Genomic DNA, 72089 nt, shown 5'->3' with positions numbered 1-72089 from the left:
AGATCCCATCTCACCTCCTCACCCTGAAAAAGCACCAATGTCAAAATTAGAAATATTATCACTGCTAGCCTAGCCCAGCCCTGCTCCCTTAATGTGCCAAAAGTGATCTCCTTTTGCCCTGAGTCCACAGCCTCCTTAGAGCACTTCCTTAGCATCCCTAGTGGTCCAGCAGTGAGCAGAGTGGCTCCTAGGGCTCCAGGTCTGGCCAAGCCAATTTGAAAAGTAGCACCTGCCAGACCCGGAGCCCTTGTGAGTGCTTCTGGCCCCAGGGAGTTTAAATAAGAGCTCAGGAAGTTCCAGGGGACAAGCAGCAGAAAGGTCTGGAGGTGGGGAGTCGGGTCATTTTTGTGATACAAAGAAGGTGGGTTTGTTGCGCCAGGAGGTGGACCCTTGGCCTAGTGCAGGATTGGTAGGCTCCCTGGTCGGACCTAGAGAGAGTGCCTGCTGCCAGGAGGCAGAGCACAAGAGGAGACAGAGGCTAACTGGACCTTCACTACTAGCAACCCGGGGTTCCCTTGGGTTGAGTCCTTGGTTCCCCGGGCCGCCTGGTGTTAGGTGGGCCTCGCAGGACCTTCTTAAGAGAAAGTTCAGAGGTGTGCCCACCACGATCAAGGGTGCATGGTCGATCTCCAGGCCAGAAGTCCGAGGTGCCTGAGAAGGCCAGAAGAGAGTCTTTGAATGTAAGGGAAGGATCAAGGCCAGAGTCTAGGAAGCGTAGTCAGCCAATGCAAGGGTCAATGCCAGTGATCAGTCCATGGGTAGTCAGCCAAAGCAGAGGTCAGGTTCCAGGAGACAGTCAGACGTGGTCGAGTTCAGACAGAGGGCAGTTCTAGGCAGCATGCAGACGTGGTTGGTAATCAGGCAGAGGTCAGTTCCAGGCAGCGAGTAGACGTGGTCATAGAAACAGGCAGAAGGTCAGAGGCAGGCAGCAATCAACGTAGTCAAGGGCAGGCCAAGGTCAGTAGGATTTGCCGCAGCTGCTGGGGAGGCCAGCCCGGGACCCGCGGAGGTCTTAATGAGGTGAGCAGGGCCGGGCACAGGCCGAGCGTGGACGGGACGCGCAACAGGGTTTTGGGCAAACAATTCATTTTTAATTTGTATGTTTGAAAGGGTGTGGTAGAGAGTGACAGAGGGGGATCTGGGGGGTCACAGATCCTCTTTAAGAAAAGACCCTGGGAGCAACGGACTGTGCATTAGGATCCCAATGTTCCTTAGGGAATGTTTAGGTATAGCTAACTTTCCATCAAATAACATGACTTGCTAACTTTGCCCCAAACTGCATTATTCGATTATCACATTAATGAGCCAATTTGCATGCATTGATATGAAAAATCGGCTCATTTAAACTCCCATGTTGCGCTGGGTTTAGGAATTTCAAATTCCGCACGTTACCTGTGCAGTAATGCATTTCCATATTGTAAATTTTTTACTTCATAGTAAAGCCTTCACAAATAGCCCTCTAAAAGTGGCATTACAGAGTCCAGCAGGGACTGGCAAGTCATGCAACGACTAGGGTGCTTGGAAGGGACCATTAACAGTAAAGAAAAGGTGGCATTTATTATTTAATTCTATATAAGACTTTGATAAAGCCTCATCTGGCGCATGAGTTTTAGCTCTGATCTCCTTCTTACCCAGAAAGAATATGATTATTATTATTACTTGGATTAAGTACCTATCTTATTGAATATACAATTTACTCAGCACATCAAAACGTTAGCTTACAAACAGGTCCTTTTTAGCATCACGTTAAAAAGATGTATAAACAATTTTGAATAGATGCAAAACCATACTGACACGCCACAAAATCAGATTCACCTCAAGGCCTATCTCCAACTAAATCAACAATCACGATTAAGGTCTACCAGTTCTAATTTCCAAAATAAATATCTCCACAGCGAAACTCTGGATCGTGCACGGTGCAGCAGTGCAGCACCTTTAAGGCGTTCAATGGGAATGGCAGACAGTTTTCCCGTTATCAATTTAGCAGCCTTGGGTTCTGAGTTTAACATTAAGGCTTGATAGAAAAGCGAGGCTTTTATTTTCTTCCTGAAGTGAGAGCAGACATTTGTCAGCGCTCTTCCGGGGACATGAGCGATCTATTGCATGTATCTATTAGAGATGTGAATCGTGTGATTGATCGTCTTAACGATCGATTTCGGCTGGGAGGGGGAGGGAATCGGATCGTCGCAGTTTGGGTTTTTTAAATATCGTGTAAACCGTGTAAATCGAAAACCGGCACCCTAAAACATCCCTAAAACCCACCCCGACCCTTTAAAATAAATCCCCCACCCTCCCGAACCCCCCCAAATGCCTTAAATTACCTGGGGTCCAGAGGAAGGGTCCCGGTGTGATCTTTTACTCTCGGACCTCGGACCTCCGTGCGTTGTAGAAACAAAATGGTGCTGGTGCTACCTTTGACCTGTCATATGACAGGTCAAAGGTAGCGCCGGCGCCATTTTGTTTTTTGTCCCCCGACGTCAGGAGCGTAGGAGATCGCTCCCGGACCCCCACTGGACCCCCAGGGACTTTTGGCCAGCTTGAGGGGTCCGGAACGACCTCCTGCAGTCGAATCGTGTTGCCGAATGGCCAGCGCCATTTTGTTTCTACAACGCACGGAGGTCCGAGAGTAAAAGATCACACTGGGACCCTTCCTCTGGACCCCAGGTAATTTAAGGCATTTTGGGGGGGTTCGGGAGGGTGGAGGATTTATTTTAAAGGGTCGGGGTGGGTTTTAGGGTTGTTTTAGTGTGCCGGTTTTCCCGCCCTCCCCCCGATTTACGATTTTTTGATGATAAATCGGGGGAATTGTTATTGTATCGCGGCTCTAATGATTTTTGACGATTTAAAATATATCGGACGATATTTTAAATCGTCAAAAAACGATTCACATCCCTAGTATCTATTCTTTTGATTTCCTTGGTCGACGGAGCTGTTAGGAAGTGGGGAGCTTAGTGGTCTGCAAGATAATGTAGGAGGAGATCTAAGCTGCTCAGAAAAGAAGAATAAGGCCTACAAGAGGAATAGAGCTAGAGACTCGGGATGTTCATTATACATAAAGGGAGGGAGAGAGAGAGAGAGGGCGTGGAAACCTGGTGCAAGTATTTAAGGGGACCACGCTTAGATTTATGTATGAATTGTTCTAGATCTTCAGAACTGTAGTGATGAAAAGTGATCAAGGGAAACATTTGTTGTGTTCTGGGTGACAGGGCTCAGCTGCCATTAAATGTAATTGAGGGATAATTAATTTAGACATATTCTTTTTATTAGCTGATAATAATATTAGTGGGTACATAGATAGACTGGAGACAGTTTTTTAAAAGAATTTGCCTTGGTGACCAAGGCAGTCACACAGGTAAATGTCCTGTGCTGAGATCTGGCCTCCCCTCAGCAGCTAAAAGCGTGCGCGCAGTTTCATAGCGCGAGTACGTCCAGCTGCGGGACAAAAGGTGGAGCGGGGGAGGGGAAGCCTGCGCTGGGATTTCAGTTTGGATTCCCCAAACAGACACGGTGAAGCAGGTGCATGGGTTCATTTGCGCCCCCCTTCCTCGGTTTTTGTAGATCCCAACTAGCAAAGGGAAACCCCACAGAGAGGTCTGTGGCATTAAATAGTTTCCCGCATAAAGAACAAAATCGAGGCTCTACATCGATAAAACATAAATGCCTTTTAGTCAGTGTGACAGGTCACTGCGCATGGCCCTGTCCTGGACCACTGCCAGATCACTGGAAACAACGGTAAAATTATTTATTTTCTCCTGAAGTCTGTTTACCCCACTGGCGGTAACACCGCTCCATTCCCTGCTGCGGCAGGGCCTTCCAAGCAATACAATCCGTCTTCTCACCTAAAGCACGACGCAATCCTTCTGCAGCAACCAAAACACTTTTTCTAAAGTACCCTGTTCAGGCTCCTAAACGTGAACGCAGATTTACATAACATGCTTATATAGGGCTATCCCCACTTAGGTGGTGGCTTTCAACCTATCCAGTTCATGGCCTCTCCAGGAAGCCTTCCGGCCCTCTGACAATGGCCTCCCTGGTATTAGAAACCTTCAGTGAAATTTCAGCCACGCACACTCCCCCCTCTCTCCACTTCCCTGTCCCATTTCCCTCGGATGGGGTAAGTTAAGCAGTAGTGGGCTCTGTGGGGAAATGTTCTGCCAAGCCTGGTGGAGGGGGAGGCTTTTAAAAAAATAATTTTGTCACATTCATTTGGAAGAGGGGGCCAGGGATTTTGTAAATGAAGCAAGTGACAAAACATTTCCTTCATTTTCCTTTCATTTTGTTTACAAAGGGGCAGAGCTTAAAACCTGCGCGCAGGCGTAGATTTGTTCACGCAACCCGGCACGAACAAATCTATGCCCGATTTTATAACATGCGCGCCTATGTTATAAAATCCAGGGTCGGCGCGCGCAAGGGGGTGCACAATTGTGCAACTTGCACACGCCGAGCCGCGCAGCCTTCCTCCGTTCCCTCAGAGGCCGCTCCGAAATCGGAGCGGCCTCGGAGGGTACTTTTCTTCCACCTCTTCCCACCTTCCCCTCCCTAACCCGCCCTTCAGCCCTACCTAACCCCTCCTTACCTTTGTCAGAGAAATTGCGCCTGCCTACTAGCAGGCATAGCTTTCGCACACCTGCCAATAGCCGGCCCGCGATCCCAGGCACAGCGGCAAATGGCCACTGTGCCTGGAGGCTCTGGCCACGCCCACTCCCCGCCCCTTTTTGCAAGCCCCGGGACATATGCGCGTCCCGGGGCTTGCGCGTGTCGCCAAGCCTATGCAAATAGGCTCGGCATGCGCAGGGGCAGGTTTTCGGGGTTACGCGCTTAACCCTTTGAAAATCTGCCCCAAAATTAATAAAAGCAAGATAGGAAATGTCATTTTCATTTCCTATTTTGTTTCAAACAAAATCACATCAACTCCCTAAATAATTTTGTACATAGCCCCCACCTGTATTCTCCAACTACTCTCATGTTCCTCTGTGATCGGTTCCTTTCTCTTGATTGGATTTCTACAATCAAGAGAAAGGACTACAACTCCTAGAATCCTATCCCTTATGTTCATATCTGTTTTATTAATGTTCAAGTAATCGCACAGATCACGCAAAGCAATTTGGTGGTGAGGGAGGGGCTTCTGCACACATGGCTTACAAATTGAGAATTGCACAGTAATTGACATCGGCCCAGCTAAGCCCCTCCCTCATTTACCAAAAGGCAGTATCTGCCACATAAGATTCGAAGCTCAGTTTTGAGCAACATTTCACAGGGACTCGCTGGGCCTAATGCTCTGGCCAGGAGAGACAAGCCGTCCTATTCCTTAAAGCGATATCACCCGTGGGGTTCCCTTTATGGTGCCCTCTGTAGCTTCAGCAGGCTGCTTTCTCCTTCACGGGTGAGGCATCCACCTCATCGCAGACAGCCAAAAGCTCTGACCTTTTTACGTCACAATTCAGAGCCGTGCAAGAAGATTGCGTTCAGGGATAACTTCACATTCCCTCTGAGCCAACCCAAATATCTTCCTGGCAGCAGACTGTGCTGGGACCAGCCCACCCTGGGCTTACCAGTGTCTGCTCTGACACAGCGCTTTCTCCTTTCACGACCAAGGCCCAGCAGAGCACCCTTCTAACTAACATCTCCCTCTTTTTCTTCCCCTCCTCATGGGCCAGCATCCCCCACTCAGTGCTCTGCCCTGTCTCGCCTTCTTACTCCAACCACTCATTGCCCTGTGTCTCCCCCCTTCCACCTGCCCTGGGTGTTTCTCTCTCTCTTCCCCCCCCCCCCCAATTCACCTTGCATCTCCCTTCCACCCCAACCCACACCCTGCCCAGACGTAGACGTCCCCTCTCCTGCCCTTACCCCCTGTCCAGCAGCAGCCCCCTCCTGAATTAGGTTTCAGTCCCATAGGCTCCCTTTTTCCAATGTTTATATTTAAACTCAGCTTATCATTATGTCCACACCGCAGTCCTTCCCAGAATAATCCTGTAAGATCACATTACTGGACATCATACTTTTCAATATTAAGCTTTTTCTTTGTAAGATAGATATCTATATAGACAGATTCTTTTAATGATTTTTTTTTAAATTTCAGAAATCATGTCACAGTATCTGTCTCCAAAAATCACAGAATATATATTGATCAGACTCCAAGGAATACCTACATTTATCAATTAAAAGAAATTCAGCCCATACTAAGTGAAGGTAATCTCTGAAATGGCTGGCTGCAATTTTTTCCCTTTCTACTCGTTAGATTCAAATTATGTTGTCACTTTAGTTACAGTGACACAAAGTCCCTCTATTACCAGACACTTTGTGAAATAAAACAAAAAAAACCTGTAAAAAGTCACACAGAACCTGTCATACCAACTCCCAGAACTCAAACAGCACCAACCTTGCATGAAAAAGCAACACTGCAAATATTCCACCTGGGTCTAAAACATCAATACACCTCCTAGTGGGAAAACAGAACGAGCCGGATTACTGCAGATCCCCACTCAGAACCTACATGTTAGCGGAATACCTCACACATAGGGGCAGATTTTATAAAAGTACGCTGGATTTTATAAGATACGCGTGTAGCCACGCGTATCTTATAAAATGCGGGGTCGGCGCGCGCAAGGGGGTGCACATTTGTGCAACCTGCGCGTGCCGAGCACGGCGCGTGCTGCCTGTTCCCTCCGAGGGAACTTTCCTTCCGCCTCCCCTCACCTTCCCCTACCTAACCCACCCCCCCGGCCCTATCTAAACCCCCCCCCCCCTTACCTTTGTTGGCAGATTTAAGCCTGCCGAAAGCAGGTATAAATCTGCGCGTGCCAGCAGGCTGCTGGCGCGCCATCACCCGACCCAGGGGCTGGTCCGGAGGCCTCGGCCACGCCCCCGGGTCGGCACTACGCCCCCGGACACGCCCCTCCCTGCCCCTTTTACAAAGCCCCGGGACTTCCGCGCGTCCTGGGACTGTGTGCGCGCCGGCGGCCTATGCAAAATAGGCGCGCGAGTGTCCTGCGCTCGTAGATCCGGCCAGATTTACGCGCGCAGGGCTTTTAAAATCCGGCCCATAGAGAACACAGACAGACCCTCACCAAATAAAGAAATAAGGGATAACAGATTAGAAATATAAATATGCAGGCAAAAACTGAATTCTTCTTTGTTCTGCTGTCCTCCAGTTTCAACCCTCCAATCCCACACACTCTTTCCCATTCTTGATTTCTGCACACAGAAGGAAAATGGGGAATGAGAGAGAAGTTGCTGAATTTGCTTTACATTGTGCTCTGTCTACTCCAGGTTCACCCCTACCCCTCATCCAATTCTTTACATGCTGCATGGGAGGAGAAAGGTTGGAGGGGGAACTAATGGGTTGTTTGCTGCTGCCTAAGATTTGAGGCACTGCCAGAAGTTTAAGTAGTAAGATGATTATAGAGCTAAAAGAGGCCGATGAGTGCTGACCCATAAGACAGAGTGTGGGGAATCGCAAACAGCACACAGTCATCAACACTTTCAAGGTGTTATCTTGAGGGCTGAGACAGGAGGAAAGGTGGCATCAAAAGTTTGAGAAATGGTACAGCAAGCATGCAAAGCAAGACCAAAGTTCAGCGAGAAACAGAGGAAGTGGATTTGGAAAAGAAGATAGCAAGAGCAAAGGATAAAGCACCCTAAGATGACAAGACTGGCTTGAAGCTGTGGTTGCAGCAGTGGCTCTGGCAAATATTGAAAACTGAAATGGTAGGAGCAGAAGAGTGGCCAAAACCAAGATGTACCGTAAGGGCTGAGGTGGAAAAAATTATGGCATTAAAACCCAAGGCACCAGGACGGGCAAAGTAGTACCTGAGGAGCGGTGCAGAGTGTGCAAAGCAACGGATGGCCAGAGCAAGACCAAGAGTCAGCAAGTATCATAAGTGAAGGGAATTTGGAAGGAACCTTGAAGCCAGTCAATGGAAAATGCTTGTCTCGGTAGGAGGAATGTTTATTCTTCCAGTGGATTATCATATGCTTCTTTCAAACTGTAAAGATCAAGTGGTACCTGGAGTGGCATGAAGGGCCCAAGGATTGATGCAGCAAGAGTGCATAACAATGGAAGACCAGGGCACGTACCATAAGGAAGGGGCCTGTCGCAGTCGGAATCATGTGTACCTGGTTGATCCTATCAGTAGCATATACTTCTGTCAAACTAAAAATCAAGCCATGCATGTGTTTTGTTTACATGGCTGGTACAGTGAAACTGAGAATAGCTCATTAAATCAGTTATGGAGCCATCTGTTACTTGTATAGATGTGGTGATTGTAGAGCTAATATATGCTAATGAGCATTGACCCACAAGGCGTACAGTGCAATGAATCACACAAACTAGTCAAAACCCCCAAGATGTACAGTGTAGTGACTTGAAACAGCAAAAAGTGTCTAAAACATCAAAGTATGTAATGCAGTGAATCACAAACAGCACAAAGGTGACTAAATCACCAAAGCAATGAGTGCAGTCTATCACAAAGGTGCACAGGTACAAAGCTAACCATACATCACAACAAGATGTGGCATATGGTCTATAGCAAAAAATACAAAGGCCTATACAGGCTTTGACAGCAAGAAATATAAGAGGTGGGATGGGAAGAAAAACTTGCATTTTTTCTTTTTTTCATATATTTCTGGGGTTATACAACTAGTATAACCAACAAACAAAGGAGGAGAAGTAGGCTGAGATCTAAAAGGCAAGCAATAAAACTCCCATGCTGTTACATCTTAGGCATAGCAGATAGGCAGAGTGGTAGCAGCAAGACCCCTAAGGTGGTATAGCTGGGGCATAGCATATAGACATAGTATCCCTAAGGTAGTACATCTGGGGCATGGCAGATAGACAGAGCAACATTAATACCCTCAAGTGATATATAAGCGGTATGGCAGGTAGAAAGAGTGGCAAGAAAAAGAACCCTAAGGTGGGATTTAAAGGGTATAGCAGGTAGGCAAAGTGCTAGCTGCAAGACCCCTGAGATGGTACATTCGAAGTATGGCAGGTAGACTTGTGGCAACAAGAGCTTCAAGATGGTTTCATTCATCTTGCCACTTGCTTGGAAATTCTGGAAACCCAAGCAAAGGTAGACTGATTCTCAAAAAAAGACCAGCTTTTCTCATCAACTCTGGCACCAGCCTTGAGTGATGAGGACTCACAATGCTTCCTGTCATAAAGATGATATGTTCACTGGACATGCTGGTTGATGGGCAGCAAAGATAATGCTAAGCCACCTTGACTAGGTCTGTTCAGACTGTAGACTTGTATGCCCAATATGCCAGTTCATTTGTGTCCATGTTCTCAATGGGCTTTGAGAGATAGTGTGTCACAGAAGTTTGTGCTAGGGTCTCCTTTGCTGGGATGGACCAAGGGTTTCTTGTCAGCTGCTTTAGCTATGGCCTATGTCAGAAATTATGGCTCTGTGGGCAACCTGGCTTTGGCATATTGAAGTGAGGGAGTGCTATTCCTGCTTGCACTACTCTCTAAGGTGGCCACTCTTTCCTGTGTTATATCCTTACTATGCCTCTGGAACTCCTGTTCACACATCCTCTCTTTTGCCCATAGAGCATAAAGCATGGCAAGTATATATATGTATTGTATTCTGTCAGATATTTCAGTCTCTCTTGCATCTGCTGCTGAAAGGAGTCCAGAAACTGCTAGGATCCTCACTTGTGGCATGTCACAGGATTCAGTTCTTTCCCTGATTTTTTTACCATGCTTGCCAAATTTGTGACTTATTCAAAGCTTCAACATCAAATGCCACCTATTTGCTGATGACATCCAACTTAGCATAAGCATAGGATCCGACCATGCCACTCTCCACCTCCACGCTCCACAATTGCCTCATGTTGGTAGCACAATGGCTTTTTAACCACAAGCTGAAACGTAACCCTAACAACTACTCTGGCTGAGCCACTTTGGCCACCCCTACTTGCTCAGCCATTCCTGTCAGCAACCTCTCTCCATCCCAAAACAGCTATCTGGAACCTAAGGGTCCAATTGGACCCCAATCTGTCAGTGACCTCGGACATCTCAAAAGTAATGCAATCCTCCTAGCGTCATCTCCACCATATCTGGCATCTATGCAGATATCTTGATCAGCACAACCTGGCCTCTGTCATTCACACTCTATCACTAGTTGCTTAGACTATTGCAACTTACTGTTAAATAGGATCTCCAAGACAAACCTGAAATCATTACAATTCATCCAGACTCTTGGTTGGTGCCAAACCTTCAAATCACTTTATGCTCCCATCCTTCACTGGCTTCCTATTGAAGCTAGGATAAAACTGAGAATCCTCCTCCGTTTCACCTACAAATACGTGAACAAGGCCCAGAGTATCTCTTGCCTCTTCTTACTCCCTGCATCCTGGTAAAAGAACTCTGATCCTCACAGAGGTCCCTTCATGCCTCCCCCTGCTCTCACATCTGCTAAACTAACCTGCATAAGAAAGAAGGACTTCAGCTGCTTTGCCCCTAATCTCTGGAACAAGGTGGCGCTTCCCATCTGCCTTGAACCATACCTACCTCACATTCCGAAATAAAGCTAAGGCAAGGGTATTTGTCCAGATCTTCTCTGATTCTGTCTAAGAATTGACCAGGAGTACTTACTAAGGAGGACAAACAGAGCCATTACTCTAGACTGATTATGAAATACTCCATGTCAATTCGCAATATTGCTTTCTCACTGCCTGATTCACTAAAGGTTTTTCCCATGAATCTGGCCCTCAGTTTGTTTTGTTAAATTATCTAAGATCTGCTACCCAAAAGCACTTGCCTTGGAGAACTATAGAGTTATTATGCTTCTAGTTCTGGTAATTACCTTTTTACTGTATGTTAAATTAATTTAGTTGTGGTACTGTTTCAGTGTTTGTCCTTTTACTGTGTATTAAGTTAAATTAAATTAGCTCTATTTGTCAAAGTTAGATACCCTTTGTCAAATTTCTAGAACCTACTCCATTCTAATTTTATCGTAATCTGCTTTGAATCAATTCTGGGAAAAGCGGAGCATCAAATTTTTGAAAAAAAAAAAAAAAAAAAATGAACAACATCTCTAGTAGCATTCATGACTCCCACTGGATTCTTTGAACCGGACAAAATGTAATTGTAGAGAACTTGCCTTTCAGCTGTTTACCTGGTCTTCCTTTTCTAAAAAAAAAAAAAAAAAACTTTAATAAAAGAAATCCTGACTATTATGACACTGATTTTTCTTCCACAAAGTAGATAGATGAGTTCCCTCACTCTTCAGGACTCCTTGGTGTGACTGATGTCTTGCCAACGTTAAAATAAAACAGACAATGCATGTTTCCCCTAATTTCTATTTCTCAAAAATGATAGAATCACTGTTTACACTATGTATCACTGCTCTCTTGTTCACCCATACACTAAAATATACTGTATAATATATTGTATTATACTGAATATTAGCCCAGAAAATAAAAAGTAATCTATTGTCACTAAGGGGGTCATTTTCCCAAAGGTATCACATGTGAAAAGTCCCTTTTTGCGTGTGATATTTAAAATCGGGGCGGAGTCCGCACCGGAAGGGGAGGAGTCCCAATAGTGCCACCTTTCACGGTGGCGCTATTGGGTGTAAAAGCCGGCAGCACAGCAGAGGTGCTATCGCTGCCGGTTTTCGCAGGCCCACCCCCTCGCCCCCCCATTACCACCAGATTTTCTAAGTTCTGCGAACTTAGAAAATCCAGGCCTAAGTTCTTTCAATGTATATCTGTTATTGCTCAGGTTTTGTTACAAAAGTGAGATCTTCCTTTCAGCTTCTCATCTATGAATTTTGTCAACCTGGAGAGTTATCTTTATTCAGTTAACATTTCCTTTATATTTTATCTTTGAAGTCCAATCAAGCGGTCAATATTCAGAGTTGCTACTGTCAAACAAATTACAGCTATTTTTACTGTTTGCTACTTTGCTGTCTTTAAGGTTTGTTTTTTTTTTTAAATATATCATTTCCCTTTTTTAATCAACTTCTAAAAAGATTAACAGCGCAGCTTTTTCACTGAGATACAGCAGGCTGTCACTGTCCCAACAATCCACAGGCAGCTCAAGTTTTAAAATCAAGCTTAGCCAACATTGAAAACATCCCAATATTTACTCCATTATTCTAAATGGTTTTTTCCCCACAGGTATTTTATTTTTATATTCACTCCTCGAAATAGAGCAGATTTGCTGTTTTCCTACAATTCTCATTTCTAGGGATGTGAATTAGTTTAACACAAAATAGACAATGTCCACAACATTGATTATTTCATTGGAACCATGAAACAAAAGAAAAAAAATTAGGGAAAATCAGAAAAAACCCAAATGAACCATTTTAAAAATGAAATCAAGCAAAAAAGGTGTGAAATAAACAAAATATACTGCACACCACAACTTAAGGATATTTTTTAATAAAGTAGTGTAAAATTTAGTATTTTATAAAAATTATTTTTTTGGATTAGAATTATGAAATCACAGTTCCATTCACACAGGTTATTAAACTAGATTTCAGTACATGGCACTATTTTTGCCGCTGTCCTTTCACCGAATGCTTATAAAATGTAAGCAGTTTCCATTTGTAAACATAAACCCCCCCAAAATTGCATAGCAGGGTAATAGTACTTCCTTCCCCTAAATCCCCAATGGTCTTTGGTCCCCGTAGCTGTCCTCAAAATGACTTCAACCTCCCCCACAATGCTTCTCATGCTGAAAAAAGTGACCGAGTGAATACTTTCACCCCAGCAGAGAAACCTCCGGCCTTGGGCTCTTTCAGCCGAAGCTAGTGAGGCTCTGAAGAACGCCTGGCACATCTGGTTTCCCCGTTAATCTCCAGCACCTCCCTCTGACCCTGGCTTCAGCAGGAGCATTCCAAGTGCTCCCCACCGCCCCTCTCAGTGATGCCAGAGCCCCCACAGCAGTAGCCTCAGTAGCACTGGGACCGAGGACTCACATGCATGTTCACAAGCATGCTTCACCACTGCCTGGATCTATGGACTGCTGGTCACCTTTTGCACTGGAAGCCAAATTAGCAATCCTCCCACTGCTCTACTCACTGCTGATCTGATGCCCCTTTGTCTCACCTCTGCCCCTAGTAAGTAGGTGCATTCGTTTTGGCTTGTTCTAAATGGAGTGAACCAAAAATAGCCTCCTATGAAAATACCCCCAAATTTTCCAGGTATTTGTATTCATTGCATTAAAAAAAAAAAAAGCCTCTGGAGGGTCTTGGTCACAGCGCCGAGCCAGCCGGGTCCTGAGCCTCGGCACTGGGTCCAGGCTTCAGCACCACTCTCCTACAATCAGCCAGGTTGGAGTGGAGGCAGAAAATCAATGGGAAGAGGGGGAGGATCATGGAAAAAGGGAGTGCGGTACATGTACTCACCCAACCTTCTGTCTAACTTCCCGGCAGCCTGGCTTCTATCTTCACATGATTCTGTGAGGACCGGCTAATCCTGCAGCATCATGGGAAACAAGGAGCCATGGTTTATACTCTCTTTTCCTCAACTCTTGAAAGCTGCCTATCACCTACAACCTGCTTGTTGACCTTTTGTTTCTACTTTGGCTTTCATAAAACACTGTAGCTTCTCTAACGCTTATTAAGAATGCTGTGAACTCCTTCACGGTGAAGCTCAGCACTAGTTAGAATCAAACCTGATGCAGCTTCCACCACCATGGATTCAATCTTATGTAAGAACAGATGTTCTAATCAGAAATAGAACATTTATTCACTGCATGGTAGAGAATAATTCAACTTGAGAACCAGTTTTATGTACAGTGTAAGTACTTTGTAGATGCTTATATCACCACATTTCCCAAGATGTCAGTACATTTTTTTTTCCTTTTGATAAAGATGCCATATATGAACAGATAGCTCTTTCATTGTGGGCACAGCTGCTATCCGTTGTGTTGCTGTAAATTTCTAAGTGGCAGGCAGGATTTTGCAGCATTGAAGAGCCGTGCTGTCACGTTGCACAAAGAGGCATAAAGATGCAACTTGTCTCAGGTGATGACATTGCTGGGACCCTGCTAGGAAGGTTTGATCTGATTTCTTCCCATTTTCTGATGGAAACCCTTGTTAGATGAATACTACTTGCAGTGTGGCTCAGGGGGGGGGGGAAAAAGACAGTTCCAACTGAACACCCATTAAAGGCAAACACCACCTGTTTTCCCACCTAAATCTAAGAAATGAATAAAAAAAAGAAAAAAGATCAGCTCATTTGTCTATTGGAGATTTACTGTTTTGCATGTCTGATAATTGTTGTATTTTGCTGTTTAGCAAATAGGGTTTTTATTGATTCAAAAGATTTATTTCTTTGTTCAATATTTGCTTTTAGGTTTTCCCCATAAATACTGAAGGTTGAAGAACTGTAGCAGTGAAATTAGTTTGTTAATGGTTTTCCTCTGCACAGAGTGTGTTGTTCTCTCATGATTATAATCACCTTTTTGATACATACGGTACCCGGAGTGGATGATTGCTTGATTCTTTTCTGGTACAAACAAGTATTTGCAGCCAAACTATTAAGATAATGCAGGAGGTTCTGAGTTTGATTCCCAGATGCAGCTTTTGCTTCTTCAGCTGGCAGATGATGGGGATGCTCTGGAAGTAGTGTTCAAAGTCCCAGCCAACCCTGAACACCTATGGGTGGGATTCAGGGCCCAAGGGTGACGCTGGCCCTATTTGAACAGAATGGTGTAAATGATGGAGGAGGGGAACTGGAAACAACAAGCCAGGACCATCCCAGTTTATGAATCTCCTATCATACATGGCAGAAACTGGCATTGGGACAGGTCTTGACGGGGCTCTCTCCACACTTGTGAAGAAAGGAGAGAAACAGGACAAAAATAAAATGTTTTTTTATTATTATTTATTTGGTTATTTATTAGTTGCCTGGTGCCAAGCGACATACAATGATTTCACATTCATAGACATTTAAAAAATGACAAAATAATCAACTTAAAAAAAATCAAAAAAAAAAATCAAAGCAGACACAGAAATAAAGCATAGAAATACAAGAGGTATTTGCCAGCATGAGCCCAGTGGCCCAGATTAGATTCCCCTCTCCTCTACTCACTATGTAACACTGAACAAGTCATTAACCCATTCAGTCCTCAAACCTGGATTGAGGGATTTTGCAAAATCTAGCAGAATGTTACCCAGGTAGAGAGTCCATCAAGCTAGGTTGAGAGAACATTGTCCAAACCTCACCTTGAGTTACTAGGCGGGCCTCCTATAGAGATATAAAATAGCTAACTACTAGAAGGGTCTAATAGATTCATTCTCTCTCTCTCTCCCCACTTTGCAGGTAGGAAAATGCAATTATGTGCAAAAGGTTAACACACTTTGCAGTAATTAGGCTATCATAAAACACACCTCTGTTGCATGCAATATTTACTACAGATTGATAAATCTAGGCCTTAATATGATAATTCTAAATTATAAACACGCCCCTTTTTCTTATGGCAGGTGTATTCCTTGCAAAATTATAGCATTTAGATGAATGTAGGGATGAGTGAGTAGAAAACCTGACTTTAACCAGCTAAAAGTAGAGACCTGCTGAATAGTACATTAGAAGCTGATTTCAGTGCCAATTTCAAAAAAATGTGGAAAAAAGAACTTTGTAAAAATACAACATGACTGGATAATTGTACTCTATTTGTTGGAGATATGATACAGTTCTCCAAACGTAAAGCAGGAAAAGAAAGTGAACTATTTTAGGTGTCACTAACTGGAGGAAAAAAAGCAAATGAATGCATAAACAGTTATGCAAATATCAATTGTTGCCTTGATTATTATTTTAGCATAGGGAACATTGATTTTGTTTAAACAATAACTAGTATCCAGTACACCAAAACATTGGCACATACACCAGGGAACATATTAGAAGATTTATGGGGTCAGAGCAGTTAGCATCTTGTCCTGTCATTTAATTCAAATGTTGAGTAGTAGGTTCCCAGAAACAACAGAAGACAAAAAAAACAACAATGCAGGAGACAACACATTCTAGCAGTGAAAGACTATGCACTCAAGCTATTACAAACCACCTAGAAATGTTGATAGAGTGATATATGAAATTTTTAAACTAGAAATAAATAGTTCAAAGCTAAGTGTGCACACCAAATACAAATAGATTTACTAAGCCATGACAGTTTATCACAGGAGGGGCCAAATATCATGGGGTGGCATCCGCACGATATTTGTACTCCAACAAAATATTAAGGCAGTACTGCGACAGTCTTATTGCAGCACAATCGTGCTGCATTACAGGTCTTCCCACATGTTGGCCCATCTTGTCAGGGGCCACCATTGCTTAAAAGGCACAAGGTAAAATAAAACCCAGGGCTCCCCCAAATCTGAAAACATAACCCCGGGATCTATGAAGATCCCCTCTCCCATTGCCTATTGAGGCAGCATTAGATACCCAAAATTTAAAAATTTAGTCAAACCGCACATGCCCATGCCACTCCCTTCCACAACCCCTCCCATTAAATGTCAAAAAAGTCTCCTTAGTCTTAAGATCTCTCTCTAGCCCACCCTTTCCCCCCATCCATATAGAGTGTAATCCCTGGTGTTTATGGATCCCGCCTCCACTTAAAAATAGTTACCTGGTGGTCTAGGGGAGCTTCTGGACCCCTACCCCCAACCTCATAGTCCCCTGTACATCAATAAAAGTTCTTTGGGGTTCAGTGAGGGCCTGGAGTGCCCCCTAACTCCAGGCCCATCGATGCCGTTTTTCAAAATATTATTGATGTGACCTTGCCCCTATCAAAAGACAGGAGAAAGGTACAGTGAGTGGACCAAACCCATCCTCAACCACTAGGTTATTATTTTTGGGTTGGGGATGAAGGGGACCCCCTAGACCCCAGGGAATGTACTTTATTTGGATGGAGGGAGGAGATAGGCTGGTAGGAGATCTTAAGACTAAGAGGTCTTTTTTTAAATTTAAAGTAAGGGGGTGAAGAAGGGAGCAGAACATAACTGCACAGTTTCTCTTTTTAATTTCAGGGGCTAGTGTTACCTTTACTTATTCAAAACACAGTAGGAATGAGTTTATCAATTGGGTTCACCTGGGAGTATGAGTATCCCATCTAAGGGTTTTACACGAACATAGCAGCTGAAAAAAAAACCTCATACACTTAACCACCAACAGCAGGAAGGTCCTTGCCATGGGAGGGGGCTGATTAAACAAATGAGCAGGTCTGAATATCTTTTTTGAAGCTTTCAATTAGGTGACAACAATTCTATGGAATTGCCTTCAATTCTTGATATTCCTGGAGTATGAAGCAGAGAGCTGGGGTTTTATCACCTTACTTCAGGTATCTGAGAGTTGCTGCTGCTATTATTAATGGAAACTAAGCAGTAAGTGAAGTCCAATAGCATTGTTCAGAACAACCAAGCATAAAATAGCAATCGGGAAAGCACACCAAAACTGCCTGCACTTTGTGCCCCTCTAGCAATCCCCTCCTCTTCCAGCTACTCCTGTGGCATCAATGTCAGTTTAAAAAGGCAGTGAACACAGCTCAGAGATGAGAAGGACCAGAAGCCATAAGGATAGTTCATACAACTCTTTTGCTGTCCCAAAGCTACATAAACAAAGCCCCCCGGGTTCCTGCAATGCCAAAGCAAGGGCTACATAAGGTATGGAATTGAGTGGTCACTGCAGGGGTGCAAAAGATTAAATGTCAGGTCAGAGGCGGTGGCTGGCCAAGTGAATTCACGTGTATCATCCCCACCCCAATGCTTTGCCCCCCATGCTGATAGGAAGAGGAAAAGGACAGTAGCAGCACCATGGGCTGCTTCCTCCTTTACCATCTTCCACTTCCTTTCCCACCTGGAGTGAGAACGTGGGGCTTTGAACCAGCTGGCAGAGAAGGGGGAAGTACGTGATCTCCTCCTCCTGTCAGTGCAGATCAGTGTTGGGGGCTATAGGGAAGGGCATGAAGAAGGTTTGGTGGTGTGAGAGAGGGGCTTGAATTATTGGTGGGCACAGGTAAAGAGTGACAGAAAATGTTGGCTGAAGGTTTGTAAGGGGACATTGTGTGAGAGAGAGAGAGAGAAGGCCGAGGGAGGAAATTAGAGGGGAAGCTGAAGGTCTGAAAGCCAGTGGAAATTAGAGAAAAAGAAAGCCTAGAGTAGGGAAGTTTGAAAATTTAGGAGAGATCCAACGGAGGAAGAGTGGCCCATTGGTGAGAGCAAGGGCTAAAAACAAGAGAAGCCAGGATTCAAATCCTGCTTCTCCCACTGACTCCTTTTGACCTTCACTTTATCTACTGTTGTCTCAGGGATGAACTTACAGGGTCATTCATTAAATCATGTTAGGGCGTTATCGCAGGTGTTAGGGCTCTAACACCCGCAATAATTCCATAATGCCAGCAATAAATAACACATTTAGACGCGTATGCAAATTTTTAAAAATTTAGTGAAAAGGGAGGGGTTTGGGTGGAGTTTATGAAAATGAGGGATGTTTAATGTGTGCGATAGTGTAAAGCATGTTAAATGGGATTTTCAATATTTCAATCTTACTCCAAATCACAATCTTATACCTTTCCTCCCTCCAAATCACATCAAATCTTCACTGATGTGTACTGTGCTGTTCGTACATCCCACTGTGCATGTAAAACTGGTCCCCAACCCTAGACCACCACCAAAACCTCCTCACCTCACGTTACTAGTTGACCCTCCTACAGTGGTATAAATAGTTTACTTTCTCTCTCTCCAGGAGCTGCATTTCCAAAACATGTTCTCAACTTGCAATGTGATAATATTGCAGATGAATCAATTTAACACATATTGAGGTAAAATATTTCCCTAACCACACCCCCTTTTTTTATCGCAGGTGAAATTTATAGCAAAATGATTAATCTAGATCTTACATTGTAAGCTCTTTTGGGAAGGGATGCATTGAACCTGAATACTTATCTCCATTGTATAGTGCTGTGTACATCCAATAGCACTATAGAAATTTTAAGTATTATTATATCCAAAGAGGGGGAAAAGGACTACTGAAAGAAAAAAAAGAGCAGCAAAGATGGGGGGACTGGAGAGAATTGGGAAGTAAAAGGAAAATATAGGGCTGAAAGATGGGAATAATTAAGGGAGTGATTGAGGGCTAAGAGAAGGTAGGAAAGAGACAAAGGGGGCAGGGAAGGGAGTTCTTCAGAACTTTAGAGCATCATGAAATTATGTCATATTCTAATCTCCATTTAAATAATTACACATAAGAATATAAGATATACCATACTGGATCAGACCAAGTGTCTATTAAGTCCAATATCCTGTCTCCAACAGAGGCCAATCCAAGTCACAAATACCTGACAAATTCCCAAACATTAAATAAATCCCATGCTACTAATGCCAGCAACAATCAGTGGCTATTCCCTATTGATTAATAGCAGTTTATGGCTTGCTCCTCCAGGAACTTATCCAACCCTTTTTTAAACCCAGCTATACTAGCTGCCTTAACCACATCCTCTGGCAATGAATTCCACAGCTTAATTACACATTGTTTTAAAATGTGCTATTTGCTAACTAGTCCTTGTATTATGTGAAAGGGTAAATAACAGTCAAGTCCTTTCGTAATTTATAGACCTCTATCATATCCTCCCTCAACTGTCTCTTCTCCAAGCTGAACAGCCCTAACCTCTTTAGCCTTTCCTCATATGGGGAGTCATTCCATGTTCTTTATCATTTTGGTCACCCTTCTCTGTACTTTCTCCAGTTTTTATTTATTAACAATAAAAGAGAATGAGAAGATTTAACATAGCAGTTAAAGCCAGATTTCAATATTCATCACGCCTTTACACAGATTTTTATTCTTACGCGTGCGGGGTACATTTGTGCACGCTACCCGGCGCACACAAATGTACACCCGATTTTATAACATGCACGCGCTACCGCGCACGCCGAGCCTATTTTACATGGGTTTGGAGGTGCACGCCAAACCCATGTAAAATAGGGTTTGGCGTGCACTAGGGGAGCCCTAGGGGAGGCCAGATGGCTTTCCCCGTTCCCTCCAAAGCCAATCCGAAATCTGAGCATCCTTGGAGGGAATTTTTTTTCGGCTCCCCCCACCTTCCCTTCCCTTCTGCTATCTAACCCGCCCCCGAGCCCTACTTAAATCCCCCCCTACCTTTTGTTGTCAAAGTTACGCCTGCCCAAGGCAGGCGTAACTTGCATGCGCTGGCTGGCTGTGGGCGTGCGAACCTCCGGCACGGCCGCTGTGCTGGAGGACTCGGGACCGCCGCTCGCCCCCGGCCCTGCACCGCCCATTTTTGAAAGCCCCAGGACATACGCTCGTCCCGGGGCTTGCGTGCACCGCCAAACCCATGTAAAATAGGCTCGGCGTGCGCAGGGGTAGGTTTTTGGGGGTTACATGCATATATTACGCACGTAACTTTGAAAATCACCCCAAATTGTGCTTTTTGTACTTATTTGGTTAGCAATAATGGCAAGAACTTGTAAATGTTTCCTGTTACAGAAACCATTCGTGTGTTTCACTACCAAAGAAAACTCCTCTACAGCAGAAACTTATGCATAAACCTAGATAGATCTTCCTGAGGAAGCTATGAAGCTACCAGGGTATTTGACTTTTCCAATAAGGACTTATCTGGCTGCATTTAGCAGCCACCACTTAGCTGGATAAGTATTTATCCAGCTAAATGTTGGGCAGGAAATAGGAGTTTGGTGAGGAGTCACTCATCTGGCTAACCAACAGCCCGATGCTATTCCATGTGCTGGCTGCAGCGCATGGTTTAACCCGCGATTGGATGTGCGTCTTCAACCCCCGATGCAAAACAGGGGTTGACGCATCCAAAACGTGCAGCTCATCATGCACGTAGGTAATAGTGCTCATCACATGCAAATGCATGGCAATGAGGTTATCATTTCCCCCTCCATGCAAAAAAAAAAAAAAGTGCCCAAGGCGCACATTTTTACTCACCAAAATTAATGCCTGTTCCGGAGCAGGCGTTAATTTTGGAGGAGCCCAAAAAAGTGTACAGAAAAGCAGAATACTGCTTTCCTGTACTTCCTCCGACTTAATATCATGGTGATATTAAGTTGAAGGAACTAAAAAAGTTAAAAATGTCCCAAAATACATTTTTTTTAAATTAAAAAGTGTGCCGGCGGTCAGGTTAGGAAAAGGGACTCTAAAATTGAGCGTCCATTTCCCCAACCTGCTGACAGTCAATTCTCCCAGGCGCTCACTGCAGAGGTTCGCTAGGGTGCACAATTTCCCTTAGTATCTCCTTTTTACTGTGGCAGCCCATCTGCATTTTGCATCAGGCGCCCCGGAGAGGTGGATCGGTGCATGTTAAGGGAGCGCCCCTTTAATGCGCACCAATATTGCATTGGCCTGTAAGCTGGATAAGTGCCGATATTCGGACTTATCCAGAGAAGTTAATCCAATAAGTTAGACTCATCCAGCTAACTAGCAATTTCTTCGGGGCTATTTAGCAGCTTATCTGTGCTGCTACATATTGCTTTGATGTTGGCCAGATAAGTCTTATGCAGCTAACGTAGGGCTTTATTTACTAAAGATTTGTCATTCTATGCCTATGGGAAAAATGTTTAGTAAATTTGACCCTTACCTATCTGGAGTTTTTTTGAATATTGAGCCCATAATCATGAAAATTAAAAAAAAAAAAAAAATTGCCATCAACAACAACGATAGTAGTTTCGCTTGATACATTATTCCTATGCTACCATAGGACCAGTTTTTTCCCGTATATCTGTCTCGATGAATTGTTGAATGCTGTGCAAAGCCTACAGCCCATGTTAGAGCAGAACAGACTGAAAAATAGAAGTCAGGCAATGGATGCCCTGTAGATATATAAAACATAAGGGCATATTCGGAAAAGGGTGTCACAAGCACATATGAAACCAAGGATTGGTTGCCTAAAGCATCTTCTGTTGACATAGCAAAAGTTCAGAGGTCATTAAATAAACACAGGCACTGTAGCTGTTCTCCCCTTTTCTCAGCATCTTATGGTGATAAGTTAAGTGCTTGGAAGTCATTCAAGTGCTATCATTGCAGGACGGTTATGAATCTCATACAGTTCATAGCTGACAGCCTTGTGAAGCCTATTTGTCAGTAGTTCTTCAGAACTTTAGAGCAGCCGAAGTTTTGTGATATTCTAAACTACATTTAAATGACTGCACCTCTTACCAGGCTTTATTTATTAACAATAAGAGAGAATGTGAGATGATTTAATATAGCAACGAAAGCCAGATTTCAATACTCAGAACTTCTTTACACATAAATTGTGGCTTTTGTACATATTTGGTTAACAATAATGTCAAGAATTTGTACATGTTTCCTGCTACAGAAACCACCAATTTGTATCACTACCAACGAAAACCCCTCTGTAGCAGCAACTTATGCATAAACCTCTTCTTGAGGGAGCTCTGAGGCCAATTTTTCCAGTGAAATCAGCAAACCATGGGTTACTAGTAAAATTTAATTCTGCTAAAAGGGATTTTCTATTTAAATACTAGTGCTTTTTCTGTAAAAATCACTCACTTCCTACGTTCTCACATCTTTCTTTACCAGTGTTAACCTTTCAGCCCAGAGGATATTGAGATGACATAGACATTGCAATATTACAAGTCTCTATGTGGTAGACACTTGATGAACACCTCAAGGACTGCAGTTTACGAGGCTGATTTTCAGATCCATTTACCTGGGCAAATAAGTATTTAACCAATAAGACTGCCCTGTTAGAAATGTGTCCCCTTCAGAGTGATTTAAAAAAGTATGCTCAAGCTGTGACGGCAACCATAGACTTTTTAGCCAGGTTTAAAAGAAGCATTCTGGGGGCGGGGTTAGTTTCAGGGAGTAAAAAGGCATGCGTGCAGTGCCATTTTCAAAAGTACACATGCTGTCTTACCCCAAGCATCCACTTATACAAATAGCAGGTGCCAAGTGCATGGGATCTTCACACGCGTGTCTACTTGGGCCTAACTTTCAAAGGGAAACCACACCCAGGTAGGTATGCACATATTAAAGTGCAAGTATATCTTTTAATGCCGCAGGCAGGCCAGAAATATCCGGTTCTGCACTGCTTTCTGGAGACCAAGTTTTTTCAATGGGTCAGCAGTTCCTTTGCTAAATAACTTCTAGAGCAAACTTTTTTTTTTGCAATCTTTGCTTACATTGACTGAATCAGGTATGCATCAAGTGGGCACTTTGGCCTAATGCAGAAAGTTAGGAGCTGCTGGGCTGGAGGTGAGCTCATTTACATGAGTATTCCTACCCTTTCCTGGACCCTGGGCAGATAGAGCAACCCAAATCAAAAAAGCTTGATTGACTTTCGCTGTACACCTACTGCAGGAAAGCAAATTCTCTTACACAGGGTTTAACATTATCTGAAGCATTAATGCCTCACAGAGAAAACATATAAACTCAGATCATTCAGGTCTGTCTGGGCCCTTTGCTATCATGCTCCTCTTCTGACTCATACCAGTTTTTTCACCTGACCAGAATGAATCAAGACCCTGTAAATAGAGCCACTGAAGACTTAACATCAGCAGTGCAAGTCTTTAGGGAGGAGAAGAGCATAGTGAAGGCGAGAACAGATTGATGGATAGAGTAGTACATAGCTCCTAAGTATACCCAGACTAAGATGCATATAATGCATCACAAAGAAAACATGCTGACTTGAACATACTTACCCTTTAAGCAACTTTCAAAACACGGGGCCTGTGTTGGGTCAAGAAAGTCGGAACAGTGCCGTTGATTACTATTTGATAAGTATGTATTTTTAATACACAAATGTCAAGATAAGGAAATCTTGGGCTGATATGAAATAAAGACAAAAATAATAAAACAAAATATAAATCAGCCCATAAGATTAAGTCCACAATCTCAAGGCGCTCCAAGAAACACAATCTAATAAGTAATTATAATAAAAAGAAGAAAATAATGGGAAAGGCAGCTAGGTCCGAGGACTACTAAAAAGGATGTCACAACAACATCTATACATTTAGTACACTACAGGAGGATTTAAGCATACAAACGTATCCGCAAGGGAAACGGAAAGTTGGCTGGACCCAGAGAAAACACACATATTAACATTGTATTTAGTACAACATTTGCAGGGAAACGTAAGGAAAACATGAGTCTTTAGTTGTAAAACCCTAGGTCTCAACAGAAGAAACTGCTTCCATTTCCTCTGAGAAAATCTTGCAACATCAGGGAAGGCCATGACATTACACTGCCAAAAAGGTAGACCACGAGTTGTAAAATATCTCTTGAGAAGCCAGTATCTGAGTCTAGCAAGGTAACTAACAAGGTAAAAGGTTTAGCCAGAACAGTTTCAGACATCTCCAATATAGCCGAAATATCCAGAGAATTTTCAGATACAGAAGGTTTATAAATATCAGGAGATGGAAGATAATAAATCCAAGCAATAGGTAGTAATGCTGTCTCTGGAACTTTAAGAACTTCATTAATGAGGAATTTTATGTGCAAATAAATTGTTCAAAAATATTGACTGTATCACTGAGACTGATAATTATAAAAAGGAGCTCAGCTAACACAGTTGACAATAGTTCAAGTTCCACGATGTGAGGGTCTCTATATACTTTTGATGTAGGGTGTTTGCCAGTTTCATATGAATTACCATACTGGGTTAGACTGAGGATCCATTAAGCCCAGTGTCCTGTTTCCAACAGGGACCAATCCAGGTACCTGAAGTTGGTGGTATATTTGTTCACTGTTTATTAACCCAGTTTTTTTTCATTTATGTATATAAGGGTACCAACAGGTTCCTAACAAGACAGTTTGTGTCTCCACTGGGACAGAGATTTTGGGTTTGGTCTCACTTAGCTCAAAGCTCTTTTGGCACAGGTAGTTAGTGCCATCCCCCCAAAAATGACCTGAAAACCCAGTTTCGAAGACATCAGATTGATTCAGGCCAGGTCAACCCAAAGTCCCACCTAATCCGATGGGGTGCAGAGTCCTGTGGATGTACTCCCGATCCTACTCACTCCCCCGGGCTGGCAGCAGGAGCGGCATTTAATCACGCATCACCTCCCACTGCTGTGGAGCCAGTCTCATGCCACAAGACTGACCCTGAAGCTGCAGGAGATGGCGTGGTTTCAAATGCTGCTCCTGCTACCAGAATAGGCAGGCAAGGAGGACGATCAGCTGTCACCGGACAACTGCAGGACTGGCCAAACTCGGTCACCGTCAGAGAGATACCCTGATGTGTCCAGGTGTGAAGAAAGGTAAGGAGGGGTGAGATGGAAATGAGCTGTAATGAGGGGCATCTTATAGGGGGGGGGGGAATAGAGTGTGAAAAAAATGAGCCTGAGGGATGGTGAGGGGGGGCGAGCATCTGGAAGAAGGGAGGGCTAATCACAAGGAAGAGAAAAAACACAAGTTCCAAACGGTCTTAAAATTATTCTGTTATTTATTTTGTGCAGTAATGGAATATAGTATGAAAAGCAATAACAGTCAATTCATTGATTAGTAATTCTCTTCCTGGGGGGGAGCTTTTCTGATAGGCTGCTCCACATAGCCAAACCAGAGAATTTTCCCACAGGCTAAGTTCCTAATCTGTCTTTATACATTTTTTTGTTCTACTGAAGCTATGTACAAATTGTTAATGTATGCACTTCTAACACTATATCATTTTTCTTTGTTCCCTCTATCTACTCCTCGGATAGTCCCCTCTAACTCACCCATATCCCTGATGCATACAGTTACCATTGCTTTTATTGAGCGTTTCACCAACCAAGTTCATGTCTGTCCTCCAGATTATGCAAGATTCCCAAAAAGCTGTGTGTGTAGCAGATTTTCATTAGGGCCCAAGTTCAACCAACAACCATTCTTTTTGAACTGGTCAGGCCCAAAAGATTATAAGCCCTTACGCTACTGATTCTCTACAAAAGTAAAAGAGCCTGAGGGGAAGGGAGAGAGGGGGTGGATTCTCTGGAGGAGTTGAGAAGGGCGAAGAACCTCTGGAGGAAGGTGAGAAGGAGGAAATGAGAAGGGGAGAAGAGTGTCAGTGAGATGAGGGAAGAGTATCTAGAGGGAAGAAGGGAGGGCAGGAGAGGTGGCAAAATGGTGTGAAGGACTTGGAGGGGCTGGGAAGGGTTGAGAATGAGTGTAAAGACTCTGTGGAGCCTGTGGAGAGAGTGAGAATATGAAAATGAGGTTGGGGAGGAGGTGAAACAGGGGGAATGGGAAGCTGGATAGGGAGTAAGAGACAGAAGAAAGGGGCCTAGTTCATGTCAGGAGGGGATGAGAGTCAGGAAGGTAGGTGAAGGCTGGGGAAAGGGAGAATGCAGAAGGTAGAAATGGGGGTCAAGAGAGAGGGTGAAAGACAGAAGGTGACAAGGAGGCTGGGGAAGGAGAGAAAGAAGGGAAATGGGAGGCCTACAGGAGGAGTGAGTGAGAGATAAAAAGAGGGAGACTGAGAACTTGAGGGTGAGAGAAGGGGAGAGGGAGAAGTAAAGTGCAGCTATGAGTGGAGAAAGAAAGAAAGAAATAGAAAAACAGATTTAAGGGAAAAATCAATGTCAGATGTAGGGAAGAAGGAAGGAGGGGAGAGAAGAAATGGAGACTATAAAAGGACGTAAGAGACCAAGAGGAGGAAAATGGAAAAGAGAGACCAGGACCAACCCAATTAGGAAAAATAAGGTGCCAAAGGTATAAAGAAATACATTTTTTTCAATTTTTAGAGACTGGACTATGTCAGCTTGAGGAAATGTGCATTTCTTCTGTTTTTGTATTTTCAAAGTACAGGAAGAAATGCATTTCTGTTTCTCTTTCTCCAGTACTGCATGCTCTTGGGGATCTCCATTTCGTTTTTTGACTGCGTATTTCTGTTTCTAATCCGTGGTCTTTTAGTTTCTATTAGATGAGGGGGTCTGAATATGTTCTGCGCATGTGTCACCAAGGTGAGGGATTCTGCTAGCAGTTAGTTCCTGTAACAGTCCAGTTTGTTCTGTTTTCCCCGAACGGGAGGCATATTGGTATTCTAGGGCCCAGTGTAATATTTGCAGGATGCCTTTTCATAGTTAGGGTTGCTGCTGTTTGAGACTTGGGAGTCTGTTATGGTATAGTAGGTTTGCAATAAATATGTGCATCGAACCGGCAATCGTTTCTGCTTTCGGTTTTATAAAACCACGGGAAATTTCGTATCTCCCACGGTTTGGCTTTTTTTTATGGCGAATCATTTTCGGTTTAGCGTACTAAGCCGAAAACTGATTTTTTACGAAAATTCTTGGAAAACGCAATCTGTTTTTTCGGTTTACCGATACATGACGAATTAGGAATTCTTACGATATTTCCTAATTCGTCAAAACCAAATGCACATCCCTAGTTTGCAATATACGTTTTAAGTGTCTTTTTTTGTAGGTTTTATTTTACTTCACAACGTGTCTGGCAGTGAAAGGAGCGTGTGTTGCTGTTTCCTGAAGATAAATTTGTTGGTAAGTTGTAAGGGGAAACATTCTAGCTCTGTTGTTGGGGGAAATGTATATGGATGTAGCATGTGGCGGTGAAAGATTTAGATTGGGATTCTGTCCCATCTTGTACAGATTCCAGACAACTCTTATAAACAATTAGTTGACTGATATAGTGATAGTTTCTCTGGGTAGGTGAAACTGGCTGGGGGTGGGGGTTATGCATAGAAGGTCCTCGGGACTTTTGCCTTTAGTGTCTTTTGTAGTTAATGGAAAGAGGTGGGAGCTGTGCAGGATCTGTGAAAAGTGCACTTTGACTAGCCCCTTCCATACCTTGCTTTCCCTTTTGTTGCTATAGATTTTTTGTTCATTGGTAAGTATCAGCATCCGTCAGTAGCCTGTGGCAAACATCCAACATCATTAGGAAATACAGTACATTAAACAGAATCCGGGGCTCTTTATAGATGTTTGCTTAGGGGTTTCTTAATTGCATCCACGAGCAACACCTGCAGCACATACCCAGTCTACATCGATCCCTGAAGATGAACCCATGCAAATAGGCCACAGCCATCTAACCACCAAGGAGAGGCGCTACCATAAGAGGATGGGTCTCTATGTACTGCGGTCAACCAGGCCATGCGGTTCAATCCTGCCCCATCTGTCCGGGAAACATGCAGACCTGGGATCTGCTGGAGGACTCTTCCTAGGTCTTACTACACCTCCTCCACTGACACTCCCAGTCTTGATCATCTCCGGGACCCTTGAATTCCAGAATCTTGTGATTGTAGATTCTGGAGCCGGTGGAAATTTTATACTCAAAAGGCTGGTAGAACATCTACGGATTCCTACCATTCCGACACTCACTCCACTGCTTCTCTCTTCTATACACGGCAAACCATTACCAGGAGAGGTATCCCAGACCACACAACCAATTTGCCTGCGCACTGGTATCCTTCATACTGAGACCATCTCATTTTTGGTTCTTGACAAGGCCATTCATCCTATAGTACTTGGCCTCGCAGGGTTCCAAGATCACACACTCCAGTTTGACTGGAACACCATGGAACTTTCGCAATGGGGTACAGCTTGTTACAACAAGTGCCTGAAGAGTAACACCTATACCCTGCATGTCTACCACCACTTCTCTACCAGGTTTGCTGCCATAATACGCGTCCTGTCACGACGTGTTTTCAAAGAAAGCAGCTGATGTATTATCACCACACTGGTCTTCCAACTGTGCTATTAATCTAAAACCAGGCTCGGAGCCCCCTAGAGGAAGGGTATACCCACTTTCTCTATCAGAGACTGAGGCCATGTCGGCCTGTATCCAAGAAAACTTGCAAAAAAGATTCATACAACCTTCCAAGTCACCTGCTGGCACAGGTTTCTTTTTTTGTCTGCAAAAAAGATGGATCCCTGTGCCCATGTGTAGACTACAGAGGACTTAATGAAATCACCATCAAGGACCACTATCCCCTACCTCTGATCTCAGAGTTATTTGACAGACTCCAGGGAGCCAAGAATTTTACAAAAATGGACCTAAAAGGGGCATATAATCTGGTCCGCATTCGTCAAGGGGATGGGTGGAAAACAGCCTTTAATACCCAGATGGCCATTTCGAGTATACGGTCATGCCCTTTGGCCTGTGTATCGCTCTGGCCATATTCCAAAATATGATGGAGATTCTGCGAGATATGCTGGTCCTATGCGTGGTTGTGTATGTAGATGACATACTAATTTTTTCCCAAGATCAGCAAAGCTATCAAGTGGATGTTGCCAGAGTTCTGCAGAGACTACAGGAGAACCGTTTCTACGCTAAGCTTGAAAAATGTGCCTTCCATCAAGACTCTGTTCCCTTTTTAGGTTACGTGGTGTCCAGCAGAGGGTCCCAGATGGATCCACAAAAAACCAGAAACATACAGGACTGGCCTCAACTCACTAGTTTAAAAGCACTCCACCACTTCCTGGGCTTCACCAACTATTATCGCACATTCATCCCGCATTACTCCACCTTGACGGCACTACTCATTGCCATGACTAAGAAAGGAGCCAACCCTTCACAGTGGTCACCTGAAGCAGTTGCTGCCTTTCAGACCCTCAAAGAAGCCTCTCAAGAAACCTTACCTTCGCCACCCGGACCCTCGACAGCCGTTTGTTGAGGGTGATGCCTCTGATGTCGGAGTAGGAGCCGTGCTCAGCCAGAACAGTGATACTCAGACACTGCACCCTTGCTCTTTTTTTTTCCTGGCATTTTACTCCAGCCGAGAGGAATTATGGTATAGGAGATAAAGAGCTGTTGGCTATTAAGCTAGCATTTGAAGAGTGGCACCTGAGGCTTGAGGGGGTACAACATCAGATAACTGTATACACGGACCACAAAAATTTAGAATATCTGTGTCATGCACAGCGACTGAATCATCGACAAGCCCGATGAGCAGGAAGTCAAACCGGTTAAACAGCCTAACTACCATCCTCTGACAAGAAAGTCTGCACAGATGCCCTCTCGTGCTCTTTTCCTCCAGAGGATGTTCTTGACGAACCTCGCCATATCATCAGCCCTGAGAAGGTGATGGCTGCTACTCATTCCATTCCAGCTGTGAAGATGGTGGTACCCCAAAGTTTGAGAAAGAAACTTCTGAAATGGGCTCATGATTCCCGCTTAGCCGGTCACCCTGGGCAATTCTGTATGCTCTCCACATTAGAGAGGTATTATTGGTGGCCTTCAATGAAGGACGACACACACGTACATGGAGTCTTGCACCACTTACGCTAGACAGAAGCCTCCGGCCAGTCCCCTTGGGGTCTCCTCCAGCCTTTACCAGCTCCAGAGGAACCTTGGATGCATATTGTGACTGATTTTGTTGTTGACCTGCCCATCTCAAGCAGAAACACTATATGGGTTACAGTTGATCGCTTCGACAATGACGCACTTTGTGGCCTAATCGGAGTTGCCATCTGCCCCAGAATTAATCAAGCTATTTATACAACATATATTCTGCCTGCATGGCATGCCGAAGCATATCCTATCAGATAGAGATGTACAGTTCACGGCTAAATTCTAAAGGGCCCTGTGTAAGAAATTTGATATTTTACACCTAACGTCAGCATACCATCCACGGTCAAATGGTCAAACAAAGAACGAATCACACACTTAAGCAGTTCCTTCATTCCTACGTCAACTCCTGACAAAGCAACTGGGCAGAATTACTTCCCTGGGCAGAGTTCGTCTTGAATTTGCATCCCTCAGCCACTACTGTATCTACACCTTTCCAAATTGTGTATGGTCATCAGCCATTACTTCCTTTACCCATACCTGTCGGTTTCATCACCTGCAGCCCAGGCTTTGGCTGAAGAACTCCACCGACTCTGAAACCAGACCAAGGGCCTCCTTCAAAAAGTGGGTGAATGGGCCAAGAAATGTTACAACGTTCACCACAGGACAATTTCAACCAGGAGACAAAATATGGCTCAGCACCAAGTACCTCCATCTCAAGCTGCCATCTGTTCGATTCGCTCTTCGCTATATTGGACCTGTCTCCATATTATGCTGCTGGGACCAGTAACTATCAGCCTGCAGTTACCCACTTCAATGAGAATATATAATGCCTTCCATGTATCTCTCTTGAAGCCGCTCCTTCTCACCACCAAGACTCCAGATCCTCAACCTCTTGATGCCGAGGACATCACATACCAAGTGGAGGACATTTGATATTTGCAAACGTGGGAAACACTGGGAGTACCTCATATCCTGGGAAGAATATGGGCCAGAAGAAAATAACTGGGAGCCTGCAAAAAAATATCGACAAAGATTTGATTAATCAATTTCATCTAACTCATCCAAGGAAGCCGAAACCCCCTGGGAGGGACCCTAGAAGGGGGGTACTGTTGCACCAGTTGGTCGCAGCAGCTGCAACCTCTGTTGCTCACCTTCTTTCCTGCACTAGTAATTCTCGGACAATTGGTGACCTGCATGTCGCTCTCCTCAGCGTTCCTGGGACGGTGTGGGTGAGCCTATCCACCAACTTGAATCGGGGATTACCTAAGGCATGTGTACACGCACCAGGCCCCATCTTATACACGTCATGGCAGGAACCTCAGGGGTGTCCCCTCCACATAACATCATCTGCCTGTGTGTATTTGAACCAGCTGGTCTGAGCTACCTACAAGTTAGCAAGGACTTCCTTCCTGCTGAATTCCACTCCTTCGGAGATGCTTTACTTCGCTACGCTGAACTTGTTTCTGACCCAGAGACTCGGACGCCTTAGGTACCCGCTCCTCGGGAGCCTTGTCACGTTCTGGATATCTGCTCCTTGGAGGTCCTTCCTGCCTGCAGTCTCTCTTCATCTACTCTGGGCTTTCTGATTCAGCCTTGTGACTTTGCTACCTTCAGCTGACGGAACCTCTGGTGTACCTCGGGCCACTATCGTGTTCGCCTCAGCAACCTTCCTTGCACACTTTTCAGAGTGAGTACCACCAGCTATTCAGCTCTGCTGACCTCCTGCTCTACTCTCAACATTCTCCTGTGATTCTTGGGCCACTACCAGATCAATACAGAGAAGTTCCATTCTGCAGACCACTACCAAGGATATGATTGAGCTACCCATTCCTCTGGACTGTGTCTCTCTCTCTCCTACTTGGTGGGTTTTTCTACATTCCAGTACAATAAAGTCTCTTTGCTGCTGTGTCCATCTCAGCTGAGGCCATGCCTATCGTGGTGAATCCCCACAGGGCTCCTCCCTGTGGGTGGAGTTAGCTCTCACCATGATCCAGGGTCTACAAGCATACCAGATTATAACATGTAGCTTTGTGGTCTTCCTTATGCCCTCTTTCCTAAAGAAGGGAATGATATAACCAAGTCCACCCTTTAGGTTTGTACATGAGCGTGGCTGTCCAGTAGAGAGTTTGGGGAGAACCTTTGTGGGAAGTTTCACAGGACAGTGAAGAGAGTGAGAGATTCTTCTTCCCAGGATAGACAAGAGGCAGGAGTTTGTGAAGCGTTCCCTCCCCGGATGTTGAATGACTGAGCTGGAGGCTCTGTGAACAGAGCCCAGTAAGATTCTACATTACCACAGCTCTAGTGACTAAACTACTTGTCAGGAAGAATCCTCAAGCGGACCCAGCGACAATACATTAGTGAGATGGGGGAATTATCCCCAGAGTATTTCAGTAGTGGCTGGAGAATGACACTCTGCAGAAGTGACTGCATGGGCAGAGCATTCAGAGGTTTTGGGTTCTTTTAGGGCCAGTGTATCTATTAGGCAAACTAAGCAGTTGCCTAGAGCACCAAGAGTTTGGGGACTGCAAAATTCTTCCAGTGTGAGATCTAGAGGGGTGCTGTATCAGAACCACTATCAAAGAAGGGAGCACTGTTCTGGTGCCATGTCACCCTCTCTGGTTTCTTTATAGATTGAAAACTTTCCTTGGAGTCCTGACTAGACCAACAGTTAATTTGAGGGAGTGGGGGTGAATGACCTAAGTTTCACCTAGGGTCACAAACATGTTTGCACCAGTCTTGGGCAACTGTTTTGTTCAAGGATCCACTGTCAGTCAATAGCCTGCCCTTTAAAGAAGATGAGCAAGAAAAAGCTATAGATGTATCAGTTATTGCGTCAGGCTTTAAGTGAATGTGAAGAGACTTATTTGTAACTGATTACTACACTAGTCTCTTCAACAAAGCAAAGTCCTTTGGAACAAACACTACAGTACAGTTTGAAGAGGTTTTCTAATCACTTAAAATTTATGTGCACCTGGTAGGCCCACCTAGAGAAGCCAGGCTGCATACATTTTATTCCTCTGATTCCTAGTGTTAATTCTGCTCCTGCCTGCCAAGTGATAGCACAAGGCTACAAGAGCAACACAAAACTGAATCACTGCTGGGGAGTCCAGGTTCTCAAATCAAGGGTAAACAATGTATGGGTGGAAACTGGCCATCTGAGAATTGTAGTCCCTCAACACTGATGGATGTGTGTTGTTGTACAGCATGGCATGCTTTTTAACCACATTCGGGGGGGGGGGGGTGTCCCCAAGGGCATGATTTGGGTAGGATCAGCAAATAATGCTTGTAGATTTCCGTAGAACAGCCACTTGCAAACAAACAAAAAAAAAAACTGGTGTGGAAGTCCATGGGCGCCCTGTACCTACAGCAAATTTCAAAGTGAAAGTCCATGCCTATGTAAAACTTGTTAAATCCGTTGTTAAAAACATATCCATGTGCTTCAGCTCAAAACAGACAGTTTGAAAGTTGCTACTCTATATATTGTAAGGGGTTTCTTAATTGCATTGCAATTCTCTGGAATATCAGATGATCCTTGTACTAAGTGAACATCTTGTGATCGTTCCCATAGGTGGGTGGCAATTTTATACTCAAAAGGCTATGGAGTCCTACCATTCTGACACCCACTCTGCTGCTTCTAAATTAGGGGTGTGCATTCGTTCCCTACGAATTGGGAATCCGCAACTTATAGGCCCCTATTCGTTGTATTTGTGGGGAAGCTAAATGTATCACGATTCACCACGAATACAACAAATCTTCACCTCCTCGTATTCCTTCTCCTCCCTTCCTCAGATCTCTACCCTCCCAGTTCAACTCTCTCTTCTCCCCACCTCCAAAACTTTCCCCTCCCTCTACTCATTCCATCTCTGATTCTTCCCATGCCTCTCCTTCTCCATTTCTGAAATCCCATCCCCATGTGAAAACTAAAAAACAAGAACAAAATAAATTAACCAGAAACATAAGAAAGATTGGAAAATGCGTACACGCAGTCTGACTCCATATTTCACAGTAAAAACAGCCATAATGGCACAGGTTCAAGTTTGCAGTCAGGAAGGGTTCGGGCACAGCACAAACACGATGCACTTAATCTCAGGGAGGAAGGGAACGTGGATGCAAGACTGGCAACTGAGGAGACTCTCCTCCAGCCCTAGGCTAGAAAGGCACCTTGCATCATGGAGGCCTGGTGCCTGGAAAGAGCAGAATAAAAAGGGGAGAAAAAAAACTGGGAAATGGGCAAAAAACTGGAGGGTCCACTCTTCACTTCCGCTTTTACTAGGTTACCTTTTAAATACAGAACAGTTTTAACCAGTAAGCAATAAATGTTTCTTGGAATCAAAATGAGATCAAGTGGTAAATGTTACATTCTGAAGCACGGCATTCAATGCACTATGTTAAAAAAAAAAAAAAAAGGATGAATGGAAAGATTGCTTTGAAGATCTGCTGAAGCAAAACTGGAAAAGCTTACATTTTTTCTAAGTAGCGCACACATGATTACCTATGACAGCCACCGCTACAACAGCAACGTGACTATTTTCAGCATGAACTGAGAGTGTCTTCTGAAATGCCACTCAGATTACATTCCATCCGTTCCATTGCTATTATTTTTATATTTCTAAAATGAAGAGTTCTCATTACAACCAGAGATCTCTTTTATGACCCGGTGTGGCAAACCTTATGTTACGCTAGGATTAAACACATCAAAGCTTTGATCAACGTAGCCTGAGATATAATTTACACACTGCACCTTCACTAGGATTTACAGCGCCAGTTCTCTGCTGAGCCCAGTTCCCTGGTGTTGTGGTTGAGAGCTGCTGCCCAGGCCCCTGTGATCTGTGACGGGGGGTGCTGTTTATTAGGGATGTGAATCGTTTTAGGACGATTAAAATTATCGTCCGATAATTTTAATATCGTCTTAAACCGTTATGGAACACAATACAATACAGATTCTAACGATTTATCGTTATAAATCGTTAGAATCGTGAGCCGGCACACTAAAACCCCCTAAAACCCACCCCCGACCCTTTAAATTAAATCCCCCACCCTCTCGAACCCCCCCCCCCCCAATAACTTAAATAACCTGCGGGTCCAGCGGCGGTCCGGAACGGCAGCGGTCCGGAACGGGCTCCTGCTCCTGAATCTTGTCGTCTTCAGCCGGCGCCATTTTCCAAAATGGCGCCGAAAAATGGCGGCGGCCATAGACGAAAAAGATTGGACGGCAGGAGGTCCTTCCGGACCCCCGCTGGACTTTTGGCAAGTCTCGTGGGGGTCAGGAGGCCCCCCACAAGCTGGCCAAAAGTTCCTGGAGGTCCAGCGGGGGTCAGGGAGCGATTTCCCGCCGCGAATCGTTTTCGTACGGAAAATGGCGCCGGCAGGAGATCGACTGCAGGAGGTCGTTCAGCGAGGGTTCCGGCGCCTCGCTGAACGACCTCCTGCAGTCGATCTCCTGCCGGCGCCATTTTCCGTACGGAAAATGGCGCCGGCCATACGCGTATGGCCGGCGCCATTTTCCGTACGAAAACGATTCGCGGCGGGAAATCGCTCCCTGACCCCCGCTGGACCTCCAGGAACTTTTGGCCAGCTTGTGGGGGGCCTCCTGACCCCCACGAGACTTGCCAAAAGTCCAGCGGGGGTCCGGAAGGACCTCCTGCCGTCCAATCTTTTTCGTCTATGGCCGCCGCCATTTTTCGGCGCCATTTTGGAAAATGGCGCCGGCTGAAGACGACAAGATTCAGGAGCAGGAGCCCGTTCCGGACCGCTGCCGTTCCGGACCGCCGCTGGACCCGCAGGTTATTTAAGTTATTTGGGGGGGTTCAGGAGGGTGGGGGATTTAATTTAAAGGGTCGGGGGTGGGTTTTAGGGGGTTTTAATGTGCCGGTTTTTCGATTTTTCGATTTTTCGATTTTTAACGATTTTTCACGATATTTTACCCCCCCCAAACGGCAACAATACGATTCCCTCCCCCTCCCAGCCGAAATCGATCGTTAAGACGATCGAGGACACGATTCACATCCCTACTGTTTATTGCAGTCTATGCACAAGGGATAAAGGTCCCACAGACCAGAGGGAAGACTTCGGGGAGTGTACACCCACATGGAAGAGGTCGGTACCTGGCAGGATAACTTTAAACTTAACCGGAAATATTCAAAAGCCAGCCTGGTAAGTTTAAAGTTATCCGACTAAAGGTAGCCAGCTAACTGAGGATATTCAGTGGAACATTTATCCCACCAAATATCCAGGATAACATCTGACTGCCCTTAGCTAGGTAAGTTATTTATTAGAGGGGGTTTTTAAATATTGGGCTCTAAGTGTTTTAAGAGTTGATGAAAATGTTTCTTTTTTTTTTTTTTTACTGGACTATTCTGAATCCATTAAGTGAAAGCAAATAAGGAAATGAACTTACTATTTATGGTGGGTGGGAAAACTTAATTTGCACTTGCACACTTGAAGTGCTTCTAAATTGAAAACCTCAATTAGCACTTATTCAGGCTTGCAAAATGCTTATCTTCAGGTGCTTTATAAACATATCATATATAAGCCAACCTTGTGATCAAACTGGCAAACTGTTATCGAGGAATAATTATAATGGATATGACTGAAGGATTACATAGTCATTCTTCGAGTGGCTAACTTGCATTTTGACATTTCTGGCAAATGAATCTAATTTAAAGTATTTCAGTCAATTCACCAGGGAAGAAACTCTAGATTTCTGCTTACTCGCATCAAGTAGAAATACCAACAAGACGAGATGGTCAGTCGCTAGAAAAATTATTACTCTGCACTTTAAGCCATGCTTGTTATTTGATGAACATTCTGGTGAGAAAGAAGAACACCCAGTTTATGAAAAGTTCCTGATTTTAATGTGTTTGTTTTAGGTTTATTCTGAAAAGATGAAACATTTCCCTTTCCACTGTTCACTTTCATTGTGAAATACTAATTACTGGAGTGTGACATGTAACAGTGGAGCAAGAAAGCAAGCAGTTTTTACGTTTGACTCAAACTGAAATGTGCAAACATGTAGCACAAGCTAACAGGGCTGTGTGTGTGCACTGGGGGCCCAGCATGACCTGGGGCACTAAAATCAAGGCTGGTCCACTACCTGCTGGATCTTCGACTGGCTGTAGCAGCACCAATAACGAAAAAGATCAGTGCAGGACCTCAGAGCCAGCAAGTGTTCACAGGTAGGTCCTGTCCCCACTTCTCACATGGGCTTCATGTTCCCATGATGACCCATGCAAATGGTGGGCTGCTGCAGAGCTTTGAGTACACAGAAGCTTATAGGTCTTCAGGCTTGGCAAAGCTTATCCCACCATCCACCATCACTGTCTAAGCTTGCCTGCACTGTGCAATTTTTTTTGTTAACTTGCAAATCAGCTGTGCTAAGCTCCTATGTCACAAGATTTGCACATCCAACAGTATAGGCAGGGTTAAAAATATTTCAGCTATAATGGTAAGGAAGGGATGAATCGGTGGGGGGGGGGGGGGGGGGGGGGGGAGAGAGAGAGAGAGACTGTGCGAGAGGAGCTTAGAAGGAACTATGGGGAATGTGGAGGAGCAGGAACTAGGATGCAGCCATGGGGCATATGGGAGATGGGGAGGAGGGACAGAAGCCAGGGCAATATGGGCTGGGAATTGAGGGTGCAGGAAGAAGGCAGACACTGAAGGTCACATGGCTGTTGCAGTTCTCTAAGGGAAACTCTTTCCCTGCCCTTCTTCAGATATCCAAGGACAAGCCACCCTCCAGATAAGGCACCCTTACCCATACCACACACACGGGGTGCTGCAAGTAAAGCTGTATTTGAACAGCTAAAAAGAAGTCCACAGACATGGACAGTCCAGATGTATTCCATGCATTAAGAAAGATGGAAGGAAAGCCAAAAACATGCTGGCTTATTTGAAAGGTGAAGTGAAAGAGGCTATTTTAGCCAAAAAAAAAATCTTCCTTCAAAAATTGGAATATGGATCCATCTAAAGAAAAATAGAAAAAGCATAAGCACGGGAAAGTTAAAATTAAAAAACACTGATAAGACAGGCTAAGAGGAAATTTGAAAAGAAGTTGGCCGTAAAGGCAAAAACTAATAAAAGATTTTTAAAATATATCCTAAGCAACAAGCCTGCAAGGGAGTGTGTTGGACCATTAGACGATCAAGAGATTAAAGGGGCACTTAGGGAAGATAAGGCCATTGTGGAAAGATGAAATTAATTATTTGCTTTGCTGTATACTAATGAAGATGTTGGAGAGATAAACATTCTGCAGATAGTTTAAGGGTGATAATTCAGATGAACTGACCAAATCATAGTGAACCTGGAATATGAGGTTGGCCCGATTGACAAAACTGAAGAGTCATAAATCACCCAGACCAGATGGTTTAAACCCCAGGGTTCTGAAATAACTCAAAAAATGAAAATTTCAGATCTATTACTAGTAATTTGTAACCTATCAAAATCATCCATTGTACTTGAAAACTGAAAGGTGGCCAATGTAATCCCGATATTTAAAAAGGGGTCAGGGGATGAACCAGTAAATTATAGACCAGTGAGCTTGACTTCAGTGCTGGGAAAAATTGTGGCAACTATTCTAAAGAACAAAATCACTGAACAAATAGATAGACATGGTTTAATGGGACACAACCAGCATGGATTTGCACAAGGTAAGTCTTGCCTTACAAATCTGCTAATTTTTTTTGACGAGGTTAATAAACATGTGGATAAAGGTGAGCTGGTAGATGAGGTGCATTTGGATTTTCAGAAGGCATTTGCAAAGTCCCCTATGAGAGGATTCTAAGAAAATTAAAAAGTCATGAGATAGGAGGCAATGTAGTTTTGTAGATTGCAAACTGGTTAAAAGACAGGAAACAGAGAGTAGAATTAAATGGTCATTTTCTCAGTGGAGAGCCTCAGAGATCTGTACTTGGACCAGTGCTTTTTAATATATTTATAAATGATCTGAAACGAGAAATGAGTGAGTTGATCAAATTTGCAGATGATACAAAATTATTCAGAGTAGGAACATTACAGGTAGATAGTGATAAATTGCAGGAGGCCCTTGTGAGACTAGAAGAATGGGCATCCACATTGCAGATGAAATTTAATGTGGACAAGTGCAAGGTGATATATTTAGGGAAAAATAACCCTTGCTGTAATTACACAATTTTAGGTTTCATGTTACCCCCCCAGGAAAAAAGATCTAGGTGTCATAGCGGACAATACATTAAAAATCATCAGCTCAGTTGGTTAAAAAAGCAAACAGAATATAAGGAATTATTAGGAAGGGAATGGTGAATAAAATAAAGAATATAATGATGCTTCCATATCGCTCCATGGTGAGACTGCACCTTTTCAGTGCTGTGTTCAATTCTGATTGCCACATCTCAAAAAAGATATTGATGCACTGGAGCAGAGAAGGGTGACCAAAATGATAAAGCTCCCCTATGTAGAAAGACTAAAGAGGTTAGGGTTGTTCAGCTTGGAGAAGAGACAGCTGAGAGGTGATATGGTAAGAAAGTAAGAACATACTGGGTCAGAATAAAGGTCCATCAAGCCCAGTATCCTGTTTCCATCAGTAGCCAAGTCAGGGTCACAAGTATCTGGCAGGATCCCAAGAATAAACAGTGGATTTCTGCAACTCTACCTTTATAATTGTTATTGAACTTTTCCTCCAGGAACTTGTCCAAACTTTGTTTCAAAGCAGCTACACTAATAGCTTTCACCACATCCACTGGCAATTAATTCTAGAGCTTAATTATGTGCTGAGTAAAAAAAATAATTTTCTCTTATTAGTTTTAAATATATCACCTAGTTATTTTATTGTGTATCTCCTGGTCTTTGTACTTTTTGAAGTAGTAAACCGATTAACGTTTACTTGTTCCATTGTACTCATTATTTTATAGACCTCTATCATATCTCCCCTCAGCCACCTCTTCTCCAAGCTGGAGTCCTAACTTCTTTAACTTTTCTTCATAAGGGAATTTTTCCATTCTCTTTATCATTTTGAACCTCTACCTTTTCTAATTCTGCACACAGGAGGTCTATAAAATCATGAGAAGAGGTTAATATAAATTGGTTGTTTACTCTTTCAGATAATACAAGGACTAGGGGGCACACCATGAAGTTAGCAAGTAGCATATTTAAAACAAATTGAAGAAAATTCTTTCACTCAACATTGGTATCCATTGCCAGAGGATGTAGTTAAGGCAGTTAGCTTATCTGGGTTTAAAAATGGTTTCAACAAGCTCCTGAAGGAGAAGTCCATAAACTGCTATAGTCAAGTTGACTTAGGAAATAGCCCCTTAACAGCTTATTACCAGCATTATAGCTTGGGATCTATTTAATGTTTAGGTACTTGCATCTTGGTTTGGCTACTGTTGAAAATAGGATACTGGGCTTGTTGGATCCTTGGTCTGACCCAGTATGACAAATTATGTTCTTCAGTCTTTGGTATTTATATAAATTATAAGATTACAGAACCATAGTGACTGTGCACTCTTTACTTTTTCTGTAGGCACCTCATCCATGATTACTTTTAGAAAACTATTCTGATAAATAAAAGTCTGATTAATATGAAGATCTCAGTGCTTACACTAACCAATGGAAACACAGATATCACAATGCAGATCTTCTACATGCAGAGTGAAAAATACTGCATAGTTAGAAATGGTTTATGTCAAATATTCATCTAGGATGAAATGCTATTCAAAAGTGTATAGTGCTAAAATATAGCAACCTACAACTTGCACATCACGTTACCACGTCTAAAATTAAAGAGATGTCCTTGGGTTTCTTTCCCCTGCTTCTTTCTAATTTGCTAGTGTGCCAAGGAAGAGAGCAAATGTTCGCTTGGCATGCTTCAAGTCACACATTTGAAATGCTATTTTCTGCTTCTGAGGTTTATAGCACTATAATTTGATCTTATGAACCCTTGGGTAGTATTTTAACCTAAGGCTTTTTTTTTTTCTTAATTGACAAGGTTGAAATGCCTCTTTAAGAAACATTTGATTTTACTCTGTTTGCTTCCCAAAATTGTATATGTTTAACAGCACATAGCAAATTAGACATTGAGCTAAATAACTGCTCTTTTGAGATAGCTATATAGTCTACCTAAATTATGATTCAGTTTTAGTAAGTTTATAGTTGAACCTGGTTGTGTATTATTGCTTGCCTAGAATTTATTATAACAAAAAAGAGCCAATGAGTTGCCAAAGATAATACAAAAGTAAAAAAGAAAAGGGGAACACTATTTCTAAGCTTCAAAAAGTATTACCACTTCCTTTTTCATTTGTATAAACACAACTACTATAATGTTATTCTTTTTTCTTGATTTTCTTTGTTTTGATATTTTTAATATTTGTTATATTCTGGTATTTTTTTTTTTTTTAATATTGTTAGAAGGGCTGAAGCCGCATCAGCAAGCCAGGATGAAGTACCTCCTCAGCCGATGAGGTCTTCCAGTCAGTTCAATCATTTGCGGTTTCAGAGTTGTTTGTAAATCACGGTTTCCAAGATGTTAGTCATTTATGCAGGGATAGTGATAAATACCTTTCAGGGTCTTAATCCAACTCTTATATACAAGGAAAGTTGTAAATACCCTTTAAGAGTCTTTCACTGACTTTTTAATAAAAAATTTATTTTTTTTTTCAAGGTACCACTATCCACTTTAACAATATTGGCTTGCTTCACCAATTTGTTATGACATAATTTTCATTTCTGTCACAGTAAGAGAGTGACTGGTTTCATAGATAGCTCGACATTTTTGCTATGGTGACTGGTGTCAGTAAGAGATCGAGTGGTTCTCCATGCCATCTGATTTCTACTCTCGCTCGGATGACACACCCCTCAGTTGCTCACGCTAAGCGGACTTTTGAGAACGGCCACCCTCTCTGCATTCCATTAAGGCTAGATTTCCGACCACACATGTCAGGGCAGGAGCGGAGGCATCACGAAGAAACAACCTTTTGACTGTCGTAAACCACTGATCATCATAACCTTCCAATAGAATCATGGCAAGGTTTATTAATCCAGCAGCTTTCTGGGCTTGAGTTCGGACTGAAAACATCCGTCTCAGTAGCCCAGACCTCCCATCAAATTTGAAAGAAGCCGTAACTGCCAGCCGACCACCTGGAAATTATACCCAGAGACATTTCAGATGGATGGCCTGTCTGCGGAGTGGAGAGATGGATTTCTACAGTGCCATAGTATCATTCATGCTTATGGAAAAATTGGAAGATGCTCCCTTGTGCTCCTTCAGGCACAGTTTATTGTTTGCTGATGACAGCTATCAAACAATAAGAAACCGAATGGGCTGAAACTCTGTTTACTTATATCCTTATTATCTTTGTAAAATGTAGTGGAAAATGTAACAAGAGTTTTCTAGCTTTCCTTGTGCTGTACAAAAAATTTCAGTCTCTCTCCATCAGAAGTTTGTGTTTTGAATGATTTTGTCTTTATGATGCTACTGCACCTTCTGCTACTTAATATTTTAATTCCTGTTCTATAGAAGCTGTAGTGCATATATTAGCTAGGATTAGGATTTGCTTTGTCCTTATCTGCACACATGATAAGGCAAGAATTTGCATAATTAGTTTAACATAAAGCTTCGGCATATGGCTACTTAAATTGTTTTTTTTCCCACATTAATCATCATTTGTGAAACATTAAACCACCTTCTCCTTTCACTATAAATCCATGTTCAGAATCTGTACACAAGTGTGTGTGTGTATCACTTAGCAGCACATGTACTAGCAAATAGCTTCCACACTCCTTGGAGCCATGAAATCCTTCATGTTTCAGACTTTGCAAGATGACAGGAAAAGCTACCAGGTGTACACTATTAATCAGACAGAGCCTTCAAGGTCTACAAACTGGCCATAGGAACTGACCGAAAAAGAGCCATTATTTAGGCTTTACTGTCTCAACCAGCTTATCTTGACTATAAAAACAGAGAACCCAGCTATCTACCCAGAGGTATAGCCAAGAGCTTTTTTCTTTCTTTTTTTTTTTTAAATGGCCAAAAAAGGAATATTAATAGAAGTTTTGCTGTCGCCCTGCCAACTTATCCTGAAGCGGAGTATACAGCCAAAGATCCGACCCTCTCAAGAGGCTGATGAGCAAGCACAGTAGAAAACATTTTCTTTTATAGAATGTTTTCCTCCTTAAAGGGAAAATGTATTCTTCAAAGAGATGGCATTCATTGCATCCAGCCACAAGGGATGAACTGCCTGGCTAGAAACTAGTGAAAGTAAGATTGCCTGGCTCTGGAACTGCTGAATGCATCCATTTTGTGCCTGGAAACAGAGCAATCTATGTCTTGTTTGTTACAATGAAGACAAAGTTGACTTCATAGAGCACCACCATAGCTATCGATATAAAAAGTGGATGCACCAAGAAACTCGAGTGAGAAACTTATTTTTTTCACTAGGATCCAAACAGGAAGCTCATTTCATCTGGCTGGATGAGGCACTATCCCCTGTAAGCTGAGTTCATATGTGTGTGCACACAATCATGAACCCTGTGCAAACAGCAAAACATAATGCAGTAAGTGCGCACAGGAAATCCCAATATTATTTGTATTATACTGGCTTATAAAAAGTTGCATGAATAGAAATGTTTTGCATGCACAGTGTTTCAAAAACTTTGAGAGAACATTAGTAGCCTAGGAACAGAGTCTCCTTTAAACCCATTTCCAGATTTTTGCTGTTTCTATGTTATTATATTAATACCATATTGTATCTTAGTACATGAACCATATGGCATCACAATAGCTTTACTGCATTATAGTGCAGCAATTGTTGCGTCTGAGGTGGACCCTTGGGCCAAGGTGGGGTGATGCAACCCGGAGGTAAGGACCTAAGGGTCCCCACTATCGGCAGGTGGAGTGGGCTGAAGGTAGAGGCCACTGGAGCTTCACCTACACCAGCCCTCATTCCCCGTGGGTTGAGTCTTTGGGTGCAAGGGCTGGCAGGACTTAGGTGGGCCTCAAGGTTGGTTTGTGAGAGAAGTTGGTTCAGCCCAGAGACAGCAGTCAATAGGTGGTATAGACCTACCATGGACTGGGTACGGTACTGAAACTCGGGCGCCAATGGAACAGAGTAGCTGGAGGTACTTGAGCAAAGATAGGCCGAAGCCTAAGTCCACGCCCAGGGAATAGGCTAGGAGAGGCGTCAATGACCGGCTTGGATCAGGACTGGCGGCAAGCGGAGGTCATGGCAAGCAATGAAGAATTCTGAACACAGAGAAGTCTAAAGCGTAGTCGATCAAGGTAATGGTCTTATCAAGGAGAAATCTGGCATAGTCAGGTGTAGCAGAGGTCTTAGGCTGTAGCGTATTCAAACAAAGCAAAGTCAATATCCGTAGAGTCAGTCCAAAACATATAGCCAGGGCAGGAATGAAGAAGACAGGAACAACGAAGGTCAGGAACAAGAAAAGAGGATTCTCTATCAGCAACGAGTACTCTGGGTATGAGGAGACCTGTTGCAAAGGCAATGCTTTGGAGAGAGGCCTGAGCTTAAATACACCGGAGAGTCTGATGTCATCATCCAGGGCTGCGGCCAGGTTCCCGCTGCGGGCCTTTTAAAAGGATTAGTGATTTGCATGCGCGCCTAGGGAGGAGTGCAGTGCGGGTGGCGGTGTCCCTCTGCGGGCAGGCCTGATGAGCAATGGCATCTTGACTGGCAACACTGGGGACCATGGTAGAGCTGGAGGCACCGGAGGTGGCGGCCCACCACCGCCAGCGAGGAGGAACCAGAGCTGGAGTCAGTGTAAGAAGTTGAGGGGGCCGTGCCGTGGGTCTGCTGCGGACGGCACATGTAACAGCAATAATGTGATTGATATTTTGGACATGGCCAACTGTCTGTTGTTCAAATGGGAAGCATTATCACCACAAGCCAGTAGGTTACAGAGATAAATGAAATGCTCCCAGATGTGGGATCAATAGCCACAGATACACCAAGAGCAAGCATACATTCAGAATCCTGACAACATTTTTCTCCCATTCTGCATCTATGAGAAAACGTTTGAAAATAGGGCCTCTAATCCTATATGTCAATGGTGCCTTTACAAGAGGGGCCAGGGAAGGTTGGATTTAGGAATAGGTATTACCTAGGTTGTCAAATTATGAAGGCACTTATAAACTGGGAATCCTGCTGCTCTTTGATTTCTGGGGCAAAACCCTCCCATCTCTAGTTCTCTGCCTATGAGTGCCATACTCTTAAATCTGACCCTAGGGCCAAGGAGATGGAAATATATAGTGCTTAGGAGGAAGTTGTATCTGTCTCTCTACAGCAGAACACTGGGAGGCATATATGCATACTTCTCCCAGAAGCCCCAGCAAAGTATTCCAGAGGGCACTGTGAGACATCTAGGCTTTGGCTTCCACAGCCCTTGTAATCTTTTCAGTCATAGAGGAATGGAAAGCTTATCTGCATATTTCTCCCAGCAGTCCAGCAATGGACTCCAGAGGACCATAGGCTTCCATAGCCCCTGTACTCTTCCCAGCAGCAAAGGACCAGAAGGTACCTCTCCTAGCAGCCGCAGCAGAAGACTCCAGAGGACACCAAGAGCTATCAGCTTCCATAGCCCCTGCCTTCTTTCCAGCAGCAGAGGAACTGAAGGCTCATCTGCATACTTCAGTCAGCAGCCCCAGCAAAGGACACCATAAGCCCTCTAGGCTTCAATTTTCACAACCCCACACTCTTTCCAAAAGCAGTGGACTGGAAATTTCATCTACATACTAATATGCTGGAGTCATTTGGTACTTTGGCTGAGGATGTATGCAGAGGTTAGGCTGTATGGATTCAGAGTTCTCATCCAGACATAGACTAGTTTGAAGGCTACAGACCAGCCTCTGAGTGAACTCTTATTTACTGTTTTGCACTGTGAAATGCTTATGAACAGGCAAGAGTCTGTTTATTTTGGTTATTCCAGTAGGTCTATGATGAGCAAGAAAGCAATTAACTTATACTAAAGCCTGAGAGAGAGTGAAGGCCGCACAAGTGTGCCTGAAATTGATTAGAACTCAGAGGGAAGACAATCTGGTTATACATAATGAAACTGAGAATATAGAAAACATGGTGCATCCTAAAAAACTTGCGTTTGGTTAACTTTCCCCAAACACAGTTGCTATCACCATACAAAATGTTTAAAGAAATATTTTATGAGGATGATAATATACCAAGGAAATCTAACATTTTTTACTTTAACAGAAAGGTGAGAAGAGATAAGATACCAAATGATGATACGGTTGAATCTTCCAGTTTAGGGGTATCAACCTTCCTGGAGGAATCAATTGATATTTGTAATAGATCTACACTCTTCGTTTTCTTCTTGTTAGAAGAAGATAAAGATAAAGGGCCGGATTTTTAAAAGGGTTACATGCACCGGGCCTATTTTAAAAAGGCCCGGTGACACGCATAAAGCCCCGGGACGCATGTAAGTCCCAGGGCTTGCAAAAAGGGGCGGGGACAGGCTCCTGGCACAACGGCCATAGTTTCTGCTGGGACGGGGATCGCGCTGGCAGTCGGCCAGCGCGCGCAACTTATTTCAGCCCCAAGGCTGAAGTAAGTTTTGAAAGATAAAGAAATCAAAAAAGGTAGGGGGGGTGGAAGGGCGGGGGAGGTAGTGAAAGGGAAGGGAAGGTGGAGGGGTAAGGGAACAGGGAAAGGCAGCGCGGCTCGGCATGGGCAAGGTGCACCCCCTTGCGCGCGCCGACGCCAGATTTTATAACATGTGCGCGCTGCATGCGCTGCTTTTAAAATCTACTCCCCAGTGTTTAAAAACTTATTTAGGAATAAGGATGCTTTATTTTGTGGACAGAAAATTCAGATGTTTCCTGACGTCTCCCGAGCTACACAAGCTTGTCTGAGGCATTTCTTGTGTCTTTTATTTTTAAATTTCCTTGTGTCACCTTTCAGGGGAAAAAAAAAATTTAGATTTTCTGACCCTTTATACTTGGAGACATTTCTATCAGATAAGAATCCAGTTGGGATAAAGAAGAATGATGATTAGAAAAAGATTGTAACTCCTCTCACCTATTTTATTATTTGGATATATGCACATATTCATAGATGTATACTATGTGAAAGTGTGCACGTATTTTCCTCTCTCCCCCTTGATTATGGGGTTTTTGTAGGCAGAGAGTTGCTCTTTTTCCTGGATTATTCTGTTTTGATTTCTAAGTCTTCATTTCATTTTGGAAAATTTAATAAAGAAAAAAGTTATATAAAAAAAAACTCAGATGAAAGGAACGTCACTGCTTTTCCTCAAGCATTTAGCGTATAAGGAGTAATAACAGCTAGAGCGAGAGGGAGAGCGTGCTTGTGGACGTAATAGCACAGGCTGATCCTTTAGAAACATGTAAGCTTTTTAAATAGAGGTAGCAACTGTTAGCTACCATTATGTCTTCTGTATGATCTGATTGTATTTGTTCTATCCTCCTATTGCTCAAATAAACTCAATTTCCTAAGTACCTAGAACTGTGATGTACTGAATTAAAGTTTGTATGTGGCTATTTGTGTAGGGAATAAGCTCCTGGGTTCAAGCCCCCAGATATAATAATAGTGTGTGTGTTTATCTTGGATAAGCCCCTGAGGCAGTCCTGTGTGCATGCAGATAAGCCCCTCAGGTAGCCCCCAGTATAGACTTCAGTGAGATTAGCCCCCCGGGCAGAATGCCAGTGTGCACGGTCTGAACCCAGAACATTATCCTTGCAGAGGACACCACAAGCCATCTAAAACTTCAGTTTCCACAGTCCCTGAACTCTTTCCAAAAGCAGAAGACCCAAAGATTCATCTGTATAGGTCTCCCAACAGCCCCAGCAGTGAACACTGTGAGCCATCTAGGTTTCGGTTTCCACAGTGCCCACATTCTAGCAGCAGAGAACCTGAAGGCTCATCTCAATAGTTCTTCCAGCAGAGAATGCTGTAAGTCCTCTAGGGTCAACTTCTACAACCCCTGAACTCTTTCTAGCAGCAAGCTCATCTTCATTCTTTTCTCCGCAGAGGACATGGTGAGCCATCTAGGCTCAGCTACCACAGCTTTGATAGGCCCTGTACTCTTCCCAGCAGCAGAGGATCAGAGGACCCATCTGCATACTTCTCCAGCAGCCCCAGAGGGTATTCCTATTATGAAGAAATATTTTCAAAGTATTGTCCCGGTCAGAAGACAAAATTTACCAATAATGCACCCCTTTTCTCTATCTGTGCCTCTAAGGAGGATTCCAAAAACTCTGTTAAATTCAAAGATACTGGCCCAGTAACTTGCTGATTTGCTCCTTCCATCTTAGTTTCTGGAAGAAAATACACTTTAGATATCGGTGGTAGTGCTTCTGTTGAAATTTGCAGTATTTCTTGTAGGTAACTTCTAAATTGTTCCCTCGGCGAGACTATCTTACACTTTGGGAAATTTAGGACTCTTAAATTTAAATATCTCGCAGCATTCTCTAAATTTTCCATACTTCTAATTAAAGCTGTTTCGCCTTGTATCAGGCCATTCTGCACATATTTTGAGTAATTTTTTAGTCCATTTTTTCAAGTGTGCAAAGACAACAGGATTTAATTTATTGAATTGAACTTGAATATCTTTAATAGCCGTGGCCAAAGTTATTGAATTTTCTGAAAAAGAAATAGCTTGCCATAATGAATCCAGAATCACTACACTTGGTTTCACCAACAATGACTGAGAAGTAAAAGTTACTGGTTGAGATTTGAGGAAAATATTCATCTTCCATCCAGGCCGTTTGCTCTGTCTTACTTTATATTCCACTTTTTTCAGTGCTTCAAAGTGGATTACATTCAGGTACTATAGGTATTTCCCTATCCCGAGAGGGCTTACAGTCTCACAGGCCGATACAATACATTGTGCTCTGGCGGAGCACACTGTTAACCCGCGTTTGGACGCGTTTTTGACATGTTAGCTTTACCCCTTATTCAGTAAGGGGTAATAGCGCGTCAAAAACGCGCATCCAACGCCCCCCCCGAAACTAATAGCGCCCGCAACATGCAAATGCATGTTGATGGCCCTATAAGTTATTCCCATGCGATTCAGTAAGTAAAATGTGCAGCCGCTCACCTGCTCCTCTTATTGTATCGGTCCGTAAGTTTGTACCTGAGGCAAGGGAGGGTAAAGTGACTTGCCAAAGGAACGACAGCAGGACTTGAACCCTGGTCTCCTGGTTCTTAGCCCACTGCTCTAGTCACTAGGCTACTCCTCCACTCCACATTCTGCAGTGGCCCAAACGCCACCACCCTCTCACACAAAATCGAGAGTTAGCCCTTCTGTACCTGCAGGATCCCCTCCTTGGAGGCGCTCACCCCTAAGGACGCCTTCTGTCTATGGGGCGCATCCGGGCCCACAGTTGCGGCATGCAGCGGTAGAGAGGGTGTTGTCGGAGCTCGTGGTGGTTTGCTCTCCTCCCTCTGCTCTCCCGGGAACCTCCGGAGCATTTACATCTGCAGTTGGGTAGAATCCAACAATGCTCATCTGAACAAGTGCAAGTTTGAGAAGTCAAGGCTCCTTCTCTAGTCCATCTTTTCCTTTTTGTTTGAGGCATTTGGAAAATTATTACGAGCAGCACAGGAGCTACTACTTCCATGTCCTCTCCTCACAGCGCCATCTTGGAATGCCCTCTCATCTAGGCCCCTTCTACCAACCAATAGGGAACACCGTAGAAAGTCTCCAACTAGTGCCGATTTTTACTGCCACTTTGACTGCAGTTTTCTACATGTGTGGTTTAGGTGCACTTTTTGAGCTTGAATATGATTAGTTTATAGCAACAAGTGGGGGCCATTGGTTTTTTTAAGCCACGCGCTTTATATAAAAAAAAAAAAAAAAAAAATCTGCGCTAAAATTTGGTGCCATTTTTGACATGGGTTTTATTACATCACCCAAGAGACTAAAGGCCCGATTTTAAAAGGGCCGCACGTGTAAAAGCCAGTGGTTACCTGTGTGGTTGGGCCTTGTGCGTGCTGCGCACATCTTAGAATAAGCCTGGCCACGTGAGTTACCCCTGTTACATGCAGAAGTGCCGGGCCCTGAAAAAGGGGTGGTCCAGGGCAGCGCCATTAGCTGCTGTCTCAGGGAAGCGCGCACCAGCAGCCAGCCGGTGCACGGAGTTTATTTCTGCTCCCGAGTAGCAGTAAGTATTGTAACAAAAAAAAAAAGGGATTAGTTAGAGATAGTTTAGAGGTCGGGGAGGAGAGAGGAAAAGGGAGGGTTAGGAAAGTTGGAAAAAGGCTGATAGCATCGCTATGCGCAATTGGAAAATCCCTCCCCTGCGCGCGAGAGTCTCGAGCCGCCCATAAATACACACACGGATGTTAAAATCTAGCATGCATGTGCGCACGGACATCATATTTTAGAACATATGCGTACCGACACATGCATGTTATAAAATGATCGTGTCCCATCTTCAGACGCTGGGAACCACGCTTGTTTTAAAATCTCTTAATGGATCTTGGCACCATTCTTATTGGCTTAACCATATAAACGTTTCGTAACGTATGCAAAAGTTAATTATGTCTTTTTGACAACGGAGCAATCGAGAGACTTAGACTGGAAGAAACTGAGTGGTCCAATTACAGAGGGAAGCAATGTTAATGGTCCTGGTTACGAATTTGGTTTCTGGACCTCCTGTTAATGCTATTCCTTTTCTTAGGGTTTGCTTTTCTCCTTTAATATCTTTTTGACTTTTGTTTCCCCCTCTCTCCTCCTTTTGATTGTGGGCTATAGGTTTCAGATCTCTGATTTTCCATATATATTTATGGAATTTTTCTCTTTGAAATCTCAAGATTTGTTGCACTTGTGATAATGTTGTAAAATTGGTATAAATAAAATGTTTAAGAAAATGGAATTGAAAGATTTGAAAGGAGGTCAAAGCTCCATCACATTTCTTCATTAGCCTGATAAAGGGAGCATGGTGCTTGAAAGCTAGGCAGAAATACATTAAGTTGCTACAGTAAAAAAGGTATCATCTGCAATTTGGTGATGTTATTCAAGTGAATTAAATGCAACCACACTCCTTTATTCTTTAAAAATGAACACCCAGATTGTAGAAGATCAGAGCATTCTTGCAAGATCCCTGAATTTCCAGAAAGAATTTGCAATAACTGTGGCTTATATTTGTTGCTTTGGACATTTTACAACTTAATATTTAAAATGGGATTAACCATATTACAACATATGCTTAGAATTATAATAAAGGGCTGAATCCAACAATATATTTCAGTATAATATTCAAGAGTGGCATAATCTTTTAAAACAATTCAAACATACTCCAGCTGTCCAAGTTAATTTCTCACAGAAATTGATACCAGTCAAGGAATCAAATTAAAAATACCTATACAAATGAAATTGATGTTTTACATTTCACTCACAAGCACAAGTTTGACTGATGAAAACCGTAAGTCAACAGTGCTTATCATTCACAGTAGAACATATTAATGAGAACCAGAAACAAGTTTGTTAAACAGTTTCCCATGAAAAGTCAAGGACTCAGAAAGTTGACTTTCATGTTGTGATTTGTGGGTTGTTTTTTTTTTTTTTAATTTATATTACATTTAAAATCACATCTAATAAGATTAAAGAAAACCATGACATTGCACAATATTATACAAGAATTAGTTCAAAAGGCAATTATATATCCACAAGTACATGAACCAGCCCACATCTAAGAGGGCAAACAGAACCGAAAAACAAAACTACAAAGAAATAGAGAGTATTCAAAAGGAGAGCAAGATCCCTCACAAAGTAAGATCTGCCAGTTGCAGCCTTCTAATCTAATAGTTGTAAACAAATATAGAATATTATTCTCAAGAAAATTTCCAAACATGTGGGATTAGTCAATACAAACCTACTTTTCTGGTAAGCTACTAGATGCTTACATGGAAATTTAAGAAATAAAGTTGCCCCCCCCAAGGGCTACACTTTGTCTTAACAGAAATTGCTTCCTGCAACACTGAGTTGCGTAGGAAACAGAAACTATTTATACCTTCTGTCCACAAAATAGAAAATCTTTATTATTTTTGAAAGACTTCATCTCTATCACAATCTGCACAAAAAGATAAGCAGAAGATTATCTGTAAGAGGGATGTTATCTAAGGAAGATTCTAAGAATACAGACAGATTAGGACTATTAGGAAGATTAGAGGTCATCAAATCCATCTGCCCTTCCTCGGGATTAATATTTCTCTTATTTTTGGGAATATATACAAGTTCTTAGACAGTATTGGGAGTCTTTCAATAGAAAAACCTTGAATTTCACACAGATACTTTCTAAAAATTCCATTAGCTGAAATCATTCTTCCCTCATTGAAAATTTTCAATATTTTCTAATCGATTATAGATAAGACTATCTTTCACATGAGACATTCTTGAAACTTGCTCTGTTGCCACTTGAGATTTCAATAGAGAAACTGCACTCTCACCTGAACTTAGACGTGATTTGAATTCTTTGAAATTTCAGCTTCGTTTTCTCAGTGAACTTAATTGCACAATGGACTGAGGCATTGTTCTTTCCAGTTTGGAGGCCACACTCCAAACATCCACTCTGGAGATATTACTAGGCTCCTCAGAGACTTCACCAATCTTGGTCAGGGAACGGATTAGAGATGCTATCGGAACATTGGGAGTCTTAATCGTTACTCCATCAACAACACTAAACAGTCATAGGCTGGCTATTTTGAATTGAAATCGAAACAGGGACATCCTTTGTCAACGTGGGAGAACTTCTGGTAAACCCTTCTTCATCAAGGGCCAAAGTCTCTCCCTCTGATGAATTCATCAGGGGCTGCAGTGGAGGCAGATATACCCAGACTAGGAGAGGCTCCAGAGCTAAATGAAACCTCCTCCTTCTCACCCATTGGGGTTAAATTGAGGAACCATAATCACATGGGAGTCCATAGGGCCTCTAACAGTCAGAAGAGAAGAGGTACCTTATCCTTCCTTTTCTTCCACATGCATATATCACCAGATGATAAGCTCCAAAAATTCTTGATAAGGGGGTGCACCTCTTTGGCATGTGGCTTCGGCATGCTGGTGACTGTGCTACAGGGTCGCAGTTGAAATAGGCCCTGGAGGTCTCCCAAAGATGACATCAGCAAGACTCACACAGAGAGGAGGGGGAAGGGTAGGCAGCAGTGGCGTCACCTCCCGGCTCACAGATTTCACACGACTCTTTCCTTCAGGTTTCAAGGTATGCCCCAATGATTTGTGACTTTAAATTTATAATTTAATTCCAATCCATGTGTAATGCTTTCTCTGGCCAGTGGACTCCAAATTTACCCTCTCCAGGGTCCAGTCTTGGAGAAGGACTTTTCCTGGTCACTTGAAAACTCAAATATCAATTACTTATAGTTTTTACCCACAAATCCTCCGGCAGGTTTTGAACCATCCCAGGTCTGATTGGAAGGCAGGTGCCCTCCCTACTGAGCCAGCCAGTCAGCCCAACCAGCAGATGCTGGCTTCAAAAGTGAACCTTTAAGTCTCTTGCTTAATCTTTCCAGTCCTCTGTGACATCCAGCACAAAACAAACTCCTCTCAATCAGTTCTCCAAAGTCAAAGTGTGGCCCCAATGGGCCTAACTGCCACCTCTCGCCATACCTCTTGGATATTAACCCTTTCTCCAGAGGTACAACTGCCCACTTGGCAGTTTTCCTGGTAAGGTGTTCTTAAAGCAGGTAAATCCAAACAAACAGGAGCTCTTAGATCCCCGAGCTCACCTTCTTTGTGATCACTGTTGCCATCCTTCTTCACACTGTAGCGGGAACATCCAGCGTCAAAGTCTCCCAAAGTAAACAGGCAGCAAAGTCCTTCCTCCTCAGTCCCCAGCAAGAGACTGAGGCTGCTTTGCTAGGGACTCCTTTTTTATATCATGCTGACTCCTCCTCTAGTAGCAAGGGATTGGCTCCTAGAACCCCACCCTCTGTTTTACCGTCCCCCTGCCGCCAGGGATTGGCTTCTGGATCCCACACCTGTGGCTTCTCTTTCTCTATGGTTACAGGGGGAATGAACCAGGGTGCGTCCTTGACTTTGGGTTGCCGGGTTTTTCTCCACCCCCCCCCCCCCCACCTGGGATTTTTGGTTCCAGGGATCTTTGGTTCCAGGGAATTTTCCATCAGTGGCATTCACTGCAGTTGCAGCAAATGCCTTCTCATATTCCATCAAGGTAATACAAACACAGAGGGCTAATGTTAAATAGCTTCTCTATACTCAATAGTTTTGACCACACTACCAGAGAACACCGGTGAAGTGGAATGGGTCCACATTGTGGAAGAAATTGTGGAAGAAATTTCAACGGAGTGTATTTATAATATACCTTATATAATTGTGATCATTGTTGAAGTTTTTTAAAAAATATGAGATCTTTAAACCCAGTGCTTACTATAATCAGTATGTAGTCGACAATTTTACATCTTTACAGCAATACAAATATTATTAACTGCTTATATATTGTAATTTAGTTGGGTCCATTTTTTGATGTACTGTGTTTTGATTTTAATGAATGAATGGTGTGATTGCATGAATGGTTAGTTAATATTTAATTGCCTAGACAGGTGTTGTATTCTTAAATAAACATTTTTGTATGTTTGTATTTAAGTGTTTTGTGATATGATATGTAGTGTTCTTATATTCCATGGCATGATCTTGAATGCTTAGCCACTGACACACACCTGAGTAACCCTGGATCTGTTGGGCAGTACTATGAGTGAACCATGGGGCCAGCTTCTAGGTCTTATATTTTACAACAATGTAATAAACATATTAGAAATTTGTAGAGATAATGGAAGAAACAGAGTCAGTTATTATACTTCATCCAGTTCATCCAACCTTTGACTATCCATGATCTACTAAGACAGCACACTGAGTTTCAAACAGTAAAATCCAGTTTTCTAGGACGTGAAATCTTTAATTAAACTAAAGGTAAGAAAAATGTAAAGATGTAATTTGAGATCTTTTGAGATTGCCTAAGTCGCAAATGCATCTAAAAGGAGGGGAACAGTTAATCTAAAAAATTCCTAAGAAAGGTACTACAACCTGCAAAATAATTCAGTTTCCTCCAAAATCATTATAACTACTAGATTTTGGTACAAACAGACTAATCTAAATGCTATCATTTTATCCATAAAATATGGACAATCCATTTGTTTAGACACATGTAAAAGATCTAGCTTAAGCCTATAGAAAGCCACCCAGGACTGTGGAAGCTGGAGTTGAGTTGCACAGACACGTATGGGGGTTTTTTGTGTTTGTTGAAAAATTGTAATTGTAAAAAATAATGAAATACAGTCACTATTCAATTAGGGTTGCCAACTGACTCCAGATTTTCAGGACAGGTTGATCCAGTCCTGGTTTAATTTGTTGCATTCAGCGGGTCACGGGTTTTTTCCCATGACTCGCTGCTCTTACTACCTCCTGCCCGGGACCCAAGCCAGCCCCAGCAAATGCCAAGGGAGACTCCCTGACATGCACTTGGCAGCTTGCCACAAGCCATCCTCCTCTTCTGCTCCTTGGAGCTCTGACACTACTCTCCTCCAATGGCACAGCAGTCTGCCTTGCTCAGCCAGCCTCTGATGCTGCATCAGTCCCGGACCCTCATAGGCACGCGCCGACCCTGCCAGGGGTGGGAAACCGGGGCTGGCACTGCCTGATGGCATCACGGCCACTCCTGCAGTTATTCCTCACCTTGGCAATAGGTCGGCTCCATTGGCGTAGCAGTTTGTCTCTACGTTCCTGGTTCCTGTTCCTTGCCTCCTGGTTCCTGATTCTGCTGTGTGTCTATTTGAGTTCCTGTGTCCCATTCCTGGTTCCTTTGCAAGTCTGGTTGTCTCTTGAGTTCCTATCTTTGTGGTCAGCCTCTCCTCAACTACTTCAGCATCTCTTCTCCCCTGCGGTTCCTCCGTCCTCCTCCTTGCTCCTTTGGATCAGACTTCTGGCTTTGACTTCAGATCAGACTTCTGACTTTGACGTCAGATAGGACCCTGACACTATTTGATCTCCACCTGCCTTTGACCACTGCCTGCCCAACACTGCTTGAACTCTGCCTGCCCAGACCTCTGCCCGAACCACGACACTGAGCGAACTCCACCTGCTTCCAACCATGGCCTGTACCTGTCTCTGTTGGCTGCCACCTGTCTCGACTGCTACTTGTACTGACTCCACTTCTCTTACACACTGGCCTGTAACCTTCTATGAGATGGATCTGCACCTCCACAGTAGCCCATGCTTAATTCCAGTCGGCCCCAGCATCTGAGGGCTCAACCTAAGGGGAACAAGGGCTGGTATTGGTGAAGTTCATGTTGGGCCTCTGCTCCAGTCAGCTCCGCCTGTCGACAGTGGGGACCTAAAGGTCTCCTCCCTGTGGGTTGTGCCAACTCCAAGCCCAAGGGTCCAGTCCCACAACAATACTCCCCTGCATGCAAGTACTTGGTCTTGCTTTTCTTAGGGAATGCAATAGGGAAATCAGAATAAGTCCCACAATGCAATGGCCTATTTTAGATAAGCTTCTGATCTAGTGCCACCTAATGATCACGCCAGATCATTACCTACAACTTTGTTTCCCATTAAGGGAAACCAAGAAAGGGGAACCAATCTAAACTAAATTCATTTCAACTAAAAACACTATTACTTGACCAACAAAAATCAGTATAACATTCCTGTAAACTAAAAATAGAGTATAGTGCACAGGGAAAACTCAAATGTTAAACTTCAAAACATAATTCAAGGGGATTGGGGGTGAGAAGAACATACTATTTAGTGCCCACTGGCTGGCAAAAGCATCCACCAAGCTAGTAGACACAGCGACATAGTTCTCTGCTTGAAGGTGGGAGCACATCAATGCCCAGAACAGGACCTCTCAGTCCATGGATACTTCTGTGTCCAGTCTTGGTCCAGGTTGACGAGGAGGTCCATTGCTCTATGAGCTGGGGTACTGGACATAGTGCATCCAAAAATAAACATGTGGGAGGAGAAATGAAGCCAGAACTGCAGAAGCAGGTTTTTAAGGAAAATAAAAAGGGTCTGCAGTCTGGCACAAAAGAAATAAGCATGAAAAATGGACTCTGATATCCCGCAAAAGGGACAGAATGGTGAGGAAACCATTAAATGGACTAAAATCTCACCCGTGCTGAGGGCAGCATGCAAAATTCTCAAGCTCAGATCCCAGGTGGGCCTTGGAATATGCTGGGAATAGAAGGATGCCCACCAGGGCTTCTCATCCTCAGATGGAGGAAGAGCATCCCGTCAGATGGTATCTGGACAGGAGATGAGGGCGAGGAAGTGGATTTTGTGCTTTGGCACAAACGTGCAGAAATGTGCCAGGATGGGTTGTCTGGGTGGGGAGGCTAAGAGGGTTTGTGGGGCATGCAACTGATCAGATTCAGATGCATAGGGCTCTGAGTCTGATGGGGATGTCCAGTTTGCAGAATCCTCTCGATTGAAGGAGCGCTGGTCATGTGTTATGATGTTCCTGATCTTCTGGAATAGATGACGGTCGACACGAGGAGTTGCAAGATCTTTGAGATGGGCTAGGTCTCTGGAGTCACCCACTTGTGTCTATCATGTCCAGGAGATCCCCAGCCTTTGTGATCCCAGCCAGTATTAGCCGATGATGAACCATGGGAAACTTGAGCATGCTCACACCCAGGCATGGGTTGAAGAGCAGAGGCTCGACTAGAAACTCCACATTCATGGCCACCTGGACATTTCTGATCACGGAGATCAAGTTACAGACTTTAACGGAGCTTGATAAAAGACTGGCAGCCTCAAGAGGTTCCTGCCGTAATCTCTAGGATGAGTATAAAAAAGCTGCCAGTCATATTGTAGGTTGCACAACTGCCGAAGATAGTAATAGGCCTACATGCGCCACTACGAAGGTGGGTCTGCATAAAGGAGCCTCTGCAGAGTCTGGAGGCAGACGGTTTGGACCTGGCTTTGGATACATACCATGGCCCTGCCCACCCTTTCCTAGTGGGAGGCTTAGAACACCAGAAGAAACACAGCGCTTCCTGGCCCAGAAGAAATCTAGCAACCTCCACTGGGTCCAGGCCAGGAACTCCCTATGATCAGGGAGAGACTTCCTCCTCAGTTTGATCTTAATTAGTACCTCACTGCCCTGAGATGGTGTCTCTGATTGTATGGTCTCCCCAGCGGTTGAAACTGGAGGCACTTGGGATGGTACCTCCGAAGCTGAAGAAAAAGCTTCCAGCAAAGTGGCAGGCATACTCATTAGGAGCTCCTATGTAGGGGTTAGAGTCACTGTTGCTGAGACCTCAGGAGATTAGCTAGTGAGAGGAGGAGCAACCTCTAGGTTGCATCTTTTTCTTCCTCTATCTCTGATATTTCAGAGCCAGTCTCCATGGCCAAGTCCAGGGTCATAGAGAGTCTGGAAACCCCTTCCTCCTCAGCCTTTTTCTCCAGCTCTGCTTCTCCTGAGTCCAAATCTGCCTCACCTCGGTATCTGTGACCAGGGTCAGACGTGGCTCCCCACCCTGACCAGGTGGTAACCTCGTGGTACTCTGCCCCTCCTCCTCGGCTGCCCGGGACTCAGATGTCTGCAGGTCGGCTGGAAGTGGTTGGAGAGAAGGGGGAGAGTGATTCTCAGCAGTTTCGCCAGGAGAAGGATTTTCTGCCACAATGGTGGAGGGGGCATTTCATCAAGGATATCTGCTTGGGGACTCGCTCTACTCATGAGAGCTGATGTTTCAGGGATCAGACTTCTGATGATATATCTGCTTGGGGATCTGAAGTTTCAGGCCCCTGCTGGTAACTGGACCTGGATCTTCTGAGTCTGATCCCATGTCCCCTGTCCCATAAGGGACCAGCATCCTACTCCTAACTTTGGGAATAGGCTTTTCCTCCCCTGTGCGATTGTCCCACACCCAGTCCACCCCTGGCTCCTCCCATTCCCTCTTTCCAGGCTTTATTTATCCTTCTCCCTCAGCAGAGGTGTTGTCAAGGAGAGAAGTGACATGGAAGGGGTTGGGAGGGTCCATTGCTTTCTCCAAGGGGGTTGACTCAGGTGTGGGCATTGACAGGGAGGGCAATTGTTCTCCTTCCTTAACCTGCCCCCATTATCTTTTCAACAGCAGCCAAATCTGTATAGGCTTTCTCCACCCCCCCCCCCCCACCCCTGCTGAAAAGGGGGGGGACGACGACAGTTGAGGCCTCTGCTGAAAATGATAGCTCTGGGGCGGCAGCCACCTTCTCATTAGATGCAGTCCCCTGCATGATGGAATTCACAGGGGTAGCTGCCAGATTCTCATCAGTCCCCCTGCAAGGTGGATTTTGCAGGGGTGGTTGCTTCACTCTCATCTGAGCCAGTCCCCTGCAAGATAGAATACAAAGGGGTGATTGCCACAATCTCATAGGAGGCAGTCCCCTCCCAGGTGGATTTGGTAGCTGCCTCAATCTCATACAAGGCGGTCCCCTGGGAGATGTTATTTGCAGGGGTAGTTGCTTCAACAGTACTGGGGAGTGAGGCAGTTCTTTTTGGGATGGTGAGTGGAGAGTCTGCATTCGCACTGTCACTCTGTCATGCCCCGTTAGTTTTCCTGTGGCTTTCTTTGGCACGCCGGGGATGTTTTTACTTCATTGCCAGGTTTGGCAGTAGGGATTCTGGCAATAATGTTCCTGGGGACCTCTGAGATTGAATTAGAGGTCAACCCCATAGAGGCCTGATGTTCCTCGATGCTAGCAGTTATGTTGGGGTGGTGGGTGTCGGTAATTTTGGCCCCAGTGGTGTCAACTGGGCAGGTCCTAGCAGAGGTGGTAGGGATGCTTGGACTTTGGACTCTAGAGGTACAAGTGGAGTTTGAGCTGGAGAGCGAAGCTCCCACAGGATGCGCAGGTGACCCATTATTACTGCCTCAGGTATATAGGGTGGCACATTTGATAGCACCAGAGGCTCAACTGGTATGAAGACCTCCCTCCACCACTATGCCCTTTACAATTGCCATATGTGTGGCGACCAGCATATGGAAGAAAAATACTTTTTTTTTTTTTTGTACATCCTGCTGGCTCCCACAATGGCTGCAATGCCCACCACATCAGACAGTGCCATAACATGGTCCTCGATAGTTGCCTCTCCAATCGCTGGGCACCTGACCCCATGCTTCCGGGTTAGACCGTGGAAAGGGGGTAGGTGACATATCTTCTTGGATTTGAGGCACCTCTACTGCCTGATCCAGGCTGTTGTGGTTGCCCTCCATTCCCCACCCGGTAGAGCCACCAAGCTGCTGCACCTGATGCCACCATCCGTCGCATAGGATCTTATTTGCAGCAGTCTGACCGCCACAAAGGTGGAAGCGAAGACTCGGGCCATGGATCTTTGTGTTTACTGTGCCCTGCAGCTGCCTGAGGCATTTTAGTATTACCCGCAGCTGCAGGGACACCGCTCGTCTCTCTGGCCGGCGACGCAGCCACCTCCGAGGTAGAAGGAGGGGGGGGGGGGGGTCTCACCAGTCAGAGTGGCTGCCTCGGCACTGGATGGAGCTGAGGCAGGAATGGTGTTTGCAGTGGCTAGCAAAGTAGAACCAGCCACTAAAGGGTCCGTCAAAAAGGGTGTTTCTGCCCCAGCCAGTGACAGTGCTGGGACAGGATTCTGGTCTCCAGCAGCAGCAGAAGTGTCGTTATTAACTGCTGCTGCTGGGGCCGATGCTGCATTCTGAAGGAGGTGCTGGAGGGCAGCTGTAGCTGGTATTGTTCCTACAGCTTTTGGGGTGCCAGCAAGAAAATCACAGATATTGTGCTTTGGTATTGACTTCCAGCTGGCACCTCCCCCCCCCCCCCCAGCTTCCTTGGGTCCTGCTTGAGCTGTTTCTTCATTGCACAGGCTGTTCTTTTTTTTTTTTTTTTTTTTAGGTATAAGCAATGGGGACTGGGATTGAAGCAGTCTCTACTGAAAATAAATAAAATAAAAGGGAGGTGAAGGATTGTTCAAAGAGAAACTTTTTTTGTTTGTTTTATATAGCTTGATGGATTCACAATCTGGGTAACATCAAGCTAGCTTGAGATAACACTGTACAAATCTCATCGTTGTGTGAGTTTCCTCACTCCAAATGACATCAAATCTTCACAAGAGTGTACCATTCCTGTTCGTACGTCTCACTCTACATGTAAAAGTGGCCCCTAACCCCTATACTACTACCTAAACCTCACCTTGAGTTACTAGGTGGGCCTCCTATAGTAGCATAAATAGCTGCTTACTATGGTGCCACCCCCCAGAGTCTCTTTCTCTCTCCCTCCCCCTCCCCCCCATCTCAGATCCTTCTCCAGCCTAAAAAAGCCCAAAACAAAATTTGCAAAAAAAATCGCAAATTGTGTTTTAGCTATAATGCACGTTATCTCACAGCTTAATGCAACTGAAAAAGGTGTAGTTATTTTCGGTGTTAAAACTGTGCGATATCGTGCGAAATGGCTTTGCAAAGTGCGAAGCCAGCCCTCTTTTATGGAAATCCCACCCCAACTCCTCCCTAATCCCTTCCCTTTTAAAAATTTGCATCGCACCATGCATTATGGTGCTTATCGTATGTGTTAAGGCCTTAATGCATGCGAAAATGCCTTAACGCGATTTGATAAATGACCCTGTTAGAAAAGAAAGCTCCTTGGCTGCTCTGGGAAGGCCTACAGCAGGGGTCTGATTAGAGTTCAGCCGGGCTTCAGAGCTTGTGGCCCAGCTCAGTAGCTGAGCCCTCCCCCTCCCAGAGCTCCAGGAGCCCCAGTACTCAAATTAAGAAAATAAAAAGTACGAGCTTGCTGCTCTTTTAAATTATAAAACTAAATAAAATTTTAAAAAGGCAATTATGGGGGAAGGGTTGAAATTAAATAATTAATCAAAGCACTTGCAATAAAGCTCTCCCTTCAGCTCCAATGGGAGGCTGAAGGAAAGATCAGGGCAGAATGTAAAACTGTAAAGCAAATAAAGGAAATGTGGCTTGAAACTAACCAACCTGTCCTGGAGATCCCCCAGTCAGTTGGGATTTCAGCATATCCACAATGAATTTGCATGAGATTAATTTGCATGCACTGCCTCCATAGCATGCAGCTTTTATCTCATGCATATTCATTGCAGATATCCTGAAAACCTGACTGGCTGAGAGTCCCCCAGGACAAGTTTGGGAACCTAGCATTTTGCATTACTCCTATTGTCTAGTATTTTGCATTAGTGGAGCAAACCAGTCACCTCTCCTTATTTGATCTGATGCTCAGAACAAACCAATTTGGGGATACTATTCCATAAAGAAGCTTAAACTAACCAGGAACAATTTCCCTGGTACAACAATTACATTCAGAGATTTTAAAAAAGCTTTCATTTCTTCATATGTAGTAAAGGACAAAAAAAATATCACTGATAACTTAGCAGAATTTTTTTTTTTAAAAAAAAGCATTGATCTGATCACATTTGCTTTTGTAAGAAAATATGTAAAAAAAACAAAACAAAAAAAAAAACATGCAGGGAATTTTCAAAGTCGAGCAATTCATGAGAACTCGCCTTCTCAGCGCACTCAAATTGCTTTATCTTATACTCCTAGGGCAGTAGTGGCCTGGGAGAAGAACATTGTCATCCAAAAGTCAATTCTTCCAAACCATTAGGAAAAGCACATTCATGCTAATAGTTCCACAGTCAGTCGGTAACAAAAACCAACAGGAAAATAGATCTCTGCCACAGTTCACTGCTCCAGCAACCCGATCAATAGAGCTTTTGAATATGTCTTTCCCTGACTTTGCCTATAACATCTCTTTCTAGAGGAAGGCTGGAAAGCAAGCCCATAAAACTGTACTTAACACACAGTATCTTTAGCAAGTGGTGCCAGGTTTATGTATTTATGTCACTGATTAGGAGAGAGAAAGCGTAGATTAAACATGGTTTTTGCCTTTATGTTGAAAAAAAACAAAATGCAGTGCTGCTTTAAAAAAATCCTAGGGTTATCCTAGGGGAGCAATTTTCAAAAGCCCAATTACCTGGGATTAGGGCTTCCTGAGGATTGCCTGCCCCGCCCGCCTGCCCTGGATGCAGGTAAACGTCAGGGTGTTTGTGCCACAAGGCACATAGTTTCCCTACATTTTCGTGGAGGCAAACACCACCTCGTGGTTTTGCATTTTTCAACGCTACCCACACTGTTGTGGTAAAGACAAATATCCCAAGACAGAAGCTTTTTTTCCTCTTGGGCACTTTTCAAAGGGAAGGGATGCGCAGACTTTGAAAACGTGTGCAAAATCCAGGGGGACCGGCGCTTGTGGACGTTCTAACAATCCGCATCGTTTTGAAAAGGGCGATCGTATTTATCAAAAGGAAAGGGGGTTTTTCCATTACAGTTGGACAATTATTATTATCACATAGGATTCCATGCATGAAATAGTCAGATTGCTTTTTTTTTTAAACTCAGTAAATATCCCTTAACATGTCAAGACACTGGCCCTGTTCAGACAAGTTGGTTTAGTTTCCCGGACGAACACTTTAAAACCCCGGTGCAGATATTTTACTTCGCCTGGAGTTGAGACACAGTTCAAGTTCGCTGGAAAAAGGCTGCAAACTGTTAAAATACAAGCTGGGGAGATACCAAGTAGTCCCATCTATCTAGCAGGGATTCTTTCTGATTTTATTCGGTGAACATTAGTAAGCACAGGCGTAGCAGAAGGATAGCATCAAAAACGAAGGCATTGTAGGATCAGGGCATTCAGTAAAAATCAGCAGTGCCTTATGCGTCTTTCTTGCAATTAGTTTTGTCAGAATGAAAATCAGTGTGCCTGGATTTTAACAATGTGATGCTGCAGTCGTGCCTCAGCTTCTTCAGGTTCACTGCAGCTTTTGTCATTACATTCTATTCAGTCTAGATAACAAACTGAAAAACACCCTGAATGGAAGTTTATTAGGCTATATTTTATGATACTGTATTGCATTTGAGAAAGTAGGCATGTATTTGATCATATGTATATAACTGGTGCTTTTTTTTCTGCTAGATAGCTACAAATAATCAGCTGTAATTAAATAGCAAGAGAATTTTTTTGTCTGCAAGAATGGAGTGATATGAAATTAAAATAGCTTTTGACATTCAGCTACAATGGATCTTTTATTTTATATGCTGTATATATCTGAGTTATCCCCAAATTACAGTTGAGATGCGAATGAAATAAATCAACCAGGTAAATTACTGGTTCAGATGAGCTTTTTTGTATTTTTTTTTTAAACAGATGTTGTGCAACTGGCTCATTTGCATTCCGTCTTTCTCCTTCAGTAGTTAGTCAAGGAGAACATGGGTTTCGTGAACCTCATGTCACAATTGCATATGACTTTTCTTATTTGAAATATGGTACTGTATGACAAAATAGCATGTATTAAAGATATTCAGGAAATGCACTTCCACTTCATTTGAAATAGCAAAATCTTTGCTCTCTTTGTTAAAATGTCAACTTAAAAAAAACATAAGATTTTTTAAGTCATGTGTCATCTGCGCTCATTTTAGAATAGTGGAAGAGTGTATATGCCAGGCCATGCACAGGCTTAAGGATCTCCAAGAGTGGCATGCTTTGATATAACAACACGAGAGAGAGCCCCTTCTCTGTGGCAGGCTCACCATTATGGAATTCGCTGCAAGAACAGTTGCCTGCTACAACTTGCCCAGAATCGTTCATGCAGGCACTAAAGACATCTATTTACTAAAGCTTTTAATCTGGATTCCCATGGTTTAACAACTTGAAGCAGTATATAGGACAGCATGCTATTTTATTTTTTTAATTACTCGCAAGCAATTTGTATGTATGTATGTTGTTTTATTTTGTCTAAGATGTATGTTTGCCTTTTACACTAAAGCCCTGCTTAGCTGGATAAATAGTGACTAATCTGGCTAAGTGGCAGCTGCTGAATATCTGGCTGGGCCCCGGCATTGGGCCCCGGCCTAGGTTGGTGCCTCAGTGACCAGACCCAGGCCTAGGATTAGGGCCCAGTGCTGAAGTCTGGCCCTGGTCCTAAGCCTGGGTACAACACTGGGGCCTGGTTCCAAGCTAGGTCCTGGTCATCTAGACCCAAATCTTATGCCAGAGTTTGGTCAAGGCTGTGTCCTGGTTGCCTAGGCTTGCTACAAGTCACCAAGGCTCAGACCTAGGTCTGAGCCCTAGGATCCAATCTCATCTTGTCCATGGCATCAGACCTAGGCCTAGGTCTTGGGTCTCAGAAACTAGGACCTAGCCTCAGGCAAGGTCTGGCATCAGACCTGGGTTCAGGCCTTAGGCTAAGGACCCAGTCTCAGTGACCGGTACCCGGTCTGAGTGACTGGGAATTGGCCTCGATCTGGGCCTGAGTGTTGGGCCTAGGTTTAGGCCTGGGTCTGGGCCCTAGGAAGGGACTAGACCAAGGTCTGGTATCACCAGAAGCCCATTTAAAAAAAATTTTTAGCAAATAAATATGAATATACATGAAACTCTTCATGTATATTCATCCAAGGCCTGTTCTCATTTTGCATTATTTGCACGAATCAAAAATGGATTCATTGGTTGTTTTTTGCATTTGTTTAAAATAAATGCATATTACAACCTCTGCCACCATAGGAAAACACTAGGATAATCCCATCCATCCCACGTACTATTGCAGTGCAACAGGATCTCCTGGAATACTCTTCCACACACTGAGCTTTCTCACTGGTCCTGTGTGGGGTAGTTTAATATTTTATTTATATTCATCCACAAAGAGGTCTGAGCATATTCTGCTTCTCCAGCCACACTTTTCTCCCTTCAATTTCTAGGGCTAATCTTCCTATATTCTAACTAGATTCTGTACAAGCCCTTCTAGGCATAATTCACGGGATAACTGGAATGTATGATAATTATCCCTTCAGTAGGGACTGAATTTGAGCATCCCTAATTAAGGCAATGATTTTGACCACCAGGCCCAGATATCAATCCAAAAAATAAGTTTATAGAACACTTGTCTGTCAGTGTCTTGATCCCAGATGAGTACACATGCTAGACTATCTGATTTGTTTATAGATTTAGCAAGAAGCATCCCAATGACCCCATATCCTGGTACTTTTATGAAGACAGGATAGGCTTAGTTTACCTGGATCTTGAAGCAATATGAAAGTTGAAATTGGTTGGATCATTCACACTTCTGAGATAAGCTTCTCATATGTTTCCCAGGAACTCCCTAGAAACATGCCTCATCTCCCCAGCTGGAAAAAAATTCAACCTACCTCTAGAGGTCCCCATACCCCCTATCTGGCACATACCAAAGGTCACAGTTCAACAGGGTTGCAAGAAAATAGGACAGGACCATCTCTGTTTAAGAGTATAGATTTAAATATAATTTTGTAAAAAAAAAAAAAAATAGGAACCTTATGCTAAGAAGTTCATATTCAAAATGTATATTCAGCTAAATTTTGGAGTTAACTGAACAAACCTGAATGCTTTAAATTTCCCCTTCCTACCTCCTAGTGGTTAGAGCAGTGGGCTACAAACCAGGAGACCAGGGTTCGAGTCCCACTGTCGCTCCTTGTGACCTTGGGCAAGTCACTTTACCCTCCTTTGCCTCCGGTACAAACTAAGGGCCTCATTTTCCATGCCCCTCGCACGCAATAAGGGACCTTTCGCATGCGAAAAGTCCCTTATCGCGTGCGATACCAGGATGGGGGTGGAGTCGGGGCGGAGTCGGCCCCGGAAGAGGAGGAGTCGGGGCGTCACCGGGGCCGACTCTGCGGCGACGCCGCGGACAGCGAAACGGTAAGTGCCTTTTCACGGCAGTTTTCGCTCCCAATAGCTACACCTCCTATGGTGGCGCTATTGGGTGCGAAACCAGCAGCGATCGCACTGCGACGGTGCGATTGCTGCCGGCTAGCTCAGGCCCTCCCCCCGTTTCGGCCCCCCGCCCCTCATTTTCTAAAGTATCGCAGGCCTGCGATACTTTAGAAAATGAGGCCCTTAGATTGTAAGCCTTCTGGGGATAGGGAAATACCTACAGTACCTGAATGTAAACCGATGTGATATCTCAGATGGAATATTGGTATATAAAAACAATAAATAAAATAAAATAAATAAATATTCCCATTCATTTGCTACTTTTTATCCAGACAAATCATTGCCTACATAAACTTTACTAGGCAACACAAAAATTTAACACTGTTTGGAAAAGTTAGCAGGGTAACTCTGTCCATACAAACAGAAGGCCTAAAATTATCCACACAAACTTTCTTCAGGCAGCTTTAGACTGGATGTTCAGCCAGTGCAGATTTAAGATGAATATCCTGACAAAGTTACCTGGACAAAGTTGTTCAGGTAACTTTATCCAGAACTAACAGGCCAAACATGGCCCTCCTGGTAAGAACTTTCAAAATCTTTAAACATTTGTCCCAGTACAAAAATTCTAGGGGTTTTTTTTAAACCACCAACTGAATTAAGTCAGGACTGGTGCGATTATGTTTACTTTGGCACCCTAGACGAACCTTTGTTCATTCACCCTTCCTCTCCCAACTTAACTACCAGTGGCAGTGATTTCAGCATAGTATTTGAGAGTACTGGCTGTGGTACAGCACCACACAAAACATCATGCTGGCAGGGTGTTGCTGTCTCCAAAATCTTGGCACTCTAGGCAGCCACCTAGTATTCCTAATGGAAGCACCGGCCCTGAATTAAGTTAAAAAAAAACAAAACAATGTGTTAGTGCTGCCTCTCAGATTGATTTGTGGAAAATGATGCCTTTCTCTGGAATTGTTTCTGGTTGTCTAAACACCTTTACAAATCAGGGCTCATTTATAATGCTGGGTTCTGATAAGCTGTCACAGATGGCATTATTCAGCCAGCTTTTTCCCTGGTAGTTGCCATATTTTCTATAGAATAATTACAACGGAGCAGATGTGCAAAGCAGCACTGAAGAGAACATCAAATGATGACAACAACAAGATCTACTAGCATCAAGAAAAAAAAAATAATAAACAGCACTCTTCTAAGAACGGCTGCAAATTAATTGTCTCTAGCACTGAGTCCCACAAAGCTGCTTTCTCTGTCACACTGTTATGATTTTTCTCCCTCTTTTTTCACTTCTGTTTACTTCTTCTTTGGATCTAAACATTAAACTAGCAGTCAGCATGGATCCCACCACCTACTGAGAGCAGCTTTGAGAGCCTACTGCATTCATGTTAATAACATGTTCAGTTCTAGCTCCAGAAGATACCTTTGGGAACGCTGCAGACACAATTATTTCGTGCCAACAAAGTCCTAGACCTTTCCTGTCATGCACTGAAAAAATATGCTGCTGTGCACACTGCTTCTGGATTGATACCTGCTGTGCATAAATATATCTGATACACAATAAGGCTAACTAGAAAAAAAAAAAAACTAGCAAAGGGGAGTAAGGTACTGAGCAGAGATTGGTCTGTAGCATAAGCACGTCATAAGCACGTCCCATGTCAGAATGAATGTTAGAATGAGATCTACTGTAAATGTTTTCTCAATTTAGTCTACTACAACTTTCCATATCATTGTGTTATGTTAAGTTAGATTCCATGGATATACTGCCTCCTTCAAACTTAAGTTCGCCCCATACTAGAATGGGTCAATATAATGGTAATATAATAATAATAATAATAATGTTCCATGTAAACCGCTAAACCGCCTACCCGGCGATAGCTATATCTGTTAAATGTGAACCGGAGTGATATGTATTGTATACAGGAACTTCCGGTATATAAAAACCAATAAATAAATAAATAAATAAATATCACAATATACAATATATAAATATATACAATATATACAAATACATCCCTAAGATATAAATCTATTAATTAATACAATATGGGGTGGATTTTAATAGGTGCACGTGCGTCCATGTGCGCGCGCTACCCGGCACGCACACATGGACATCGTCTATTTTATAACATGTGTGCGCCGGCGCGCGCATGTTATAAAATCAATGGGCCGCGCACACATGCGCGCTGGATTTTTAGTCTGTGTGTGCATGTGCGCGCAGCGCGTGCAAGATAAGTACAGTTTCGCAAATGTCGCATGGCGACGCATCCCGGCCTTCCCCAGTTCCCTCCCACCTACCCTAACCACCCTTCCCCTCTCCTCCCCACTCTCTAAACCCTTTCTCCTACCTGTCTTTTTTTTTATTTTGTTGCTTGCTGCTCCAACAGAGCAGTAGCAACTTGCGTGCGCTTTCTGATCCTTCCCCGGTACAGCGGCAAATGCCGCTGTACCGGCTGCTTCCAGCCCCGCCCCTCCCCACCCCCCCAGACCGCCCCTTTAACTGGGCCTGGCACTTCAGCACGTAACAGGGGTTACGCGCGTGGCTGGCCCCCTTTTAAGATGTAGGCAGTGCGCACAAGGCCCAGCCACAGGCGTAACCCCCATTTTTTGAATGCGGGGGTTTCAAAATGTGGCCATAATGCAAGGAACAATCTACTATCTTAGCTAAAGCTGGATGCTTGGATGACCTATGTCTGATTTCTTTTATATACATACGGCTAATTTTCAAAGAAATTTGCTTTGAAAATAGCTATTTATCCAGGTAAAAAGGCTTGGTTGAAAATTGTAATTATAATTTATTATTTAGGATACCATAATACATGTTAAATTTTTAAGTGTGCATTGCTTCGATGTTAACAATGAAAAACAGAGGCAAACATAAAATAAAAGTACTGTAATAAAATATAAAAGTGATTCAAAAATAATCATAAATAAAATTGTAGGTATAAAATCAACAGTGAGCCAATGGAATTGAATAACAGAATGGCCCAGAGTCATCAACAGACTTCATCAATTTGATTATAGGCTTGTTTAAATAACCAGGTTTTTAACCTTAGATGAAATGTTTTTAAATTTGTCGTAGTTCTAAAGGAATAGCATTCCAGAACAGATGAGCTAAATAGCTAAATGAAGATGGATGTGTACTCGCCAATGGTTGAATGACCAGAAGCTTGAGCTGAATAGAATGTAGGGCCTGAGAAGTGTTATGGTGAATTAACAGATTAGAAGTGTAACCCCTGTGCAGACATCTAAAAACAATAGATATCTTAAATTGGTTCTAAAAGTCAAACCACTGATAGCCAATGTAGTTTAATCAACAGAGGGGGGTCACATGATCAATACTCTTGGCACTGAAGTCTGGCTGATGTATTTTGTAGTAACACAATTCTTTTTATGGATGAGTCAGAACAGCCCTGGTAAAGGAGGCTACAGTAGTCAAGCTGATTCATAACCATAGCATAAACATTATGGAGGTCATTTGCATCCTTTACAGACCTTAGCAGACACAAGTACCTCAGATGAAAAGGTACTTTGAATTGATGCTGAGATATGATTGTGTAGCGATAATCTGGAGTCAATTTTCTCACCCAAAGTAGTAATAATGTCTTTGGGGGTAATTTGTAACTCCAGTCATTACTAGAAAGTTTAATAAAGGACAAGGCTTACTTAACCTACTAAACCAAAGGGCTTCTGTTTTTAGAAGGATTAAGTTTCAATTTATGGGTTATTCAACCAATTCGAGATGGCATTTAGCAAATGTTAAATTTGTAGGATCACTTAAGTTAGAGGAGTCCACATACGCTATTAGCCGAATAGCTAACATCAGTGTAAAAATGACAGTTTGTATCAAAACCTTAGATCAGGGGGGCCAGAGGGGACAAATAAATATTAGAAAGATCTGGTGCCAAAATAGACCCCTGTGAAATGATGTCTATTAATTTTACCTTTGATGAGAGACGAAGAGTCCATCGTCCTTGATAAGATCGATAGGACAGGTAACTCTTAAACCAGTTTAAAGCAGCCTCTTCTAGACCTATATCATAAAGACGGTCTAGTAACAATTTATGATTAATAGATTCGAAGCCTGCTGATATTTCATGGGGGATTACAAATGCATCTCTCCCCTCGTCGGCTTTCTAATGTATGTCATTAAACATGGCCAGTAAAACTGCTCTGTGTTAACACCAGCACAAACTCCTGTTTAGGATGCAGCACGCTTGTCTTGTTAAAAAAAATCCAGAAGTTATGCCATTACCACTTTCTCAATTAGTTTTGATATGAAAAATATACATTTGATATAGGTCTGTAGTGAGCAACAACTAATGGATCAAAATCTGGTTTCTTTTTCCAAAATATCCTGAATTATGGATTCTTTTTAATGAAACGGGTAATTACCCAGATCTAAGCTGACATTGACTATTAAGCATAAATAAGGAACTAAGCCTAACTCTTGACTCTTATGTGGCACTTAAGGAAATGGGCCCAATAGAGAAGCGGTGGGATAAATTTCTTATAAAAATGTCTTAAATGCTAGAAACCTACTCCCTAATTTGGGAGTAGTTCTGACAGTGAAGCCAAAAGTATGCAGAGGCTCTAAATCTTGAAATTCCAAATCTAAAAACTTCCTTTGAATCATAGATATTTTGTATTCAAAATGGCTTGTTACACTCTACCTATCTTGTTGAAGCTAGGTAGAGAGTGCATTGTACAAATCAACGCCTCTTGTAGCTTTCATCGATTCAAACTGTAGAAAACGTTCAGTGATGTCAACTTTGCAATTCATACCTCCTACTGTGTATGTAAAACCGCCCCCCAAATCTACCCCCACCTCTCCATACCCCACCCCAAGGTAAAAGTGCCCCCTCTTACAGTGGTATAAATAGTAAAGTGACATACTGTTCCCTCTCACTGTCTCTCAGAAATTAGCCACACCCCCTTTTTTATCACAGGCGCTATTTCTGCTATATTTATAGCATTTTGATAAATCTAGGCCAGGGTTTGGCTCACTCACACAGACATCTTTGTTACATCAATTCTTTACAATTTTAAGCAGCTGGGGTGTACAATTTCTGTCTTTGCAAATTTAATTTTGAAAAAGTTTTTTGGCCTGAGTAATTAATGGCTGTTTTCAAGGTCTTAACACTAGATCTACATTTATAGTTATTAGAATGTGTTTTATTCCTGTGCCATGTTCTTTCCAGCTGACTTGTCTGCCT

This window comes from Rhinatrema bivittatum, chromosome 7 (assembly GCF_901001135.1).
Source record: "Rhinatrema bivittatum chromosome 7, aRhiBiv1.1, whole genome shotgun sequence".
Lineage (NCBI taxonomy): Eukaryota > Metazoa > Chordata > Amphibia > Gymnophiona > Rhinatrematidae > Rhinatrema > Rhinatrema bivittatum.
Note: the sequence above shows the minus strand (reverse complement) of the source record.